At 35.5% G+C, this 60,948-nt stretch overlaps 1 protein-coding gene across 1 annotated transcript; it reads left to right on the forward strand.

The window, feature by feature from the left end:
* Nucleotides 1-8,714: 8,714 nt before the first annotated feature.
* Nucleotides 8,715-60,676, forward strand: BEST3 (bestrophin 3). Its single transcript, XM_052001475.1, has 9 exons — nucleotides 8,715-8,878; nucleotides 12,638-12,732; nucleotides 13,176-13,409; nucleotides 22,776-22,930; nucleotides 24,722-24,799; nucleotides 24,884-25,036; nucleotides 29,782-29,862; nucleotides 30,943-31,094; nucleotides 54,702-60,676. Exons 1-9 carry the CDS (start codon nucleotides 8,727-8,729, stop codon nucleotides 55,633-55,635), a joined length of 2,034 nt encoding a protein of 677 aa, XP_051857435.1. The 5' UTR covers nucleotides 8,715-8,726; the 3' UTR covers nucleotides 55,636-60,676.
* Nucleotides 60,677-60,948: the final 272 nt, after the last annotated feature.

The raw sequence follows: 60,948 nt of genomic DNA on the forward strand, positions 1-60,948 counted from the left end.
ATGCTAATATGTGATGAATTTATTATTGTTATATTTAGTAAATAAATAAATAATTAGAAATTTTATCAAGTTTAATTACTAGTTTAATTAGATATCAGAAAATGTAATCCATATAAGCAAAAGCTCTTTGGAGTTTTCAGTAATTTTTAAGAGTGCAAAATGGTCCTGAGATCAACTCTCTTGAATCCTCTCTAGGGGCCCTGAGAGATTAAATAATTGGCTTGTAGACCTATAGGTAACATATATATCAGAGGGAAGGTTTAAATCTGTGTTTCTTATTCACTATGTCTTTCTGTCTCACACATTTTATAGTGTTACATAAAAATATGTTCAATTTACAAGTGGAGGAAGTCATTGTCAGCCACCTGGATCTTCTCTTCCTAATAGTTTGCCACTTTTAAGACCCAGATACAGGGTAGACATGGCCACTCATACCACTTAAGGTAATCTTAACCTTTTTTTCTCCCTTAAATGATATGGATGGATCCTTTTGTTGATCTGTTAAGCCTATGAACCACTTTTTAGAATAATGTTTCTGAATGCATAAAATACAATATCAAAAGATAGTGAAAATAAAAATGCAATTGTTTTCCATTCAAGTCCATAGATTCTTTGAAGTATACCCACACACCAAGATTAAAAACCCTGAATCTAGATACAGCTTGGAAAAAAGCCTTCTCTTTTTCTTTCCCAGAATGCTGGGATTATTCTAAAAGCCATCCTATTCTAAGAGTATTGTCCCGAGATAATATTTGCAAAGTGCTTATCCCAGTATCTAGCACATAGTAAGTGCTTAATAAATGTTTGTTTGTTTCTTATTTGTTTTCATACTTGATATATTGAAGCTATTGAATAAATGCTCAAACTTTTGAAAGACATAATTCCCATGTTTCCTTCAAAAAAGTGAAAATGATTTTTTTGGGGGAAAAAAGATGTGACATTTATTAGGTGTTTTAAAAGAAATTATGGTATATGATGGTTATTTGCGAGTCTGTTTCAAAGGGATATTTTTGAGCAGCCATTAAAGAATATCCTCTTGCCTCGGGGTTTGTTCAAGATAATAGGAGTTTGTTCAAGCAATCTCTTTATTACTAAGCATTCTACATTTTTAATGCCCTCTGTCATCATTAATTAGTCATTTATCAGAAAAGCCCTGTGGGATAGATGAACATAATAACCTCATTTACAAAAGAACCAGGTGTACACAGCCCCACTGACCCACAAGCACCATCCACCATCACAATCCAAGTATGGCAGTCAAGACTTGACTTAGGGCTACCACTCATGCATGTCTAATACATCTTTGTAAGTCTTGGTACACCAAAATCCACTTGGGATTATGAGTGGAGAAATAGAGCATCTCAGAAATTTCTATCTTATAAATAGTTTGCAATTTACTAAAATGAGTTGCTATAATGCAGCTTAACTCTTCATTAAAATTACATTTATTCTCCTCCCACGAAAAATTAATTAAGTTTTACCATCAACAGAGAGATATTTTGGTCCTCTGTAACATTTCCTTTGGCTAAAAACTGTGCTGCTACACATAAAAAATATATTTGGCTCACTTTGGCTCTTACTACAAAGCTTGGTATATGGTAGAATCAAGGAGTTATAATTGGAAAGAACCTTAGAAACCCAATAATTCAATTTTATTATTTTATAGATAAAGAATACATACAGGTAGTAACAGAGCTGGGATTTAAACCCAGGTCATCTAGTGCCAAACCAGTATTCTTTCCACTTTAGCTATCATAACTTTCTCAAATATTCAAATAGCAGCATGATATTTAATCTGGAATAATTATTAGTCAACAACAATAACAACAATAAAACAACAAAATAAGACTCCATCAATTGGAGAATGGCTAAACAAATTATGGTATATGAATATGACAGAATTTTATTAAAGGACTCTTAAGAAATGATGAAAGGAATAAAGGGAAACCCAGGAATACTTATATAAACTGATACAGACTGTTTCAAGGAAAACAATTTACAACATTGTTAAGGAAAACAACTGTGAAAAACTTTAGAACAATATTCAATTCAATAATCAGCTCCTATTCTAGATTTTTGTTGTTAAACCATGTCTTCCCACCCTTTGCAGACAGGTGGTAAAGTAGAGGTACAAAATGAGATATACACTTTCAGAGACAAAAATAATAGGTGGATTTGTTTTGTGTGTCAAGGGACAGTTTTTGTTTTACTTATTAGAAAGAACAGAATTGGGAGAGTGTGAAAGAAAAGGCAGAAAAGAATATCCATGAATTATTAAAAAGTAAACAGAAGAGAGCAGAAGGAGGTTTAAAAGGAAATACAGATCAGCAGGGCAGTGTTAGACCTATTGTGTTAAATTTGAATTATACTAAAGGAAAGCTGGCAGGCAAGAAGGAAGGGAAGGAGGAAGAGGGAAGAAAGGAAAGAAGGTAAGAAGGAGGGAAGGGGGAAAGGAAGGAAAGAATAAAGAAAGAAGGAAGGAATGAAGGAAGGGAGGAAAACACCTAAGTTGTATGGGTGAAAAATAAACAGTACCCAACAGAAGTTTGCAGTTTCAAAACATTTTTTGTTTGTTTTGTTTTTATTTTCATATGAAATGATCATGTTTATTGAAATTTATTTAGTTTATAATAGAAAATTTTTTTAATGTTCAAGCTCTAGGTAATATTTAGTATGTAGTTGTATATAGGACAACTGGATTTTTTTCCATTCTGTAATAATCTGCCCTGTATTTAATTCATATCCCTATGCCAGAGCATCTCTTCTTTTTAAGAGGGGGGGTGCTATTACATAGTGTAAGGGTTCAAATCAACTAAAAGAAAATTTTCTGAAAGAGCAAGAAATTATTATGGTTTCAAGAGTAAAATTTAGCAAAAAAAATTCTCATCTAAGCTAACAAATGTCCTGACCCAGGCAATGATATTCTTTCTCCTATCATGTACCCAACCATCACATGCTGTAATTCTGATCTACTCCACCCACCACATATATAGACACACATGTAGGTAACTGTTGTCCATAAGAACAAACCATCCTCAATACCTTCATGCCTGAGAAAAGGAGTGAGGGAACTCTCAGAGGAAAGCTCCATCCTGCTTATAAGAGACTGATCTGCCCCCCAGCTTACAAGCTTCACAGGCCATCTTTCTCCATACAAATCACCCAAGGTGTATCTTGATTTTCTCCTTAGTTGTTGGAAGCTGGCTGTCCTCAAGTCCTTAGGAAAAAGGGGTTCTCCTTTTATGACAACTGAGGAGGGCTGCTGGACTGAGGGCTCCTGACTTTCTCCCTGCCACTGCAGACTCATTCTGAGGGATGCCTTGGGTGGCAGGTGGAGTTATAATTATAGATTAGAAAAGAGCCAAATCAGCAGCTGCTGCTTGCTTTCTGGTGCCAATGAGAACTGACATCAGTGGGCCTTTGGCATAAACAGGTCTCTGAAAGTGGAAAAAAACATTTTAACCCCTGTGCTTGTCAGTCCACTCAGTGGGCACCCAGCAGAACACAAAATCTGGACTGGGGGTAGACTGAGGGTCACACAAAAACCCACAACCCTGAACTAAGGAAGCCTTTCCCAGAGGAAGCTCGGAGTGAGAGAAATTTCTTTCCTGTTTGGAGTGCCAAACCAAAGAAACAGGTTAGTGTGTCTGATGTGTGCCCGATGCACTTATCTGATCTCTACTCTGTGTAATCTTAATCTTTCAGACAGAGAAGTAGACAAGAAAATAACAGAAGGGCAGACATGATGACTGGTTGAGGGAGTGTTGTTTACACCATTCTAGCAAATGATGAAAAAAACTTTATATTGTTATGTTCTTATAATGATAACAAACAGCGGCCCTTTAAAGCATATTCACTAACAAGGATGCAAATGCAAATGCAAAAGGTGGCATGAGATTTATGGCATAACATCCATCATTATATAACATGTTTATGTACATCAAAGATCCCCATTTCCTTTTAATACAGTGGAAAGAATGATATTTGTTCAGTTTTAGCTTTTGCTACTTACCATCTGTGTGATCTTGAACAAGTCACATAGCTTTTCTGTATCTCATTTCCTTTATCAGTAGAGGAATGGGTTTGACTATATAGCCTCTGAGATCCATTGATGATCTCCAAGGTCCTTTTCGGCTCTAAGTCTATGATATCTATCTATCTATCCATCCATCTATCTATCGGTCTATCGATCTATCTATCGATCTATCTGTCTGTCTGTCTGTCTGTCTTTATCTATATATACATACATATATACATAAATTGACAGACTTGTGATTACATCTCTGTGGCAAACTCCCTATGCAGAAATTCCCTCCAGTATGCACATCAGCAATTCTCTACACTTTGTAGTTTTAATTTAATAGCAAATGTAAATGTAAGCGTAGCACCGCTAATTGCCACTTGAATTAAATAACAAACTGGTACATAAAGGTAAACTGGTACATAAAGGCTTCTTGCCATGACCCTAAAATTAGACCTCAGTCTGAAGATTTCTTGGGTAACATTTGTGAAATGGACTTTAATTTTGGGTGGCAGATCCAAATTTTTTTTTTAATCTCTATGACTTTAATCGCAGGTGATTTTTCAAGAGAAGGTTTTGACTTACTAAGAGCTATCATCCTCATTATCCTTCCAACAACCAAAATTTAAAAGTCATTTACGTGTCATTCTGTTCTGAATATGCTGCATCCCAGAAGTTGAGCAGGCTTTTCTCATTTGCATTAGTTTTGATCTAGTACTTATATAAAGATACATATTGATATTTGAATATTTCTTTGAAGTATAAAATTCTCGATGATCCTTTGAAAGCTAAGCTTGATTTAGCCTGTAGTCAAGATTCTTTGGATTTGTTGTGGGGTTACCTACATTATTGGATGTGGCTGCTCAAACCGCTGTTTGTCCTTCATTCTTGTAGAGGACCAGGATCATGATACAGGAAGGTGCTCAAGTGGATTGGATTTAAGTGAGTAAGGGGCAGTGCAAAGATCCAAGTCTCACTTTTTCCTCCAGAACCCTCTGGGTCCAGTGGCAAGATATAGGCTCAGGACAATGGAGATGGCCCAAGATGCAGTAGGAGATCTTAGCCTTTTTAAGCTAAATTCTTTAACAGATCTATTTGAATGAGCCCCATCAGTGATTTAGTATAGGTAAGAAATGAGGCAGAGAATGGTTTTTCAAATCATGTCTGTGTATATGCCCCAAACAGAAACAATTGCTATTTACCTTCATTCTGAGCCAACTAGGGCCCAAACAATGACCAAATGAGACTTGATCTTGGACCTATTGTTGGTCAATCAATGAGAGCCAGAGTGATTTGGGTTTAAGGCATGATGCTTAAGAAAGAAATCTAGTCCTTAGATTTCAAGATTGTTAGATTTCAGTGACCATAGTTTACATTCCTTTGGGCAGAGCACCCACAGGTTATTCAACAAGATAGTTATCAAAATAAGACTGTTTATTCATCCCAACTCTTAATACATTACACAATTCTCCTACCCTCTTCTTTCCCTATCCCCAAAAAACTATTTCCATGCATCTGATGGGGGATTTTTGATGGTGAGAAAATCTAACATCACTGCATTCCAGGAATGGTACAATGGGGAAAAAAAGAGTTGGTTTTGTAGTCAGAGAATATGGCCTTAAATCTTGGCTTTGCTATTTAAAGTTTGTGATCTTGGTCAGTATTTTCAACCTTTGTGGGTCTCTTACCAACTCTGTAAAACAAAATGGTGACCCACTTCTAAATGATAACCTAGCTCTAAATCTAATCCCATGATCCAAATTGCATTTTTAAGTGTTTAAGAGGGCAGGTCAGTTACATCTTCTTATATAAGCTCTTGCCAGTGAGATCTTGCCAGACAGGTAAGTCCCAAATACTCATAGCCAAAGTAAACAATTAAGAAAGAAATCTGCATGTGGAATTCTCACAAATCACTTGAATTTTTCCTTCTGAGTTCAAGGCAGAAATGCATAATTTTCTTACAAATGACTTAATTTTCCCTGTGTATTTCACATGCACAACTCAAATCATAGATAGATAAATTGAATTGGAATAATATTTTGACCATAAATATTGAGTATTCATTCTTGAACTTTCAAATGAACATAATTTGTCCGGTCTGCTCGATTTTCCCATGGCATAAAGAAAACATGATAGAAGGCAGTATCTCCACATAGAAACCCACTTGAGACTGCTTATAATGTCACCTGTTTCCTTCAACAAAATATGCTAACATAATTAATAAATAATTCTGTGCATATTAGACACAAAGCTTTGAAAGGTTTTGAGAAAACTGATATCTTTAATACAACTGATTCCAAGGAATCTTTTCACTCTATTCATTTTAAAAATTTGTAGAAAAACTGTTGTTAAAAAAAAAAAAAAAAAGAGTGCCTAAGGTTCTATTGGGAGAATGAAGCAGTTCCAAAATATTGATAAACATAATGACTACAAAAAATAAAAACAGCATCGAAACTTGGAAAAATACATGAGAAGAAAAAAGCCCAGAAAAGGACATAGAAACTGATAAGATCCCAAGTCACTAGCTGAGTTGGCAGGGAGAGCCTGAAGTTCTGATAAGATTACTCCCGGCGGCAAGCAGGGAAGGGCACACTGATGGGGATCAGTTTAACCTTGCAAGTCCATCTCCTGTGGAGGTCTTGTGTAACCCCACCTTACTGTATCCAATCAGAAAGCCAAGTTATATCAAATCCCCAAGGTTAAGTTTCCCCTATAAATCTTTCCATGGCCCACGCCATTTTTGCTGAATCTCTTTTGGGTTAAGCAGCCACAGCCTTGTCTCATGGTGTCTTTTCTCTCATCCTCTCACCATGTTTTATGGTGTATTTCTCCTTATTACAGTTAGCTAATTATAGTTAATCCTCTTTGGATTGAGCCTGCCAGTAAATGGCATATTCCCACCTCATGGAGTACTTTCTTTTTTCTGGGTAATTGTGAATTCCACTAGGGAACTTGTCTTTTCCATTGTTAATTATTAAAACCCCTTTCCTTGCTTTCCTGATACCACTTCATATTTACCATTCCTGGTTTCTAATATATCTCCTCATTTTGTCTGTAACCTCTTCTCATAAATAAATGTACCTTTTGCCAAAGAGAATGGACAGTGTGAATTTGTCAAGTGACTGAACCCGACATTTGGGACATACACAAATCTTGTCATTTAGTGTCTCCCTCAATTCCCATCGTTTGGAATCAATTGCTCTCACACCAATCCTGTCAGAAACAGCCAGGATAGTTTAGCTATTGTTGTTCAATCATTAAAAGTTGTATCTGTCTCTTTGTGATCCCATTTGGGTTTTGTTTTTTGACAAAAATACTGGTGTTCTGTAAGAAACGACCAGCAGAATGATTTCAGAAAGACGTGGAGAGATTTACATGAACTGATGCTGAGTGAAATGAGCAGAACCAGGAGATCATTGTATATGGCAACAACAAGATTATACGATGATCAATTCTGATGGACGTGGCTCTTTCCAACCAGGAGGTGAATCAGGCGAGTTCCAATGGCCTTGTGATGGAGAGAGCCATCTGCATCCAGAGAGAGACTGTGGGGACTGAAGGTGGACCACAACATAGTATTTTCACTTGAAAGGAAACAAATCATTTGATCTGATTTTTCTTGTGCAACGTGATAATTGCGAAGATATGTACAGAAGAATTATACATGTATTGTATTACTTGGGGGGAAGGAAGGGGCAAATTTAGAACACAAAGTTTGCAAAAGTAAATGTTGAAATCTCTATGCATGTGTTTTGAAATTAAAAAGCTTTATAAAAAATAAATAAATAAAATGTTTAAAAATATACATACATACACAAAAAATGCTGAAAAATGCAGTTCAGTTTACATATGAGGAAATTAAGGCAAACAAGTTTAAGTAACTTGCCCAGGGTTACATAGCTAGTAAGTATCCAAGGTCAGACTTGGACTCATGAAAAGGAGCTTCCTGACTCCAGATCTGGCACGCTATCCACTGTGCCATCTAGCTACCTCTAGGCTAATTACTTTCTTGTTAAAGAGAATATTCAGGGGCAGCTAGGTGGTGCAATGGATAGAGCATCAGCTCTGAAGTCAGAAGGACCGGAGTTCAAATTTGCCCTCAGACACTTAACACTCCCTAGCTGTGTGACCCTTGGCAAGTCACTTAACCCAATTGATTCAGGGCGAAAAAAGTAAAGATAATATTCAGTTTTTAAAATTCATAAGTAGTGGGAGTTTTTGTCATTTCATGTTATAAAGTCACAGAATTATAGATTTAGGACTTAAAAGGACATTAGAAGCCATCAAATCCAACCTTTTCATTTTAAATATCAGAAAATTGAGGCATATTCAGGCTCAGTGATTTGACCAGGAGGATCACATTAGCTAATAAATGCTGGAAGCAAGATTCAATTCCAAGCCTTCCTGATTCCAGGCCCAATGCTCCATTGACTTCATCTTGCTACTTCTCTGTTTTCTTGTTTGGATTCTAAATATTTGCATATTGATGCTCACTAAATTTATCATTTTTAAAAACATTTAAGAATTCTGTTGAAATGATAACCTTTATCCAAGGATTCCTTAATCTCCGTATCTCATGGATCAAGGATGTTTGCCTAGTGGGTTAGGTTTCCCTCAAGATAAAACAAATGCCTTAGCTGCCACATTTTTTGTAACTGGTGTTTTTTTTTTCTTTTTGCTTTTCCAGAAACTCATTAACCAGAAGATGACTGTCACTTATTCCAGTAAGGTAGCAAATGCTACTTTTTTTGGATTTCATAGATTACTCCTCAAGTGGAGAGGCAGCATCTACAAACTGCTTTACAGGGAATTTATTGCCTTTGCTATTCTTTACACAGCAATAAGTATGATGTACAGGTACTTTAAAGATATTTTTGCATGCTTCCTTATACAGTAATTCAATATGATACAAAGGTATAGAGTCTCAATAATTGGAGCCCTTTGGCTGCTGATTGATTTTGCTTTATATATATATATGTATATATATGACTTGCCTTTTTGCATGTGTTCTTTTTATATCCTCTCTTCCTCCAGTCAAGTTATTTGAACTGATCCCTAACACTGTTTAGACCGTTAAGTATATGCTAACCATCATGTACAGATAGTTCTATTATCAGCTGGATAATTAGCTGATAATTTAAAGTCTTTACCATATTCAAAAATGTAACTGAATAATAGTATTCTTTGTTCAGTAGCAAGAGGCTTAAGACTGAAATCCTTATCCAAGCAAGTAATCTTACTTGTAATTTTAATAATCTTAAGTTCACAACAGATGCAGCTTTCCAAAAACATTAAATAGTCAGTGCCCTACCTATTGCTGAAAAATAGATTCTGGCTGAAATGTAACCTTTTTCTAAAGGAGCTTTGCTTGTTTTCATTCAAACTACTGTGGAGATATGTATTCAAGAGGTTAGTATTGGTTTGTCATACATTTCTTAATGGAGAAGTAAAATAAATAAAGTTCATGGCTATGTCTTGAAAATGCAAAGTGGTGAAAGGTCTTCAGTTCATGTCCTATCAAGACTCTTGAAAGACAAGGATATGTTTGTTTGGAGAAGACCCAGGGGGATATAATAACTATTTTCAAATATTTGAAAGGCCAATGTAAAGGATTAGCCTGGTTTTCCTTGTCTCTAAAGGAAAGAAATTGGACCAATAGGTAAAAATTGCAAAGAGACAAATTTAAGGAACAACTTCTAAGCAATTAGAGCTGTCCAAGAGTGCAATGGGCTACCTTGGAAAGTAATGGATTTGTTCATTAGAGTTTTCAAGCTAAGGCTAGACAGCCACTTACCAGCTATATGGACAATCCACAATAAGGGATAATCCCTTATATCACCAGCTATATGATATAAGGGATTATTTTTCAGATATGAATTGTCCTAGGTGGCCAATAAGATTTCTTTCAAAAATGACATTCTATGATTCCATGTTTTCATTGCTTTACAGTCTGTTCTTCATTCTTTCTCTCTATGCAGATAGACAAATTCTTATTTAATTTTTTTCCACAAGGAATTCTCTTTAGTATCACTAAGGGCTCTCAGAAAGACATGTAGATTTAACTTTTAGCTAATATTTTCGGTCAAAGATAGGAGGAAACATTTCACCAAATGTCATAAACTGAACTTTCAGAATACTGAAGAAACAAGAAATCAGTCCAGAAGAATTGTCATACTGATTTGTTTTCATTAACAAGAATTTGCTGCTGGTGTTAATGTTAATGACATTCCTTTAAAAGCTTAAAACAGCTTTTGCTCCAAAAGGGGGCTTAACTCCAATACTTAATACATCCCACAGAATTATATTAAACAATTATAGCTAATATTTATACAATGTTTACTATGTACCAGGCACTGTGCTAAGTGCTTTACCGATATTCTTTTCTTTGATCCTCACAACAATCCTTGGAGGTAAGTACTATTATTATTCCCATTTTAGAGATGAAAGAACTGAGGCAAATGGAGATTAAATGTGACTTGCCCAGAATCACACTGCTAGTTAACTAGTTGAGGTCAAATTTGGATTCAGGTCTTCCTGATTTCCTTACTTGATGCTCTGTCCACTGAGGTTATCCAGCCTCCCCAATATTTGTATATAAATATGTTCTTTCTAAAGATAGTTAATGTCCACAACAACAAAGAAAAATTAGAAAATTCATGATTTAGTATTCTGTTTAAATTTTTGGAGTCATCAAATCATGGAATTTTAGAGTTGGAAAGGAATTTAGAGCTCTTCCAATCCAACCTCATTCATTTTATAAGTGAGAAAATAGGTAAAATGTATGAAATAACTTACTTAAAATTACATAGTAAGTGAGAAAGCTTGAATATGCTGTCTGAATGTGTTCTCTGATTTGAGAATTCAAAAGCTATACAAAGCATTAAACAGGTTCTTATTTACTCATTACCAAGACCCTAGTTTTAAAAAAATTATTAAAAGATTACCTAAAATGAGCAAATAACTACACTTGGCAAAAGAAAGATTTGTAAACAAAATCATACTTTATAGATTTGATCATTTTTCTCTTAATTTAGACAGAACTAGATAAACTCTGAAGACCTTTTCAGTTATATTTTTTGAATCTTTGTCATTCAGTCCTATGCTAAACTACACATAAATTAATGGATGGATTGATAGATAGATGATTGATGGAATGATAAATAGATAGATAGATAGATAGATTTACAAACCATTTGTAAACCATCTTTGGCTCTTTCCATACATAAATAAGCCAAAGTAGCTCAGAATTAATCTGATTGTAATCTTTGGCTTAAGTGATCAGTCTTTCTGAATGACTCTGTAATAACAGTCTATATATCTCAAAGTTCTTCTGATCTGAGGCCAAACTTCCCGTTCTCTCTTCTTTTTATGATCTCATTTCTCAGTTCACTTATTGGCTACTAATTATTGCCTCTTTTCCTCTGATCCTCCAAAGTGGTTCCTGTATCCTTTGCCCAGTTTACAGATTTCCACTGTCTTAACCTGAACCTTTACAGCTTCTTAATTATGTCCTCTTCTGAATTTTTCTTCATTAATGTAGCTTGACTTCTGTAGATTACCCTTGTATATATTGGTGTTTATTTTATAATCTATGCTAAACTGATTAAAGTTATTTCAAATTTTACTATATATCTATTATGGGCAAAACAGTAAATAGGTTACTAAGAAAAGCACAAAAATGAGTGGGACCCAGCTCCCACTTCAAGGAGCTTTTACTTTATTTATGCTGAGGCAATTGGGGTTAAGTGACTTGCCATGGGTCACACAGCCAGGAAGTGTTGTGTCTGAGGTCAAATTTGAACTCAGATCCTCCCAACTTCAGGGCTGGTACTCTATCCATTACACTAACTAGCTACCCCCAAGGAGCTTATACTTTAAAAGGGAAAGGCTAAAGTATGTTCACAAATAAATCTTTCTAAATTCAATTTTCTTTCAGAATGAAACCTACATTCTGTCCCCATATGGGAATAGCACTAATGAGCATTTAAATAAATGTTGGCTTAACAATTAAGCTAAATTAAGAGAATTAAAAGAGAATATGCTCAGAAAAATAACACTCTAAATTGGATCAAAGCTATAGTATATAATTTCCAACTGATCTTCATGCATCTAAAAATACCAGTTTTTTCCTAATTTTCTATCTGCTTTTTGGAGATATACAAAATAAGATTTAACTTTAGAATAAATAATTCTGAATTCACTTTAATAGTTATTCTAATAAGTATAAACCATTTCATTCATGTAGAAGTATCCCTAGTGAACTGAGAAAGAATTGCCTGATTTTAAAATTAATACATCAATCTTTATTAGTTGGAGCCATTAAAAAAGTAATAAAAACAGAAGGTTTTGGTTTTTTTTTAATCAAGGGTTTATTCAAACCCTATATTTAACAATCACTAATCTTTTATAAATGTGACAATTTTACTGCTTGAAATATTAAGCAATTACCATGTTTAAATACCCACTTGTCAGTTCAGGTACATTTCCTTTCTTTGCTCCTGGTTGCTGCCAAAAAATTATTTTTCTTTTGCTTAGTTGTTTGCACTTAATATCACATGCAGAGCAGGTGCAAAAGTACAATATCATAAAGGGATGTGCATTTTATTTTTGCTCCAGATTGTTACTTACAGGAGCCCAAAAACGTTACTTTGAAAAATTATCAATTTACTGTGACAGATATGCTGAACAAATTCCAGTAACCTTTGTGCTTGGTAAGTATAGGTTACATGCAGAATGAAGCCACCCAGCTGTCTCCATTAGGATGACACAGATGACTGTGCATGGAAGTGTTACCAAGCTGAGGGGCATGTCCAAAAAGCAACTGCTTGCAATAAGAAGTTACCATCATGCATAAGAATTTCGCCTTCAAAGATGCTTTTGCTAAATTAACATTGGACAAGTTTGAGATATTAATCTCAAGGCCTTCTGTTCACTAACTGTCTGTTTTGCAGTCATTATCTCAAGTCTAATATCCACTTACCAGGTTCCACATGATACCAGCCATAATATATATTTCACATTTCCTATAGGGCAATATTGTAAAGGTGTGGGGTAACATCTCTCTACCCCAAAACGGTCAAATTCCACTAAAATGCATCCATGTAAATTATATTTTTGAGGAAATAAAAATCATTTTAACTCTCTTATTCTTTAGGGTTTTATGTAACTCTGGTGGTGAACCGGTGGTGGAACCAGTTTGTCAATCTGCCATGGCCAGACAGACTGATGTTCCTGATTTCCAGCAGCGTTCATGGAAGAGATGAATATGGGCGTTTACTCAGAAGAACACTCATGCGCTATGTCAATTTAACTTCCTTGCTCATCTTCCGCTCAGTGAGCACGGCTGTGTTTAAAAGATTTCCAACAATAGATCATGTGGTAGAAGCAGGTATTGTGAGTTTATTTCCCTTCCTTTTGAGATCCTTCCCAAAGAATCTTCTTTTTAAACCCTTTTCTATGTTTGCTCTTTTTAATATATGGTATTTAGGTGTCTCTATAGCTGCCCTTAACCTGGGGTAAGATGAATAGACACCATGGATAGATATCAAGAACTCCATGAAGTTGGATAAGGGGGAAAAATGCATCTTTATTTCGATATATTTGGTTATTTTTGTAATACCATGTATTTTAGTTTATTCATTTAAAAACATTATTCTCTTGGAAATATACACTTTGAGTCATGATCAATAGAAGAATTTATTTTGCTAGATTATGAATATTGTGAGGATTTTGTATACAATAGATGGCCATTGTTTCCAAACCAGCATTTCAATGTTTTTGCTGAAACTCTATGGGGACTCATAACAATCTGGGTCTTCTTTGAGAGAGATAGTCTATATTTAGGTGAATTTGAAATTGGTTGAATTATCAGAACCAAAAAAGCATTTGGTAATGGGTCAACTTGGTTGTCCAGTGATTTATCTTGACTACATTGCTTAATAGTGCTGTTAATGACTTCATGGTTTAGTGACAGGAAATTGGGCCTCAAAGTCAAGAAAACTGAGTTCATGTTCTAGCTCCAACACATATTAACTTTGTGATTCGGGGCAAGTTTCTTAAGCTCTCAGTGTTCTAGGCTAGAGCAACAACATTTGAGTACAACCTGAATCAGATTAAAATATCTTGGGGGAAAAATGTAAAATTATGTTGTGTGGACAATTAAATGGAATGTGACTGGCTGGATTTGAATCGTGGAAATGGAATCTCCCAAATCTTGCACTTTCTTGGAAAAGTTCATAGGTATATTATATAATGGACAGAAAATAAAACCTGGAATCAGTCATGATTATTTATTAGATTAATAACTATTTTTTCAAAACAAGACCTGTGATTTCTTTGGCATAGGCAAATCCTATGAGACAGCTTAAGGACTTGGAATCTGGATAGATAGAACCAAGTTCAAATCTGGTCACAGATTAGATGTGTGACCTTGATCAAATCACTTAAAAAAAAAAAAAACTCTTTCTGCCTCATTTTCCTCATATGTAAATTGGGACAATAATAACACCTCCCAAGATTGTTGTAAGAATAAAATAAGATATTTGTAAAATGCTCTGTAAAATTTCAAGTATTACATAAATAATTATAATAATAATTACTATTATTATACTAGTGAGAAAATTCCCTCTACCAAAGCAGATGAACAACCACTCAGCAACTTAGAATTTTTAAAGTTACCTGAGCTACCTAAATCGCTCAAGGTCATTTTGAAGGAAAACCCAGGTGGAGTGTCGATAAATATCTTTTTTTTTTGCATCTGAAACCCATGAAAATAGCCAAAGGTACAGAACTAAACTTAGGAACACACATACAAAAGCTTGCTTTAGTGAGCCAGACTTTTGTCAGACTTACACTAAATTTGTGCCATCTTGAATCAAAGGAAATAGGGCAAGCAGAGGAAAGAGGAAGTTAGTAGACTCCGCTACATTCATTTTTATTATTACATGGAAAGATGAGATCATGGCTGATAATTAAATGCTTTATTGTGTTCTTGCAATAGTTCTAGGCATAAATATAAACCATAGACAGAATTATCAAATAAATGAAGTTTTATTTACACAACCCCTCTTTCTCTTTTCCACCAACTCCTCCACTTATAAGGTTCTTAATGTTTTTCTCTTTGTTTCTTCCTTAATTGATAATCAATGTTATTTGCCCTGTTAATGCATTTAAATTAAAATCTTGCCCACTCAAGTGATATCCAATGACACATATTCTAAGACAGTGGTTCTCAAACTTTTGTTTTAAGTATCTTTATCCTATTAAAATTATCGAGGATCTCCCCAAAGCGTTTTTGTTTATTTGGATTATATTTATAGACATTTACCATATTGGAAATAAAAACTATTTTTGAATTTGTAGACCCTCTAAAAGGATTTCAGAGATCCCCAGGATTCTCTAGACTATACTTTGAGAACCACTGACTTAGACAATTCTTATTAAGGAATGAAAAATTTTATATGATGTGGAGGAAATTTTGAGCATCATGAGGGGAAAGAATGGGAGAAGAAATGACTTCCCAGGATAATGTCTTGTTATTTTTGTTGTTTTTAGGGTGGAATGGGAAGGGCTTTCTACCTCCCTGAATTTACTACTCATAGTGGGACCACTTACCTTACCTAGCTGTAAGGATAGCTGACTCATCTAGGAGCTGAGATCTGAGGCTGCTCAAAGAGACTCGTGTCCCATATGTTGGCTTTCCCACTTGGCCCATGCCTCCTTGACTCTCCAGACTGTCCTAGTTCTATGCCAAGGGCTCTGGATGGAACAGGAAGTTCAGGGATGGGGCAAAATATCATGGCTGGTTCTCAGATATGGGACACAGCTGCTGACACCATAGTGGGCAGAGAGAACTGATAAGTAATATGAGAAAAGGGATGCAAGATTTCAATAAGGCTTTGGGATGGGGACAGGAGACCCTCAAGGACAACTTGTATCTCTTCTGCAAAATTTTACCATTGAGAAATATATGGTAGATTCTAAAGAATCCCAAAGAATCTGCCCACCCTCCTTCAATAGTACCATCTCTTGTCTCAAAGTATATTGTTACCTAGAGAAGTCATGTATGATGAAAAAGTTTGGCATGAAGGATAAAGAGAAGAAGAATAATCTTGTACTATGAAGGAATTGGCCAAAGTCAGAATGCTAAGTGAGAGAGGTCATTGGTTTGTAATAATGTGAGATAATTTAAATTATCAAATAAATCACATCAGTCTGGGATAAAAGGACATAAATGTGCATGATATTTGTGATAAACATGAAGACCTAGCTATGTTGTGGATTCATGTAGTAAGTAAAACTTTTTAGTTTAATCTCTAGTGTGTATTTATGTGCATGTGTATACATATGTGTATATATATATGTGTGTGTGTGTGTATGTGTATATATGTATATATACATATACATGTATATGTACATATACATATATATATGTATATATATATATATATATATGCAATTTTATTTTCAATTATTTTAAAGGCTGGGCACTTATACAGTGGTTAAAGCTGCTCAGATACCTAGTATTTCTTGCCTTCTCTACTGTAAAGTAAGTTCATTGAAAGTAGGGATTATTTAATTCTTTATACTTGTATTCCCAGAGCCTAAAGCCATGTCTGGCACTTTACTTGATGTTTACTCAATTACTGATTATTTAAAAATCACAAAATCATAGAATTTTAGCATTAAAAGGAGACTCAGTGACCATTTTCTCAACCCATCCCTACATCTCTACAAAGAATCTTCATTACAACACAGGGTAGGCAATCATTCAGCCTCTGCTTGAAGACTTTCCATGAGGAGGAACCCATTACCTACTGAGATAACACAATGCATTTTTGGATAGATCTAATCTTTGAGAAGTTTTCTTTTTCCTAACATCAAGCCTAAATCTGTTTCTTTGCATCTTCTACCCATTGCTCTTGGTTCTGCTCTCAAGACTAAGTAAAACAAAGTCACTCCCTCTTCCACATGTTGTTTTGTTGTTCAATTCTTCCAGACATGTTTGACTCCTTGTGACCACCTTTGGGTCTGCCATTTCCTTCTCTAGTTTATTTTACAGATGAGTAAACTGAGGCAAACAGGACTAAGTGAGGTGCTTAGGATCACACAGCTAGGAAATGTCTGAGTCCAGATTTGAACTCATAAAGAGGAGTCTTTGACTCCACTCCCCACTCTCTGTCTACTACTAGCTTCCCTGACAAGCCTTCAAATAATTAAAGACAGTCATCATGTCTCACCTGAGTCTTCTCTGTGTTAAACATCCCTAGCTTGAATAGTTTCTCATATGGCACGAGCTCAAAGGCCCTTCATCATCCTTGCATCCTTCTTGGGGATGCTTTCCTGCTTATCAATGTCCTTCCTGAAATGTGGTACCCACTGCTGAATAGTACAGTGGGACTTGTCGACTTGTTTTTCATTCTTGTCCTACTCTTTGTGACCCCATTTGGGATTTTCTTGGTAAAGATAGTAGAATAGTTTACCATTTCCTTCTCCATCTCATTTTTTCAAATGGGAAAACTGAAGCAAATTGTTACATGACCTGCCAAGGGTTACACAGTTAGTAAGTGTATGAAGCCATATTTGAACTCATGAAGATGAGTTTTCCCAATTCTAGGTCCAGTACTCAATCCACCGAATCATCTAGCTTCCCAATATCACCTCATGGTGATAAAAACTATGAGTCTTTTGGAAGGTTGTATAATGGAAAGAGTGATGGATTTGGAGTCAGAGAATCTGGACTTAAATCTTGGTGATACCCTTCCGACCTGTTGTGACCTTCGGCAGGTAATTTTTTTTTTCTCTAGATTTTAATTTTTTCAACTATATAGTCAGAAGGTTGAAATAGATGAAGTCTGTGATCCCATTACTCTAAATCCATAATCTTAATGCAATCCAAGATGATATTTCCTTTTTATTTTTTGTCTGGCATATACACTTGTATTCAGCTCATATTAATATTATAGGCTTATGTCAATATTATCACTAAAACTCCCCAATTCTTTCCAGTAAAACTGCCTCTCCTATCTTGGATTGCATAAGTGATTTTTTGAATCCAAGTATGATTTTACATTTATCACTAGTCAGTTGTACAACCACAACACTCATTCTAGTTATGCCCAACATCATAGCTATTTAGCTATCAAGATCTGTTTTGAAGAACTATGAAAATTGAACGTAAATCAACACATTCTATGGTCACTTTTTTTTCTGTCTTTTTTTCTTCTGTCATAGTTTTTCCCTTTTGTTCTGATTTTTCTCTCCCAAGATGATTCATAAAGAAATGTATATTGAAAAAGTTAACATACATGTAAAAAATAAAATAAAATACATATGAGGGAAAGATCTGTTTTGATGATGACTCTATCATCTAACTTGTCAGCTATGCTCGGATCTATGTTATTCATAATTATGTTGAGGACTTTGGGCTCCAAAAATGTTAAGTGATTTGTCCAAAGTGATCCAGGTCATCAAGAATAGAGCTGACTCTTCTGAGTGCTGGTCTGCTGTTCTTCCCATGGCATCAGGCTCCCTCTGGTTAGGATTACTTAGCACAAGGTTGTTTGCTTGCAAACACTACAGTATAAATTCTCTGGCCAAGTGCTTTAGACTTGCACCAAAGCATTCCAGCCATTCTGACCCTCCAGCCAAGTTCTCACTCCTCAGTTCCAGATACTTCTTAAAGTAACAGCTCTTATCTAAGTTTTCCATGGTTATTACTGGTTGTACCATGAATTTTTATTTAGAATCATGTATTTTTCAGATGGAAAAACTGCTTCTCCAAGTTTCTTAGTAAGACAAAAACATAGATATTACTCTAAAAACTCACAAACTTGCAAAATTTGGCCAGATCAATGAAACTTCTGAAACTCGAGTTTGACTATACTATCTTTTGACATTTTTGGCAAAATTGAGTAATTGGTTTTATTCTCTTTGTTATTGTTAACTAGTTATGAAAGTAAATATCTTAAATTTTAGGAAAATAAGGGGAAACTTAATTTATAATTTCCTGGAGTATTAAGGTTATTTAATTTGTAGTCTTTCCTCTTGAGAATGCTTCTAAATGCTTGGGGCTGTAAAGAGGGATAAAATAGGGTCAAATTTTGGATGAGGAAACTTTGGATCTGCCTTAGGGCAATGACAAGGGGTGGATGCAGATATTAGAGGAAGATTTGCTTCTTTTCTTTGGTAAATCTGACCCCAATCTTTTGCAAGCATTCAATGGATGGTGCAATAGCCAAATCTTTGCCTGGCCCCGGGCTTGTAACCTCTGACAAGCGTGGAGGATACCTTATACACATTTATGGCCTTGTCACTGTGGTATGTCTTCTGAGGTCTGTTCTTCCCCTTCCCCCCTAACAGGCCAGCTCTTCAGGGGTCTATACCTCCACCACTCCTCCTATTTCCAATTCCCCACTCCCCACAAAAACAACTGGCTTTTGTGCTTGGTAAAATAATCCTTAGTTAGAACTCTAGATACAAGTATGGTACAATTATCCTATCTCTTCCACATCACAACTTTCCCCATCAAGGCATATATATAGGGTTGGCATTAAAATTAAATGGGAATTTTGGGGGAGTTTTTGGAATTGTAGATGACATACAGATATATAGATAATACAGGGACTATGACTAAATAGTTTAACCCAAATTTTACAATGAGGTATTATAAACATCCCATAAAAGAAAAAGAAAAAAAAAAAACAGACTTCTCTGGTATGAAGGGAGGGCCAAAAAAATTTTACTCAAATTTTCCAAATTGTAGTGCTGTTATACCACTCATCTTAATGATGTGCAAGGGATAACTGTAGAAATGTTTTAAAAAGCAATATATTTAGAAAAGAAAAAAAATCAATCATTGGTTAGTCATTCCAAAAACATTTATTATGAATTTACTAAGCTGTGGAGATAGGAAGGAAGGCAAAAAAAATAATTCTTGCCCTCAAGGAGCTCCCATTTTAATGGGAGAGACAACATGTGAATAACTAAGTGCAGGCAGGGCATCCAAATCCTGTTTGGGCACCTTAAATTTAATCCCATGCTACTTGCCCTTTGGTAATAGTCATGTAGGGCCTAGATACTGAAGTCCCTGGGAAGTGAATAATGTTTCTGTTGATATCAGTGGCCAGATAATAGCCAGCCAAAATTACAACCCTGAGAAGACAGAGTTGTTAAGTGGTTATGAAGGTAAATATCCTAAATTTAAAAAATATGACAAGAAGGCTAATTTAATATAGGATGGGGGCCCTTCCTGGAATAGTAGGTTATTTAAATCTGCAGTCTTTTCCTACCAAAAAATTAGAAATTTTATTTCCCAGCTAAGGCTTTGTGCCATTCTCACTCTTGCAAGAAGTCTCCAGTGGAATCACAGGGTACTCTCTGTACCCCTGAGCTCGATGCTCAAGGGTACAGTGGTACATGGAGAGCTCTACCAGCTGTTCCTATCTTGGCGTGTCTTTCCAGAGCTGAGTCAGTTACCCTGAAAGCCTCATATAATGACTCTAGGAACAGATAAAAAGCTTCAGAGTGGAATGGAATAATTACCTGGCTGATGGCAAGATTGCCTCATGTCTGGAGGGAAGGACAACAGAAATGAATTCACTTTAAATTAATAGCACTCAGTGAGATACTTCAAAGGGCTGATGCTTGATTAGCTTCACATGGTTGGTTCTATTTTAGGTCATATGGAATCATCAGGAATAGGGCACAAACTAGGACTATATCAATTAACCAATTAATCAAACGTTGTTCATCAACAAACAGACCCACCATCTGCCAAGCACTATCCTAGGCAGTTGGAGCTACAAAGAAAAAAACGATATGTTCCCTGCCCTCAAAAAGCTTATATTCCACTAGGAGAAACAGCAGTTTTCTTCAAATCTTAGCTCAAATTTTGCCTTCTGTAAGACACTTTTCTGAGTCTTTCTCAACACTCGTGACTTGTGTCTAAGATTGCTTCCAATCTTGCAAATATATATCATTATTTCCATGCTGACTTCCCTATTAGTATGTAAGCTTTGTGAGGGCAGGGATGGTTTTTTTTTTTTTTTTTTTTTTTTTTTTTGCCATTTTTTAAAACTAGTATTCTACTGGTTAGCACAATACTTGGCATCTAATAATAGATGTTTAATAGATATTTGCTCACTGACTAATTACTTGAGACTTTAGCAAATAACATGCCAGATCTACATATGAAAAAGAAATGGTATGAGAGAAAGTTATTCTAAGCTAACTAAAAAGTCTGGCAAAAATTATACAGGGTGACCCCAAAGCCTTATTTACTGTTTTAAGTTTTAAGACTATCCTGTAGCTAAAGAAATGGCCATTTTTGGAAGCTTCATTGCATGTCCCTCTCCACTAATGTCCTACTCTGATGTCTTATATCAATATCTCATACCAATATGGAAGCAACCTTTGTTTCTCAATGCCCAGATTAGCAAAGTACTACTCTGGTAGTGCTATCAAGGGGCATCTAGGTGATGCAGTAGATAGAGTGCCAGACCTGGAGTCAGGCAGACCTGAGTTCAAATCTGGTGTGGTCCTGAGTAAGTCATTTAACCCTGCCTCAGTTTCCTCATCTGTAAAATGAACTGGAGAAGGAAATGGTAAACTACTCCAATATTTCTGCCAAGAAAAGTCAAAGTTAAACACAAAGAGTTGAACACAATTGAAAATGGGTGGTGAATAACAACAATAATATTACCAAACTAAATGGGTTTTGGGTATGGGCCCAGTGAAGGAGAATACATCTGTTGTGTGTCACCCTAGCTAAATTCAGAGTGGTTCATCATATGAGGAATTTTTCACGAATCATGGAGACAGTTGGCTAAGTCATTGAGGAGATGCAATCTGTGTTAAAAAAGGGCATATTTACACCAATAAAATAAGAGGTCCTTAAAGTAATGAAGAAATCATATCTCAGGGATAAAATAGGAATGGATTGTGGACCCATGAATTCATTGGTATAGGAAATTTCCAGATGAGGAAATCCCCTCTGACAATGCACTATTTATACCTTAGAGAGTTTCCCAGAACACTGAGAAACTAAGAGACTTGCCCAGGCTCAGAGGTCATATTTAAATGCAGGTTTTCCTATCCAGGTCTCTATTTACCACATCATATTGCCTCTAACTCAAGGGCAAAATTATGTCGACTACATGATCTTAAAAATTTGTGAGTAGATTTAGTGGTACAAAATGACTTCAGCAAGAGGTCCAATTAGTCAACAGCTTCTACTATAAACCAGAAATACCAGGTTCTGAGCTATTGATTATGAGCACCAAATCATAGAATTTCAGCTAGACGTGGCCATCTCAGTGGCCATCAAGGCTAGCTCATACTGTTATAAGAATCCAATCTCTCCAAGGAGAATGTAAACATCTCAAAGGCTTATCCTACACTTTTTTTAGAGTTCTAAATATGACAACATAGAAGTTTGAAAAAAAAAAGCTCATTGAAATGAATAGAAAGTAACTAACTTCATTATCTTTCCTTTTTAAAAAATAATAGCTTTTTATTTTCAAAGTAGATGCAAAGATAGTTTTCAATACTCATCTCTGCAAAAAAACTTGTGTCCAAATTTTTTCTCCCTTCCTTCCCCCACCTCCCTCCCTTAGACAGCAAATGATCCAATACATGTTAAACATGTGCAATTCTTCTATATATAATTCTACAATTATGCTGCACAAGAAAAATCAGATCAAAAAGGAAAATGGTAAGAAAGAAAACAAAAAGTATGTCTTTCTTTTCTATCCAGGTTTTATGACAGCAGATGAAAGAAAATTATTTGATCACCTTAAATCTCCCCATCTAAAATACTGGGTTCCATTCATATGGTTTGGAAATCTGGCATCTAAAGCCCGAAAAGAGGGAAGAATCAGAGACAGTGTTGATCTGCAATCATTAATGACTGTAAGTATTTCATGAGCTAAAAACAAAAGCTAGCAGTTATGGAACAAGAAGAAAGAACCATCATCTCCATTACATTGGTTGGTAATTTTGCTCTATAACAAGGAAATATAATGCCCCTTAAAGAGTCTGGACCTAGATGAGGCTAAAAGTGTCTAACTCCAAGCAACTTTTGGATTAGTTCCAGAACAAATTTAAAACTTAGAGTTTGCTTCAGGATACTTAAAAACAACATTTTATTGGGGAATCCTCAAAATAGACAAGGTCAAAGCAATTCATTAGGGATTGCAGTGGGCCAGATCATGAGCCCTCAACCTATGCTGAAATCAAATTATGATTTTCAAGTATGAAAAAAGAGGATATTACTTGTCTGTAATACATTCTTTCTATTGGGAGAAAAGTAGTTAGTTCTTCCAAAAAATTAACAACAAATTACAATCTTCTAAAATTCCCTATTGAAATGTTTAGAATGACTTTATTTAAATTTTTAATCCTTATCTTTCCATCCAGAGAAGAACAGAATGGTAAAGCAGTTAAGAGCTGGCCCTGGAGTAAGGAAGACCTGAGTTTATGTTCCACATCTGACACATACTGGCTGCGTGACTTTGGGCAAGTCATTAGCGTGCCCATAGCAACTCTCTAAGACTGTAAGTTGCAGAGCCAGTGTCAGTTTGCTTTGGTAGAGGGAGTTTCCCATTGGAAATAACAAGTCCAGTAAAAAAAAAAAATCTATTGTGACCTCTGATCAACATTTAAAATCATAGTTTGAATCATATATATGAAGTTGATTATAACCTAAGAGATAATATAACCCAATCCTCATTTTCTAGGCAAGGAATTTGAAGCCCATGGAGGGCTTGCCCATGATCATCTTATCAATAAGGAAGCAATAGAGTTAAAATTTAAAGCTCCTTTACTCCTCTGACCCCTCCCTTTTTAAAAAATTTTAATTTTCTCCCCATTTACTTGTTAATTTTATTATAACATCCCTGTGAAGTAGTTAATTTAACTATCATTCTCTCCATTTTACAGATGAAGAAGCAGTCTCAAGTTCAAGAGACTTGCTCATAGACATACAACTAGAATCAGAGCCAGAGTTTGAATTCAAGTCGCTGACTCCAAATTTATTGCTTTGTTCTACTGAGCCATATTGCCACACTGATGAAGGATAAAAGATGATATAAGAAAGGCAGCATGTTATGGTAGAAAGAATATTAATCTTGGAAGCAGATGAGATCTATGTTCAGATCCTAACTCCAACACTCTTTTTGATGACCATGGGTTGAGCTCTCTTACCTCAGTTTCCTCATCTGCAAAATACCCATGAGTAATGCTTGCTTTAGGTTCCAATGAGATAACACTTGTAACATGCTTTACAAACATTAAAGCATTCATCAATTATGATAATGATGATGATAATAAGATATAACTACAAAATCATGAACCTCTGTTTTTTCTCGAAACTTATCTAATGAATTATATATATTATATATAATATACGAATATATTATATATCTTATATGTGATACATAATATATATAATTTATTGGCTATATATTTTTAGATATATTATATATTTATATATTAATATATAATATATGTATACATATTATATATATCTATAGATAGATAGATAGATAGATAGATAGATAGCTATAGATCTAGCTTGTAAGTGTCATGTCTTCATTCTTAATCCTGGTTTATGTTCATCTCTCATCCATTTTTACCACCCCTACTGCCACCCCTCCCACTGTCATCTCAACAAGTCACAAAAGCTGTATGTTTCTGAATTAGGAGATGAATCGGTATCGATCCTGGTGCAGTCTCTTGTTTGGCTATGACTGGGTTGGGATTCCACTCGTCTACACCCAGGTAGAGAATTACTTACAAACCTTATTTGGGCTTCCATATCCCCCTCCTGGCTCTATCCCTCACTGAGATTTCTCTTTATTGCAGGTTGTCACTCTTGCTGTCTATACCTTCTTCTTCGCATGCTTGATTGGACGTCAATTTTTGGATCCCACCAAAGGCTATGCGGGACATGACTTAGATCTCTACATTCCAATCTTTACCCTCTTACAATTCTTCTTCTATGCAGGATGGCTGAAGGTAATCAATTTAAGCCCAGGCCACTGAGTTTGGTTTGTAATTTCTGAGGAACTAAGATTATAGCTGTGCCATGTACCAAACTGCCTTTACTGACTCCATAAAAGCTCATTTTCTTTAATTTTTCAAATTTTGTTATATTTTAAATTCTGAACTGTCTCCTCTCCATCCTCACTCTGGACCATTTGACAAAGATATACATATGTATGTGTGTATATACGTAAAACCATTCTATGCATTCTTCTAATTATCAATTCTTTCTCTGGAAGTGGATAGCTTCTTCCTTCCTAGAGCCTTTGCAGTTATTTTGAGCATTTATAATACTCAAAATAACTTAATTGTTCAGTTATTTTTCAAACAGTATTGTCTTTACTACATACAACATTCTCATGGTACTGCTTATTTCAAATCTTTATTATTTTATGCAAATCTTTCCATGTTTTTCTAATATCGACTGGTTCATCATTTCTTACAGTAATAGAATACAGAATACAGAAGCATTCTATCACAACCATTTTTCACAATTTGTTTAGCCATTTCCCAACTGATGGACATCCTTTCAATTTCCAGTTCCTTAATACTACAAAAAAAGCTGCTTAAATATTTTAGAACATATAGGTATATTCACAGTTCTATGACTCTTTGGAGTTTGGACATTGCTCTCCAAAATGATTGGATTAGTTCATAGTTCCACCAACAGTGTATTAGCATACCTATTTTCCTATAATCCCTGCAACATTTGTCATTTTCCTGTTTATTACATTAGCCAATCTGAAAGGTATGAGATGGTATCTCAAAGTTGTCTTGATTTGCATTTCTCTAATCAATAATTATTTAAAATGTTGTTTTGATTTCTTCATTGAAAAACAGCCTTTCATATCCTCTTGTCATTTATCAATTAATGAATGTGAAGTTCATTTTTTTTTTTTTTTGCTGAGGCAATTGGGGTTAAGTGATTTGCCCAGGGTCACACAGCTAGGAAGTGTTAAGTGTCTGAGACTAGGTTTGCACTCAGGTCCTCCTGATTTGAGGGCTGGTGCTCTATCCTAGCTGCCCCGCAAAGTTCATTCTTTAGGAAAATAATCAATAAGCATTTATTAAGTGACTATTATGTGCCAGGAACTGGAAATATAAAGACAACATGAAACGGTTCCTATCTCCAGCAGGGTGGAATACTACAAAAGACACTGAGTTTGAGTTAGAGGAAGCAGATTTAATTCCTTTCTGCATCTGAATAATATTGAGCAAATCATTTAATCTCTCTAGGCTTCAGTTGTCTCATCTCTAAAATGAGGATCTCTTAGAGTCCCTTCCAACTCTAAATCCTATGAACAAATAATTCAGGGACATTAGGATTTTGCAACTGGGGAGCAAACTGGCAGCTCATGCTGAAAACAATATGACAATAGCCCAAGGTAGCTTATGAACAGTAAGCACTTAAATGAAAATGGATGCTTCTTTGATGTCTATTTTAAAAGATTTACTAGGGTGAATTCTCCCATTGGGTTTATAATAATATTATTAAAGCACATACTTTCATTGAGTCTCTGTGCCCTAATAGCCAAAGACCTCAATGTAAAAGGTTAGCTTTGAACTGGGAACAGCTCCACTATTCCATAAGCAGCAAGAAATTAAGCTCTAATTCAGATGTCAAACATTTATAGATGATCATCTTATTTCTTTCTATTCTACCCAGTGAAAAGTAATTACCATACAACACAGCAAACGTTTTTAAGCATTCACTATGGGTAGAGGCTGATCTACAACATTACATTTGATATGCTTTCAAACAACAAAATGCTATGACATAAAACAATGAAGGTAAGAAATGTCAGAGTCAATATTGATTCTTTATTTGAGGAAATTAAAAATATGTCTGGACAATTGCCACAGTGGCAGAGCTCAACCCAATTATTGACGTAGAGGATGTTTGTTTTGACTTCATAATATCAGTGGTCTGATTCTCCTGGTGGATTATTTCTCCTATGTGAACATCTAAAAGGGTGTCCTGTGATGGGGAAACCTGAGATGATGTCAAAATTAAGTTATCTGAAATTCATTGTAGTGATAAGCCCTGAGAGACTTGTGGGGGAATATGGGACAAAATGTTGAACAAGAAATCAGAGTTCAAATCCCACCTTTGATGCTTCCTGGTTGTGTGACTTTAGGAAATATTTAACCTCTCTCTGGCTGAAGCAATTATTTAAGACTCATTCATTATATCCCAGAGGGGATGTGATTTTCCTATGTAGAGGGACTTTCTAAACTGGCAGCTGCACATACTGAAAAAATAGAGCTCCTTCTGTACTGGCTTGTATATTTCCTTTTTAAAACTGAATTTTGAAAGCTCAGCCATCCAAAAGACTAAATGCCATCATAATGTTATTGTTCAGTTATTTGTGTCTGACTCTTCCTGATCCTAATTGGGATTTTCTGGGGAAAGACACTGCCATTTCCTTCTGCAGATCATTTTACAGATGAGGAAACGGAGGCAAACAGGGTTAAGCGACTTGCCTGTGGTTACAGTTATTAAGTGTCTGAAGCCAGATTTGAATTCGGGAAGATTCCTGACTTCCTGACTTCAGACCTGACACTCCATCCATTGTGCCATTTAACTGCATCTCCATTACAATAGATCACCAAAGTTAAAGCTATGTCAGTGTTTCTTTTACTTTCAGTGATTAAAACTCTGAACCCAGTTGAAAAAATCATACTTGTATATATCCGTGTGCATTTAATGAATGCATTTCACAAAATTGTCAACTTCAGAGTTGGGAGGACTCAGGTCCATATTCTTTATTTTAAAGAGGAGGAAATTAAAATACAGAAAAATTAAATGATTTTTACAAGATCTCACAGCTAGTAAGGTTCTGAGATAGGATTTGGACTTTCTCTCTCTCTTTCCATACACACACACACACACACACACACACACGTATATGCACATGCATGTATGTATCAGTATATATTTATATATCAATCCTCAAAATAGCAGTGATTATCTATCATTCATTTTTTGTAATTAAGAATGAAAAATTATAACTTTCAAAGGTTGTTTTATTACAGATGTCCTGAACTATAATTTAAACATTTAGTTATTATTTAGTTTTTTACACTTTGATTTATATTTTTTAAAAAGTTGGACTGGCTGATCTCTAAGGTGTTTTTAGTGCTAAATTCTATGATCCTTCTTATTAAATGTCATGATTCATCGAATCCATCAACCAAGAAGCATTAATTAGACACTTACTATGATCTTGTCACTGTGCTAATCATGGGAGAAATAAAAAAAATTTTTTTAAATGCCCTGACATATTAGCTTTAAGGACTTTTACTACTTATATGATCTAGGTACAAGCCCGATTGCTTCCAAAAATATATAAGGAGCTTTATTCTAACGAAAGAGACAAGAGGTACAAGAGACAACACAGAGAGAGACAACACCTACAGAAATAGGTATATATAAGATACATTAAAAAATAGATGGGTGATAAACTCAAAAGATAAGGTACAGTACAAGTACCTGGGGAGAAAGAAAAAAACCTCCTAAAATAAGTACCATGTAAGTTGGATCTTGAAGGAAGAGAGAGATTTAAAGAAGTGGAGATGTGGAGAAAAAGCATTTCAGTCACAGGGAACAACCCAGTTGCAAAGGTATGGATGTGGAAGTGGAGCATTGTATGTAGAGATAGCAAATGTAGTTGCACCATGTAGCATAAAGGAAACTAATATGTAAGATTAGGGCTTATTCTTAGATGAGCATAAGTTTTCCCCAGTAAAATGATAATTGAAAGTTCAAAATACCAATCTGTTTATGTTCCATGCGAACATAAGGCATGAAAAAAGAAATAAAAGGAAGATCAGAAAAAAGGCCAGCAAACTAGCACTGAAATCTATAGGTTGATATCATCAAATGCTTAAAAAGGAAAACAATTCATACATAATAGATCTCTGTAGTTTCATGCATTTTTTCTGTTTTACTCTGTGTGTATGTGTGAATTTATATGAAAGACAGACAGACAGACACAGACACTGAGAGAGACAGAGAGAAAGAGAGGAAGAAAAAGGGAGAGGAGACAGAGACAGAGACAGAGAGAAACAGAGAGAGAGAAAGAGACAGAGACAGAGACAGAGAGAGAGAGAGAGAGAGAGAGAGAGAGAGGAAGAAAAAGGGAGACAGAGACAGAGACAGAGAGAAAGAGAAAAAGAGACAGAGAGAAAGCGAGAGAGAGAGAGAGAGAGAGAGAGAGAGAGAGAGAGAGAGAGAGAGAGAGAGAGAGAGAGAGAGAGAAGGAATAAAAAGGAGAAACTAGAAAAGACAGTGGAAAGAGTTCAGAATGACCTGAGTTCAAATGCAGGCTCGGATACTTACTAGCTTTGTTTTCTTGGGTCTGCCTCTATAAAATGAGGAGAAAAACAGCACCCACTTCCCAGGGTTATTGTAATATTTAAATAACATAATATTTCTAAAGATTTTACAAACCTTAAAATGCTTTATAAATGTTAGCTGTGTAAATGCAAATGCCTATTATAGTTGGCATTTGTTAAATTCAAAATTAAAAAAATTAATCTTCAAAAATGTGATGATTTGATCATTGCTGCTGGGAGCAGCAGAAAATAGTACTTTCCTGGACTTTGCTTTAGGCCATGATAGATCTCAAAAGGATGAAGACTAAAAGAAGTGTCATACTTTTCTTAGTTTTTAGGGGTTACCTCAGGCCTGATTCGGGCTTTGTTCTTAATTACAGGTTGCGGAGCAACTTATCAATCCATTTGGTGAAGATGATGATGATTTTGAAACTAACTGGTGTATAGACAGAAATTTACAGGTCAGTAGCTTTTCTCTCCCACCTGATTCATAAACATTTAGAGGGATAAATTGCTGACAATATATCATTATTAATTAATTAATATTAATATTTTTAATGAAGTATTACTAAAGGCTCTGAGCTGTGCCTGTGAATGTGGTGAGCAGGAGGAAGCTGGCTCCCTGTGTCTTGTATGACCTGACAAGGCTCATTACCCCTCTCTGGGTACCTGCCTTTCTCCCTCAGGGCTGATTCTGGGTTGCAGGGATACTTAGCTCCAACAAGTGTTCTTTGTAAATTTGACCAGCCCTTCAGAGCCCCCTACTCTCCCCTCAATGGAGAAATGGGGGCCTAGTTCCTGGTTTATTCTTCAGTCTTTCTCCAGGGCTGCCCCATAGGCCAACAATCCCATAAATGGCTGTCCATCTCATGGTGGCCTAGGACCTCGAGTTCACAGAGTGACCAGATCTTAAAGATGTCTGATCACTGGGACAGTGGGTCAGTCCCTTCCCTTCTCGCCTGGGAGGAAGGGCTGCAGCCTTCGCAGACTGGGCCTAGGGAAGTCTTCCTCCTAGAAAGACTCTATACCAGCTTCCTCTTCCCCCACAGGTACTGGGCCAGTTGGGGAAAGCCCATTCAGAGCTCCCATTTGTATGAGCCTTCCCTTAAAGGATCCTAGAGAGAACCACATTATCTCACTCACGTCCTTCAGCCCAGGTCCAAGACTAGTCTACTTTAGCACAAAACGCAGCTCTAAGAAGGTAAGCAGCTTCTCCAAGGTCACCTGGAACCCTCATCCCAGGCCCAGGTGGAGACTGGAACTGTCCCAGCTCCAGTGGAGCAGGGCCGGTGGAGCACCACTGGGTTACTGCTGTTCTGTTCCTAAATCCCAGACCAGTCTGTGGGAGTTTCATCCTACATGGAAAGAGTGCGGGGTTGGGGTCAGGAAGAACTGGATTCAAATCCTGGCAGCCTGAGTGACCTTGGACAAGTAACTTGACCTCTCTCCATCTGCTTCTTCCTCTGTGAAATGACCACCCCAAAGTCCCTTCCAACTCAAAGTCTATGATCCTAGGATCTGACCTGTGACTCTGATCTTAGGTCTCTCTTTTGGCTGTGGACGAAATGCATATGAGTCTACCCAAGATGAAGAAGGATATTTACTGGGATGATTCAGCTGCACAACCCCCCTACACACTGGCAGCAGCTGACTACTGCATTCCCTCTTTCCTGGGATCTACGATTCAAATGGGGTAAATAACATTTCTTCTTCTTTTTTTTTTTTTTTTTTCATGTTTTTAAAAAATTTTAATAGCTTTTTATTTACAAATTATATGCATGGGTAATTTTACAGCATTGACAATTGCCAACCTTTTGTTCCAATTTTTCCCCTCCTTCCTCCCCACCCCCTCCCCTAGATGGCAGGATGACCAATACATGTTAAATATGTTAAAGTATAAATTAAATACAAAATAAGTATACATGTCCAAACCGAATAACATTTCTTTTGTGAGCTATTGGGGGGGGGGGGAGAAGGGGGTAAGAATTCAACAGATTGTAATGCCGTTCGTTTTCTAGAAGCAGTTTTGTTGTACAATACACTGGGCCCGGAGTGAAGAAGACCTGGTTTCAAATGAATAAAACTTTTTTTTTTTTAAATAGACTTTTTTTTTTTTCTGAGGCAATTGGAGTTAAGTGACTTTCCCAGGGTCACCCAGCTAGGAAGTGTTAAGTGTCTGAGACCAGATTTGAACTCAGGTCCTCCTGACTTCAGGGTTGGTACTCTATCCACTGGGCCACCTAGCTGATCCAGAAACTTATTAGCTTACATTTTTTTGTAAATGGAATTTACAAAATGTAAAAGATTACATTTTTCTTTTTTGGTCATCATGGAGGATTCAGTCACAAAAATAACAGAAAATCATCCAGAAATGAAGGTGGAATAAAACCAAAAATCAATAAATTTATTTAGATTTTTTTTTTTTTAAAGAAACTCTCTAGCTGTGTGATTCTAGGCAAGTCAATAAACTGCTGTCTGCCTCAGTTTTCTCAACTCTACAATGGGGACAATAATAATCTCAGAATAGTTATGAAGATCAGATGAAATGTTGTTTGTAAAGTGCTTAGTACAGAGCCTTGCACATAAGATTTTATCAAAATGCTAGCTATTACTATTGTTGCTATTTCTCACCCCTCGCCTTGAAACTGTTTCTATGATTATCCAGAAAAACTGTATTCTCAAAACTATGAGTTTATTCAGTTTTGTTTGCAACTGATGGCTTCAAAGTTGGAGGTAAGGGTAGAAAGGAAAGCAATAATGTTGGTTGCTTTTTTGATCCTGAAGCTAACTTGCATTTTATTTTAGTTTTAATATCAAGCAAGGAGTCTACTGGCTGTGGGCTTCTTAAGCATAGCTGTATATTTCCATTTTTCAAAATGTGATGAATTTGTGTCCACATGAGCTTCTAGACACTTAAGATATTCAAAAGAAGCTCTTTGAGGGCATTGCTGATTTATAGGGAGCTCACATAATCCTAGGGGACAGAAAGTTTTGCTAGAGTAATTTTCTCTAAAGTCCTTCGTCTTTTTAAAACATGAGAACTTTGAATCTATTGCAGTCGTATCAATATAGTTTATGTTGAATAAACCTGAGACCCAAAGAAAAAAGTGACAATGAAAGTAAAATAAAGCAAGCATAGTTAGTGCTAAAAGTATAAAAAAAAATACCATAATATTAGTCTTTTTGAAAATTGTGAGGGAGGAGGGATGTTCCAAGGAGATTTTTTTTCTCGAATGTAGGAAAGATTTATTTTGCATTCTGGCAAGAATGGGTAACTAGGTGAGTAGAAACATCTTTGAAATTTTTCAGTTTCAAAGCATTTGAATTTTATTTTCCTATTCTGAAACACAAGTCCCTCCCTTCATTCCTCAGTAGTTAGATGTTACACCAAGTTATATGAAATCTCCCCCCTCAGAGACATAGCCAGTCTCTGCCCCAAAGGAGCTTCCATTCTAGAAGAGGAAAGATAACAGAGGAGGGCTCAGGGCAAAGAACAAAAGATTCTTTTCAAATCTCAGGCATCACCTCTGATTACAAAAGTCAGTCTCTGACCTTCTTTGATGTCCCAAGAGATATTTTTTTAAAACTCACAATTAAGTTTGAGTTTATTATTAGTATATATTTGTTATTCTGGGTCAACCTTCATAGGTGAATTTAACTTTGTTGGTTCCCCACAAGAAACCTAACATATTTTCCTCTTTTCCTTCAGGGCTTTGCCCTCAGTTAACTATTAACTAAAAATGAGAATATTTGAATTCTAATAAGGGATTCTTACAGACCAGAAGTCCTTCAAGATCCAGAGGACATGAACCCCAATAATAGAATTTCAGACACTGTAACAGCTAATGGGGGAGATATTTTGGTCAAGGAAACCTGCTCAGGGGCCCTCAAATCACCTTGCTACTACTTGAAAGCATATTTCATTTCCATTTAGCAAACATTTATAAATATCTGTTGTTTGAAGGGCATTGTACTAAGTCCTGGTAGGTATATGAAATTTGGGCAAGACTTAATTGAAATTATATATTCCCTTTCAATAGCTAACTCTTTTTGCCCAATTCAGGGCGGCCAGAGCTAGTTTCATTGTTATTTCCTATCATTCTAGAATATCCTTAAAGAGTAATTTATTCATTCCTATATTTTGCCATTTTAAATCTTGAGTAATACATTCTGTGACGACAGATTTCTGGGTCCATCTGGAAACTTTATTTTGTAGCTGAAAATGCTTTTTTTTTTTTTTTTTTTTTAAATTTTATTGACTCATTTTGTCTTCCAAGATATAGATATAGAGAGACTTATAAGCATTTCATTTTTTTTCTAGTTTATTCTAAATGTCTGAGGATATAGCTAAAGGGAGAGAGTTATTAGTATTCCTGATGCATGCAAATCATTGTTATTACTATAATTAGATCATTACATGTAATTATTTCAGAGTACTACTAAATTTCCAGTGTTTGATCAATTGTTGATTCATAGTGGTTCAAAGTGTTTTCTTTCTCTTATTCTCTCTTCTCATTATTCTACTTAATGCTTTCACCATGTTCCTCTACTTACATTATTAATTCAGATTTCTACTTCAATCTCCATGATTTTTAGAGACTCATTTGAATCACATTCCCTAAGCAAGAGATATTTATCTAGATACTGAATCACAAAATGGTAGAACTCTGAAAGACCTTGGAGACCATCTATTTCAAACCCTTCATTATGTAGATGAAGAGAGTGCAGAAGGGGATATAAATAAAAAATATTTTTGTTATGGAATTAACAGGAAAGTTTTGGGAGCTATAGGATAGGAAACAAAACTCCTAAAATGAGGACCAGAAGGCATGTTACATAAAGGCAAAATTAAAATTATCAATCCAGAGAAAGAGAATTTCCATCAATGATGATGATAGATTTAAGAGGTAGTGGCTGACACCAGAAAAAGCTGGAAGTGGGAGATTTATGAAACTGAATTTGACTGTAATGATTTAAATATTAACAAGTATATTACATTGATGGTACCTGATTTTTGATAGGATACAAACTATCTATCAAGATATTATTACCTGTCAACATCTATCAATATATTAGAAAAATGATAATGATAATATCAATATAAAGAAAAATGGTAATTGCTTAGCTTCCATACTTTATTTACTGAAAACAAAAAGACTATTCTTTTTTGGCTCATTGTTGAATGAGGAAAAGCTCTTCTTATAGGTAGTCTGTGGCTCTGACTCATTTAATTCAGAAATCAAACTTCCTTCATCTTTTCTATTCAGGAATCAGATTTGACTCTTAGCTATAACTCTTAAAGCCCAGGAATTATAAAAGCAAGATAATGCTTGTTTGTCCATAAGAACCAAAAGGAGCCAGTCCACAGCCACCTGAGAAATCCTTCTTATTCTTTTCCACCACAATCAACATACCACAGGATCATGGATCTTAGATACAGAGTTATATGAGAATTAAGAGGTGCTTTAGTCCAACTCTCATTTTATACAAGGAGAAATTGAGGCCCAAAGAAGTTAACTGACTCGTCTGTTGTCACTCACATAATAAATGACTGTTAGAATTTGAACCCATGTCATTTCCAAAGCTTGGAGGCAGCATTCCCTTCTGTATTATGGAACATAGCCATTACAGTGACATGTATCCAGAGGACTAAATTATTGTTATTCTATTTGATTCTTTGTGACTCCTTTTGAGGTTTTCTTGATGGGGATACTGGTGTGGCTTGCCATTTCCTTTCCAACTTATTTTACATATGGGGAAACTGAGTGAAATAGGGTTAAGTGACATGATCAAGGTCACACAGCTAGTAAGTGTCTGAGGCTAGATTTGAACTCAGGAAGATGAGACTTTGCTCTAACCACTATGCAACCTAGCGGCACCTAGAACTAAATTTCATTGCTAAAATACAGTCAAGTATTTGACTTTTGACTGTTGAGTTTAAGTGAAAAAATTTTAAAAACTATATTTTGGCCTTTCTAAATTAGAAATAGATTCTCTTATCAATATTCATCCCCTACTCCCCCAACAACAACAACAACAAGAAAAGAGTCGTTAATTACAGGCAGTGGATAAGAGATTTAGAATGGAAAAATGATAGTTATAAATAAAAAATGGAATTAAGGAACTAGGGTATAAGTTAGGTCTCTTACTCATTCTAGTTATGAATAAGTGAAGAATTAAAATAAGTCTAGCACTTGGATTGCTTTAGCAGCAGAATTTAACAACTAAAGCAGACTAGGGGGACTTAAATACAGTGGGGAAAGATCTAGATTTGGTATCAGAAAATTCAGCAAATCACTTAAGATTTTGGAAGGTTCCTTATCTGGAAAGGGAAAGGGTTAGACTAAATGGCTCTGACGTCACTTCCAGCTATAAATATATGACTTTTTAATCTTCCCTTCTCTCAGTTTAGCTTATTTTCCTGGTACTGAAGGGGATGCTACTTTTGAACTTTAGTTTTTTTAATTAAAGCTTTAAAATTTTCAAAACATATGCATGGATAATTTTTCAACATTAACCCTTGCAAAACTTTATGTTTCAATTTTTCCCTGCCTTCCCCCAACCCCCTCTCCTAGATGGCAAGTAATCCAATATTTGTTAAACATGATAAAAATATGTTAAATCCAATATATGTATATGTATTTATACAATTATCTTGATGTACAAGAAAAATCAAATCAAAAAGGAAAGAAAATGAGAAAGAAAATAAAATGCAAGCAAACAACAAAAAGAGGGAAAATGCTATGTTGTGATCAAGGCTCAGTTCCCACAATCCTTTCTCTGGAGGCAGATGGCTCTCTCCATCATAAGATCATTGGAACTGGCCTCAGTCATCTCATTGTTGAAGAGAGCCAAATCCATCAGAACTGATCATTGTATAGTCTTGTTGTTGCTGGTCCTTGTTATTCCTGATCCTGCTCATTTCACTCAGCATTGGTTCATGTAAGTCTCTCCAGGCCTTTCTGAAATTATTCTGCTGATCATTTCTTATAGAACAATAATATTCCATAACAGTCATATTCCATAACTTATTTAACCATTCCCCAACCAAAGGGCATCCACTCAGTTCCTAGTTCCTTGCCACTACAAAAAGGGCTGCCACAAACATTTTTGCACATGTGGGTCCCTTTTCCTCCTTTAAGATCTCTTTGGGATACAGGCTCAGTAGAAACACTGCTGGATCAAAGGGTATGCACTATTTGATGGCCCTTTGGACACAGTTCCAAATTTGAGCTTTAGTTTTCAAAGTTTCTTGCCATTGGATCTTGATGTTATGGAGTATAAAAGATGAAATGACTGAGATAAAGTTGTGAGCTTCTGAGATATTGATTTATTAACCAATGTGGGCCAAGTAAATGACAAATTGGGACTAGACCTCAGCCTAGAGATGGACCCCCATAAAGGGGGGTTTTATACATTTTTATTAGATTTTTATACAATAAAAGTGATTAATCAAATAAGACCAATTAATTAAAAGAAAATAATTAACCAGGATACAAAATTAGGTAACCTGATTTCTAATTGGAGAAAAAATTATTGAATTTCTGAATTGGGTGGGGTAAAGTAAGCAGAAATAAGAAAAAGAGATATCCCAGTGTTGATAGCCAAATTTCTTTGGCAATCATCTCTTTTCGTCAAAAGCTACATAGTTCAGTGAAACTGTTGTCATAGTAATCATTTTAACATACATATTAGAGTTCTGGATCAGGAAAAAATTTAATTGTTCATTTCTGTTCGGCATCTTTTATGTGCTTGGTAAATCTCTTTAAATGCCATAAACTCCACCTCCTAAGACATTAATCAAGCCAACTAGGATTTTTCAAATCCTTCCTATTTTACCTGGATCAAATAATAAATTTGTATTTATTTCCTTACATCCTAAAATCATGGATTTCAAATAGAATAAGACATTAAATGTCTTAAATACAAACTTCTCATTTTACAGATGAAGAAACTGAGACTGAATAGCTTCTTCAGAAACTGAGGGTCTTTCCAGTTGTTCATTCTACTCATTTCATAGACCTCCTCTTCCCCTTCACTACAGCTGTTCATAGAATCCATCATATCTTTGATCTTGCCATAGAAACAATAATCTTTTTTTTTTCATTCTCTCTCCCCCTATGTTTATCTTTAAAACTATTGTTCATCTTTAACATGACCAGTGCTTTCACCCCTCTCAGTACTTTCTCTACTCTGGTTACATTGATCTGGTTCCTTGATTGCTTTCCAAGCTATTGTCTTTGTTCTTCTTACACTCTCCTCCTTTGACTTCTTGGTGGACCAGTTCATTTCCACGCCATTTCACTCTTAAAGCTCCTGTCTTATTGTCAAACTTCAAGCCTGAATTACTCCTACCATCTTTCTCCTTTGGTCCTATCCATGTTCTATTGAACCAAGCTGGAGGACGTCATTAAAGTGTGTAAGGATGGACTACAAATTTATGTTATCTAATCTTCATTGGGACCTCAGTGAAGCAAGGCAATCCTTCTATTCTTCCCCCATTGATTCTCTATACCACTCACTGTATCAACTATTTTAAACCTTTTCTTGTTTCCTTAAAATTTCCACACCACCTTCTCTTCAGTGCTCTCAGCTGAGGACTTTGCCTTAGACTTCATGAAAATATTGAAACCATTTGCCACAATCTCTCTATTTTCCCATTTCTGATCTAACATTGTTCTGGCTGCATCCCTGTCTAGCTCCTTCATTCCAGCCTCTGATTAAAAAATGGCCCTATTTTTGCCCTTGATCACATCCCTTAGCATCTTCTCTCTCATTTTGCCTCCATTACCATCCCTACTTTCTAATTGTCTATCTCCCTATAGCTATATATCCCCTTTTTATTGCCTATAATCATACCTGTTTCCCCCATTCTTGAAAAACTCTTTCCAAATCCTACCATTTCTGCCATTAATTGCCTCATATCTCTTGTTTTCTTCTCAGCTAAGCTCCTTGAAATAGCCATCTACATTCAGTGTTTCTGCTTCCTTGTCTCTCAATTCTTTCGAATTTCCTGTAGTCTGGATTCAGATCTCAACATTCTATTAAAATTGCTCTCTCCAATGTTACCAATGATCTCTTGCCAAAGCTAACAACCTTAACTCAGTCTTCAGTCTTGATCTCTCTACAGCATCTGATACTGTCAATCAGTATCCTATTCCTAAATACTTCTTCTATTCCTAAATATTCTTTCCTCTTGGGGTTTTTGTGACACTGCTATATGGTTCTTTCCCTGGCTTCCCCTCCTGCCTGTCTGAGATCTCCTTCTCAGTCACCTTTGTAGAATTTTCATATGTCATGTCCACTAATCACAAATATTTCCAAAACTCAGTCCTGGATCCTCTTCTTTTTCCCCTATAAGCTTTTTTCACTTGATGATCTCAATAGTTTCTATGACTTAATTTATAATCTTAAAGCAAAAAACATTCAAAGCTATATTTATAGCCTCAGATTATTGAGCTCTAGTCCTATATCACAACCTGCTTATTGGACATTTCAAACAGAAGGTCCCATTCATATTTTAAATTCAATATGTCAAAAACAGAAATCATTAACTTTCATCCCAAGCTCTACCTCTTCAAAATTTTCCTATTACTAGGGAGATCATAAGAATCCTTTTCCATTACTTGTGTTCACAACCTCAGTATCATCCTGGACTTCCCACTCTCACTCACCCCACATATGTACTCAGTTTCCAAATATTGCTATTTTTTTTAGATCATGATGCAATAAGAATCACATACAATAAAAGGTCAGGGGAAAATAGACCAAAAATTAATTGGAAACTAAATAATCTAATCCTAAAGAATGAATGGGTGAAACAACAAATCAAAGACACAATCAATAACTTCATCCAAGAGAATGACAATAATGAGACAACATACCAGAATTTGTGGGATGCAGCCAAAGTGGTTATAAGGAGAGATTTTATATCGCTAGATGTTTCTTGCATAAAGTAGAGAAAGAGCAGATCAATGAATTGAGCTTACAACTAAAAAAGCTAGAAAAAGAACAAATTTAAAACCCTCAATTAAATACCAAATTTGAAATTTTGAAAATTTTGAAATTAATAAAATTGAAAGTAAGAAAACTATTGAATTAATAAATAAAACTAAGAGTTGGTTTATGAAAAAACCCCCAACAAAATAGATAAACCTTTAGTTAATTTGATTAGAAAAAGGAAAGAAAAAAATCAAATTGTTAGTCCCAAATATTGCTATTTTTTTCTTCACAACTTTTTTTTTAATCTAAGCTCTCTTTTCTCTATTCATATCACCAGCACCTAATTCAGGACATCACCAATTCTCATCTGGATTATTATGCTAGCCTTCTAATTGTTTTCCCTAACTCATCTCTCCCTACTCCAGTCTGTAATTTTTTCCTAATGGAGAATCTGACCATATCACCCATCCTTCTCAATAAACTTCAATGCCTTCCTGTTGCTTCCAGGATCAAATATAAACTCCTCTGTTTAATATCTAAAGCTCTTTACAACCTGGTCCCTTGCCTTACACATTATTCTTCTCCATTCATTCTACCGTTCAACCATATTGGCAAATTTACTATTCTTCACAGGAAATGTTCCATCTCCCATCTCCATGCCTTTGTATTAGGTTTTACTCATGTTTGGAAAGTTCTCCCTCCTTAATTCTACCTCTTAGAACTCCTGGCTTCCTTCCAGAGTCATAAAAATGACTCTTTTATAGGATTTTCTCGGCTGGTACTTCTGGCTACCTTAAGGATCTTTCCATCTACTCTGCATGTATCTTGTATCTCTGTATGTATACAATTAAGTGCTTGTTGATTGATTAAGAGAGATTAAAGGTCACATAGGTAGCATATAAAATGGGATTTAAAAGTCAGGTCTTCCCTAATTACAAGTCCAGCCTCCTATGGACTATTACAGACCACATTGCCCCTTTATTATCTCAGGAATCCTTTTCTTCAAATACATTTAGTTTGGCTCTTCAGCATTTTAGCATTATTCTCTGATTAGGCTATGCATGATCTGCTGTGTTAATTGGGGGTATCTCTTCATTAGCTTAATGTTGGAAACATTTTGTGCCATGATGAGGAAAAAATCTGTAAGCAGCAAAAACATATGTCACTGCTAAGATGCTTAGCAAGAAAAGTTCTAAAAATAATAGTGTTTTTCTTAGTATAAATTATAAATATCCATATTTGGCACACTAACCTTTACCATGAAAAGCCCAGAAAACAAAATCAATTAAAATTTGCTGGGGGAAAAAAAAGAAGGAAAAGTTCTAGCTATTGGAATGAATCAGAGGATATCTGCCACTGGTTTAATCACAGATTTGAAGGAACATGCTTTTCTTCAAGGTCTACTAACCTGAAGAACTCCCGAGTGCTTATTTGGGAAGCAATGGGAGTTAGTCATTCACCCACATTTTCCAGACTTTGAAAAATAAAACAAATGAGCCAGAAAATCTAATGTCCCTCAAAGCAACAGTTAATACTATACTATAGAGCAAATCAAAGACAAAGAAGTCATAGTCTTCTAAGGATTCTGAAAGTACTATGAATAAACCACCCATCCACCTATCTATCCATCCATCCATCTACCCATCTATCCATTCATGTATATATCCATCCATTTATATATACACACTTACATCCATCCACCCATCTCATTGCCTTGTTTCCCATCAAAAAGATTTAAAATCCTAGGAAAGAAAGATGTTATAACTACTCCTGAAATGAGTTCTCCAACATGTATGTGTGTGTGTTGGATATTCTAATCTCTAACCGAATACACAGATCTTTTTTGTACTACCTAATCTAAAAGTGTGTCACCTATGTTACTGATATCTGAGGAGGCTGCTAAAACATCCATGACATGAGTCACCAAACTTTTTTTTACAAGTCCTAATGATCTTGCCCTTCCAAAAGGCATTTTCCCCTTTCTTTTATGTTATTATTAGTCTAAATTTCTTATGGGGGCTGATAAAGGAAGACGCTCTATTATCTATGATTATTTTTGCAAGGAAGGGAAATAATGAAATTGAATAATGGGAACTTTTATAATAAGATGAAAAATTGTGGTGGCTCATTTCTTTTGTTTTTTAAAATTATAACTGCTCATTGTAAAATATTAATTTTACTTAAGCTTTATTCCAAACATCTTTTTTTCTTTCCTTCTCCTCCTCCACTTTTAAGCTGGCTTTATCTATTTCAACTAGGCTGTAAATTCAAGGCTACTTTGGGTTCTAAATACCCTGATCAGGTAATTTAGTGGCACCTCAGTAACCAGAGACTTACCATATTCATGTTGAATTTAGTGAAGACACCCAATTAGCTTCATTTACTATAGTTCATGGTTCCCAAGGGTAAGTTTTGCCAGTAAACACCCTCCCCCCAGTAGTTGTTATAGACATGCAACACCATGCCTAGCCAGAATTCCTAAAAATAATCATTGGGAGCAAAATAATCTTGTTCCACTGAAATATACCATGTATATTTAAAGCACAACATGAAATAAATGCACTTTTTTTGATGATTAGATAATGAAGCAAAGATATTCTTAGTGGCAATATTCCCAGTGTAACAAGAATACATATATATATGTATATATATATATATATATATATATATATATATATATATATATATATATAGCTTTAATCAATAGAAATTTTATTAAACTGTGATGTAATAGAATTATAAAGTAGTCTTTTACTGAAATAAAAATTTCTTTTAAGATAATTATATAAGAATGTTTTAGTTAGAGAAGAAATGCTTATAATTTATTTTTACAATAAAAAATAACCACAAAATTTCATTTTCTTCCCTTAATAGGGAGGAATAATTAATCAATAATCAATTATTATTTCTGATCATATTATAAATCAATAAATCTTTATTAAGCTCCTACTCTATGCTAGGCACTGAGCTAAGAGCTGGGGATACAAAAAAGCAAAAAACAGTTCCTGCCCTGGGACTGACAATGGGAGAGACAACATGAAAACAATTAAATACAAAGCAGCTATCTACAGGAACATACTAAAGAACTGAATATAAATAAGTATTTTTAGCCTTTTTTACAATCCAATCTCAGGGTCTCTATTGATCCTCAGTCTTTATCCTCTTTTTTAATATTACAAATACTACATATGTCTATCCATATTCTTTTTATGGTTGAATAGGATATGATTTCTGAAAGAGAGACAAGAGGATCATCTTTGGAAAGAATCATTCATAATTCTAGTCTCAACTTCTCTATAGTCAGATGCAATGAGATGAAATTTCCTCCTTGTTTTGATTTTTTCAGGTTTTTTTAGTATAGTAAATAAGTCTCATGAGGCATATAAACAACATACCTCATTGAAGTCTTGGAGAGCTGTCTGAGGTTGTGATGTGGTCATGGTGATATAGTTCATATATTGCAGGATTTGAATCCAGATCTTTCTGATTTCACATCTATTACTTCTTGTAGCATAAGGTAATATAATTCCTAAGATGAAAGCTCAAAATGTGAAGGGGCTCTCAATGAACAACTAATCATTGAGTTCTAAGGTCATAGAGCTAGAGTTGGAAAGGGATTTTAAAGGCATCTAATCTAGACCCTTCATTTGACAGATTAGGAAATTGAAACCCAAAGATGTAAAAACAACTTGCTCCTTGTCACTTAAGTAAAAAAATTGTCCAATTTTGTGCAATGTAGAAAACAAGAACTAAAGAGCAAAATGACCATGATTTACTCCTCCATCAATGTTAAGGTGGTAGCATCATAACTAATATACATTAAGGAGAAACATAGGTCAATTCTCAACTCAGGATTTTCTCTCTTTATAAATGGTTTTTTAAAAATCATTAAAACCTTACTTAAGATGTAAATATACTTAAAAATTTACATTTATATCTCCATTAAAATTATCTTCTAAATATTCTGAATTTTCATGAAATCACAAACTCTTAGTACTAAAAGGGACCTTAATAGTCATCTGAGGAAATCCCCTCTACTAATTCCTAGGAGTTTATCATTCAGTCTTTCTTGAATACATCCTGTGATGAGAAGTTCATATTTTATGTATTTACATGGCAATTTGTAGAGCTGTTACTATAGCTCAAGGAATCATGGAATAAAGTATTTCTTAGGAAGTTGATTGAATATTAGCATTTATTGTGATTGTGATAGAATAGTTAGGAGTTAACAACCTAATGGAAGAACAAGTAAAGTAATAGAAAACTTTGTTACTGATATTCACTTATTTTAGTTGTATCCAACTCTTCAAAATCCTATATGGGGTTTTCTTGGTCAAGATACTGGAATGATTTACCACTTCCTTCTCCAATGGATTAAGTTACACAGAGATTAAGTGATTTACATCACTTATGATGTACATGATTTACATAAAGTCATATAGTTTAGGACTGAGTCCAGATTTGAACTCAAATCTCCTTAAGTCCAACTTCAGCACTCTATCTGTTGAGCTACCTAGCTGCCTTCATTTTGGTAAAGTTAATCATATGAATAAAGTTTTCTAACTTGACTAAGGTCATTGTTGATCTTGAATAAATGAATAAGTGCATTTTCGCAAATACATTTGAATATAACTTTTTGTACATTTAACAGTAATCTTCCAAGAGAATTCATATTTCAATGTCATTAATCTATTAATAAATAGATATTACATGCAAGATACTGTGCTAAGCATTGAAGATAAATTATAAAAGTAGGTAGGTCTCTATACCCAAAGAATTTTATATCTAGAATAGCACAGAAATATAAAAGGTAAATGAATAATGCAAGGCAACAGGTGCCAACAATGCTAGAGAGACAACATGATCAGAGTGACCTGGGGTCAGGAAGACCTACCTAAACTGAGAATCTTGCTCTATTATTCATTAGTCATGTGACCATGGATCAATTCTTTAATGTCTCTGAACTTCTACTTCCTCATTTGTAAAATGGGGATAACAATGTCTACCGTAACTACCTTATAGGGTTGTTGGGTGGTTTAATGAGATAAAAGCCTTTGTAAACTCCATAGTGGTATATTTTATTGTTGTTCAGTCATATTTAATTCTTTGTGACCCTTGATTTTTTTTTTTTTTAGTATAGTAAATAATAGATGTACCATAGAACACCAGAATTGTCCATGGCATTATTTTTTGTTTCTGAGGGTTTTTTTGTTTGTTTGTTTTTTGGCAAAGATATGGAATTTTTTGCCATTTCCTTTTCCCATAGATTAAAGTGAGCAGGGCTAAGTGATTTGCCCAGGATCACACAGCAAGTAAGTGTCTGAGGTTGGATTTGAACTCTGGTCTTCCTGACTTTGGACCTGGCACTCCCTCCACTGTGCCATCTAGCTTCCTCCAAGTGGTATATGGCTGTCAGGTACTGTGCTCCCAGTACATTATATACATTAAGTTCTTAATAAATCCTTGTTGGATTGAATTGCATTGAATAAATGCTAAATAGGAGTATCAAAGATGGCAGCCTAACTAAGGGCTGGGCTGGTTAAGGAGGACTGGGACTGGTCTTTGAAGAAAAATCTGATATAGCTACCGGGCACTTAGCACAATGATCAGCACAGAGTAAGTGTTTATTGACTGACTAGAAAGGAGGGAAACCATTCCAAGTGGGAGGATGGCAGAAGCAAAGGGTCAGGTTAACAAAACTGTAAAATTGAGACATAGGCATATGTGTGTATGTGTGTGTGTGTGTACATATATATTGTGTATTTTTGGTTTGATACTTTGAAAAAAATGAAAATTCAAAATGCAATATATTCCAGACTACTAAAATTTTAAGAAGACATATTTAATCTTGAAGAAGTAGGATGAGAGAGCAAAAAGAGGGAAAAATTGATTGAGCATTGACATGAACAATTTATAATCCCCCATATATCATCTAGTCTGGCCCCTCATTTTACATATGGGGAAACTGAGGTCCAGAGAGAGTTTGTGATTCACTGTCAATAGAAAAATTGAGATCCAAACTCAAGATTTTTCACTCTTCATAGAGGACTCTTTTTGTTACACTATTTATTTCTTATCCTACCATATTCTGCTTAAACTTCACATCATAAATAATGTTAAGTATAAACATGACCAGTCAAATCCTACTATATTAAAGCCACTTAGGAGAAAATTGTTGCTTTGTCAACATAGAAACATTATACTCTGGCTCTTTCTGCCTTAATAAATTCTCAGACAAATTTTTTCTTCAACTAAGAGGTCATAGGCTATTAGAGTTATAGCTAGCAGAAATAGCCCCCAGAAAGGCTACCAAGCCCAACACCAGCACCACCCAATTTTGTAGATTAGAAACTATTAAACTAATAAGTATGTAAAATAACATTTGAATCCAAGATTTCCTAACTTCAAGGCTCTATTCAGTACCCTAAGCTATGATGCTTTGTCTCATATTATATTAATTTATTAGCAATCTAAAAAAATTCTATCATAACTATATGGAAACCACTGTATTCCTTATTGTTGGCCAAAACTCGTTGTCTCTACTAAGATGACCCTAGATTATTTGATTTATCACTTTTAAACATCATTTTAAATTGGAAAAAATAAAACAATTAAAAGAATTGTTAATTTTTGTACTTTGACATTTTACACATAATTACCATTGCAAGAAAGTCACTTCTCATCACTAGTCCTCAGTTTCCTCATCAGTAAAATGAGGTCAGACATCTGACAGCTAGGATTTTAAAATCCTATAATCCTGTATTAATCAGTATTAAGACTGATCATGATGATAAAAATAGATTAAAATGACGTCTGCTTTAGGAAATACAGGAACTCTTATGGGCTTGCAAGGTCTAGTGAAGCAGTTTCCACATGCATGTGACTCAAAGAAGTAATAAAGATCTGCTAACAAAGTCTCTCTCAGTCTCCCTATCAAGTAAGAGTAAGGTCAGTTCAGCCAAACCTCAGACTAATCTCAGTGTCTTTTAGTGATGAGTTAGTAGTGCTATTGCTGCTCCTAGCCCCAGGAAATGTATTTGTGCACACACATACACACACACACACACACAAAAAAAAAAAAAAAAAAAAAAAAACCTAGATGTTCATAAAATACTTGTCTGAAAATTTTAATTAAATTTAAATTAGGAACATATATCATATATGTATATATCATACAGCAATAATTCTATATAGCATTTGAACACAAAGTAATTTACAAATTTCATCTCATTGAATCCTCACAACAACTCTGGGTGATATTTTATCTTCATTTTCCATTTAAGAAAACTGAGGAAGACATTGGTCCCATAGAGCCAGGGTCACAGAGTAGCAAATGTCAAAGTGGGATTTAAATTCAGGTCTTTCTAACTCTAGGTCCCATGTTCTATCTACTATATCATCAATCTGATCTGCAGTAATGCATGTTGCATTTCTTAATACATGAAAGTTAATCTGAAAGTTAATTACATTACTTTTCCTCTATTTCTACCCTATTCCTCTATTGTTATTTTTCAGTACTTTTAGTCATGTCCAACTCTTAGTAACCCCCACTTGGGGTTTTCTCAGCAAAGATACTGGAGTGGTCCAGCATTTCCTTCTCTGGCTCATTTTACAGATGAGGAAACTGATGGAAACATAGTTAAATGACTTGCCAATGGTCATACAGCCAGTCCTTCCTCACTTAAATCCACTTCATTTGCATGTCATGGCATCAAGTCTCTGATGTCACGGTTCTCTTCCAAACCAAAAGATAAACAACAGTAACAATAAGGATTCTTTAAGCAATACCATAGATATAAATAAATCACCTACTCTCTCTGAAACTAAGGTTCAGATGATTTGGGTCACAAAAGCTAGATTGACACCAGGACAGCTAGATTTTGGAAGAAGATATATTAAGAATTGGTGTTTTAAAATGAAATTTGTTTAAAGTATATTATTTTAGTCAGTTCTTAATTCTGAGGAAGTGAGTTTTTATTTTAATTAATTTTACAGGATTTTTTTTGTTCTACTATTAAGTTGTCAATTCCATTCATAAATAGGGAGAGTCATTTTTAATGAATTTTCCCCATTTGACATCAATTTTTAGCTTGTCAAATTCTAAGTTGGTTGAAATCGCTATTATCTTGCAATATATGATATGTTGTTCAGTTGTATCTGACTCTTTGTTATCCCATTTGGAATTTTCTTGGCAAAGATACAGATGGTTTGCCATTTCCTTCTCTGGCTCATTTTACATATGAGGTAATTGAGGCAAATGAGGTTAAGTAACTTGACCAAGATCATACAGTTAGTTAAGTATCTGAGGTCAAATTTGAACTTATGAAGATGACTCTTCCTGACTCCAGCTGCCCTAACAACAAAGTGGGTTGAAATCTCCATTATCTTGAAATATCTATTACAATTCATTAAAAAACTAGCATTGATCACTATAAAAGACCTCAGAATTTCTGTTTTCTTGCCAACAAATTGTTGACAGTTTTCTATTAGAATGAGTCCCATGTTGGAAAGGAGATAATGATTCTTAAAATGTATTCTTAGATGACTCTACAAATCTATTTCCCTCAAATCCACAAATACATTGAGGGAAAACACCCCATAAACTCATAAATTTATTGGTTTACTTTCAAATTCCCATTGCCCACTGATTCTGGTTTCTTGGCTTAGTTTTTATGAATCACTCTAGAGTTCTATTGATTTTCTAAAAAGCTATAACCTAATATGATTTTTTAAAAATTGCTTTCAAATCTAAATTTCTTTTAATAACAGCCTGACTTCATCATTCTTCAGGGCACCTTCTCAAGACCTCTAAAAATCCAGACAATTAAAAGAAAAAGATCTAAAATTTTCATCTAACCAGATCTAATCAGATCAGTGACTTTCTCAATCAGAAAGGAATCTATACATCTGTCTCACAGATTAGGAAATGAGAAGTTAACAAACACTGATGAAGAATGGAATCAATGATTAGACAGAGTTAAAGAAGAGAGATTTGGGTGAAAATCCTACCTTTTCTAGTCCCTCAAGTTCTCCCCATTTGAATTTTCTGTGATTTTCAAGTTAACACCTTGGATTTAATCCCAGAATTGTAGACAGCCAAATCCTCTAGGTAAGCAATATACTAGGGAAAGTGAGAGTAAACCAATTCCAACTGGCTTCACTATCTGGAAAAAGTTGCCACAATTTGTTCTGAAAGCAGATGAAATAAAATGGAATCCAACTGAGAGCATCCTTCCTTCCTCTTCTCTGTGGATGTCCAACTGTGAATATATGGCTCACGAGGGAGCCCCTTCCCAGCACCCGATATTAGTGGATGTGAAACACTCCCTGGGAAATTGGAAAGAGGGAAGAGTGTCAAGTTAACAGCAGAAACCTTCTTTTTCTTCCTTTTGTTCTGTGTCTAATTAAAATAATTCCTCTTTTTTTTTTTCATTCAGTCTCTATATCTGCACTATATTTACCATTCAACAAAATTTTTAAAAATTAATTTATTAATTTTTGACATCATTCATCAGTATTTTACAAATATTTATTGAATCTCTAGTCAGAAGTCTCAACAGCAAAGTTTTTTGTTTTGGTTTTTTAAACAAGGAATCATTAAAAAAAAAAAAGGTGGAGGCAAATCTAAGTGGTACAGTAGATAGGATTTAAAACCCAAGTTCAAATCAGATAGTAGGTATGGGAATCTATGCAAGTCACTTAATTTCTGCCTGCCTCAGTTTCTTCTTCTGTAAAATGGGGAAAATAATTCCACATGCCCCCCAGGAGCATATCAATATTCTCTCAGGGAATATAAAATGGGATAATGTATTTTTACAAATCTTAAAGTACTATGTGAGTGCTAGCTAGTATTATTATGTTTAAATTGGGATAATAGTAAAGAAAGACATTTTTTCATGTTGTTCAGGGGCAATGTGTATCCCAGTACTTAGAGCTTTTCTCCAAAAATCCAATTTATGATGATAAATTTCAATCAGTAAACAAAATATTGACGTGGTGACTCTGTAGCCCCAACAAAAGGCCACTGTGGAAGTGTTATAGAAACACACATCAAAACTGCACTGAAGGCCAAAGATGATGATAAGATACCTTATTTAGTCTAGCAGGTGAGGTTGGCCGCTGTCATCATACATAACATAATTAGGATGGGGCTGCCTGGACTTTGCTGTGATGTCAAGGGGGAACCAATATCCAGGGGTGTACTTTTTTCAATGGTCCTCCAACTCATCATCTCCATCAATCATGGTCTTCTGATGACATATAGGGCACCACCACCATCCTGTCTCTTGGCTGCTCTGCGTTGTAGGCTGACACTGTGATACCCCTATCCTGGTCCTCTCTATCCCTTCTGAGATTTGGGAGAAGGCAAGGAATATTCAGAACAGACTCTCTGGGGGTTGTTTTATCAGGCTCTGTTTTTTAATGATTTGCACAATTTACTAAAAACTAAACTATTCCTAGGCCAAAAATGGCCTAGGACCACCTGGAGCCCCAGTTATAGATTAAAGAGACAGAAACTTCTGTTCTCAGGGGACATGTGTTTATCTCTTCTGCCTGGCATAATGACCACGGTTTATAACAGAGTAAAGCCAACATTTGTTTTTTCTGGCTGCCTCCTGAGAAAGATGAGAAAGGGCAGTGTGTAGAGGAAAGTACACTGGAATTGAAGTCAGAGATCCTGAGTTGTGGGCCAGCCCTGACTCAGCCCAGTTCAGTGGTCCAGGTTTGGGACTGGAATGAAATGAGACATACTTAGACCATCTGAAATATACTTACTTAGCCATAGCAGGGAAAGGAAATTCAGTAAGGATACAGTTTTGGTTCAGGAAAGGCAAATAACTATAGGATGGAGGGAAGAAAGAAATGGCATTGGAATCAGGAAGACTTCTAATTTTTACTTTGCATCCTGACTCTGAGTAAGTCACTTAAGTTCTTAAAATCCTTATTCAAACAAATCTCTAAAACTTAGTCATAGGTTGTTTGCTTTAGTAGAGAGAGTTTTTTCATAAGAAAACTACCTTTCTCTCTGTGTGTATCTACATAAATACATGTGTATATACACATTTATGTGTGTACACATGTACATATATATGCATTCATTTTATATGTTTATAGATTAATGTAATATAACCATATAAAACTTTATGTATGTATAAATACACATACATGTATATGTATAAATACATAGACACATGCAAAATATACTGTGTGTATATATATATGTAAACATGTGTGTGATTTTTTTTATTGTATGGTGGAAATATCTGGCATGTGAACATTTTCTTTACACATACAAAGGCGGCAACAAATATGATCTTTAGAGAGTAGTTCTGTACATTGAGAGGTTTAATGCTTGCTCACTCAACCAGTATGTGTCAGTCAGGATTCTTTCCACTACCACATATTATGTGTCTTTTTGAATAAAGAAAATTATCTATAAAGGCATTCTTTACTTTTTTGTAAATCCTGCATAATATAACCAGGTCTCAATTAGTGCAAATTATGAAGTGGTTACCTTATTCAAATTCATACTGCATATTTCCACTGGGCTAGAACAAATGGGCAGGTAAGTGGTAAGTGGATAGAGCCTAAAGTTAGGAAGACTCATTTTCCTAATTCAAATCAAGTCCCAGACACTTATTAACTGTTTGAATATGGGCAAGTCACTTAACCCTCTCAGTTTCCTTATCTATAAAATGAATAAGAGGAAGAAATGGCAAACTAATATCTTTGCTAAGAAAACTTCAAATGGGGTCTTGGAGAGTGAATCACAACTGAAATAACAGAATAACAGAATAACTAGTTACTGTATTTTACATAACTATAAGACTGCTAGGTGGTAGTGGGTACAGCTCTGGGCCTGAAGTCTGAGTAATGACATTTACTAACTGTTTGAACCTGGTCAAGTCACCCTGTCTGCCTCAGTTCCTCATTTGTAAAATGAAAAAGAGAAGGAAATGACAGCACATTTCAGTATCTTTGCCAAGAAAATCCAAAATGGGGTCATGAAGAGTTAGGCCCAACTGAAAAACTGGACAAAAGAACCAATTTTTGTCATATTTTACATAACAATAACTTCAAATGGTGTGAATTCAAATAGAAAGGATCCAGCTGTATCATAGATCTTAACTGATCTGAGAAGTTACCTATTCCAACCCTCTCTTTTTACATGGAGGTTAACTGATTTTGCCTAGGTCATGAGACAAATGAATATCTTAAGTCACATTTGAATTCAGGACTCCAATATTCTTCCCCCTATATCATGAGATATATTCAGATATAATTCATATGAACATATAATGTAAATTACATTTTTATATAGACTTGGAGATTGTGTTTTGGGGAAACTTTGTAGATTCTAGTTCTATAGCGTCCACCAGATTCTATCACTTCCAGGATAAATAGGAAATGATGGAGATCTCCAACTTGACCTGAGTCTCAGGGCAAATAGTAGAGAATCTTACTGGTCTATTGACCTTATCTCATCTCGTTTCTTCCGTTGGTAAATGAATCGCTGTCAAGCATGACCCAGAAGCTGACCTCACACAACCTAGGCCAGTGTGACAGGCACTCAATCATGAGTCATGTTTCTATAGCCTGATGTAACGGGATCCTGCCAGTGTGCAGCTCTCCCTGGCCCAATGGGACTCAGGGCTGGATTTCTAGGACAGTAGCCAACTCTCCACCTTAACCCCAAGCACCTCTATAAAAGGACATCACTCGATATTTAGCTAACTGATCATTCCAGTTGCTAGTCTTTCAGGCATAACTACAGAAAAATGGCATTTCCCCCCATTCTACCATTTTTCTTTTTTTCTCCCATGCATGACATATATAATTTTTTTCTATGTGTCCTTCTAAATACTGATCATAGTTGATGATAGTTCAGCTGTTAGAATGTAACTACTTAAAAATCTTCATTTCCAGTTCTTCCTAGAAGAGTCAACATGGTTTCAACATGAGCCTTGAGTAAAGCACAAGAAATTATGAATTCCTTATCAAGATTATAAGAAAAAGGCAATAGAGAAATAATTTGGCTAAATTTCACTTTCACTGTGAAAGTAAAACTAGATATTGTTATGTTTAAAAACAAAAACAAAACACAAACTAATGAAACATTTTTTTTAACCTGACGAAGGGATGGAATAAATAAAAGCTGGAAGTGACCTCAGATGCCATTAAGCCCAATCTCACTTTACAGATGAAGAAACTGGGGCACAGAGGTATTAAGATATTATAGAAACGATGATATAGCTTAGCCCACCAGCATCCCTTTTAACTCAAACATTTTATAATTCTGATCTGGTTTTATTTCAGCTTTCATGTGTGGTTACAAATAGCTCATTGTTCTCATTCTCTTCCTAAACACTTCCTAATAATGACCTCATGAGACAGGCATTTATAGTAATACTTGTATATTATTCTATCTCTTTATAGATAAAGAAACTAAGACCCAGAAAGACCATGTCAGAGCTGAAATTTGAACCAAATTCTCTCAATTCTCTTTCTATAACACTAGGTTCTCTCTTAGTGAGCAGACAGGGATTTGAAATATTTAACAGATTGTGGGGATTTTGAGGAATAAAATCCCACTACATCATTCACTAAGAAAAACTCCCTGTACATATATACATAAACACACACACAGGGAATTCCTTGTTTTGATGAATATCTTGTTCGATTCAATTTTAGTGCATAAATCCAAGGCTATCTTTAAGGAGATTTATTTTTTTGAATCTCTTTCTTTCCTTTTGGTTGATTGAGAAGTGTTGGAAACATGTTATCAGTTGGTAGATAATAGAGGAAGTGGAATAAATGCTATTTTTTCCTAAACACTGAAAGCCAACATTTCCTAAGTTAATATTATCATTTTAGGAAAAACATCCCAACTCATTAATTTATTTCTAACGTGTAACTAAATCTGTAAAATAAGGCTAATAGTAATAGCATCTATCTCCCAAACATTAATGATAATATTTGTAAAGCACTTTGTAAGTCTTAAAGTTCTATGTAAGTGCTACTTTTATGCCCAGATCCTAGCATATAATAGGTATTCCATAAATACCTCCATGCCTAGAATATTTTCCCTCTCCCACCCCATTCTCCCTCTTAGAATCTTTCCTGCTTTTAGCTTTTCCTGTTCCCCTCAAATGTTAGTATTTTATCCCTAAAATTACTTTTATTTTACATATACAGTTATCCCTTCCACATTGTGACTTTCTTCCTCTTGGTTTTATTATATTGTGTGTTGGCATAAGAAATTAAATAGGAATTTTTTGGGAGTTTTGTGAAAGTCACAGACAACATGCAAAGTTCAGTAGATGACACAGAAAAAGTTCAGAAACTCAGAAATGCAAAAGATATATGTATGGTATTGCACAATAGCAACATATTTTATCTTTTAATACCACAATAATTCGTACTTTTTCTCTGGTACAAAGGGAAGGCCAAAAAAGTTTATGCAGATTTTTCAGTTTGCAGGGTGCACATATGGAAAGGTAACTGTACTTTGCACATACACATGTAAGTAAACATGTCGTTTGTTCTCTTTGGCAGGATGCTAAATTTTTGAAAGTAGAGACCATTATATGGGATGATAGATTTAGAGCTGGAAAAGATCTTTGAAGTCATTGAGTTCCAAAAGACTTATGCGGGAAAGAGCCATCCACATCCAAAGAGAGAACTATAGAGATTGAATGAGGATAAAAGCATAGTATTTTCATTTTTTCTTGTTTACTTGTTTTTTTGTTTGTTTTGTTTATTTCTCCTGGTTTTTTCCCCCTTTTTTGATCTGATTTTTCTTGCACAGCATGATGAACATGGAAATATTGGAACTGCGGAATTATGGAAATAAGAATTGCACATGTTTAATCTATAATGGATTGTTTGCTGTTTGACGAATATGGAAATATGTTTAGAAGAATTGCACATGTTTAACCTACAGTGGATTGTTTGCTGGGGGGAGTGGGGAGGGCGGAGAAAAGGAGAAAAATTTGGAACACAGAGGTTTTGCAAAAATGAATATTGAAAACTATCTTTTGAATGTATTTGGAAAAACAAAAAGCTACTGTAAAACTCAAAAAAAAAAGTCGAGTTATTTTACAGATGGGGAAACTGAGAACCTGAGGGATTAAATAATTGACTTGCCTACAATAACAAAGCTAATGATTTCTAAAGTGGCTTTTGAAGCTTTTCTGATTCAGTGCCTAAAACACAATCTTTCTACTAGATCCCAGCACAGTGTCTGGTACATAGAAGGCAACTTGAAACTGTGATTGGTTGACTGATTCTTGTCTTCAGAGCTATCCTCTTGAAAAATCTTACTAATGCCCTAATGCTCTATCATTATATGTTTCAGGCTGTCTGGGTCCTACTTGCCTGGTGGGGAAGAATGGGTATGGGATGAGGAGAAACACGGGCCGAGGCGCTCAGTGATAAGGAGAGTCAAACGTTTCCTGAGTGTCCACGAAAACCCCACGAGCCCAGTGAGACGGAGTTATGGGAGGCAGGCCAGCGACAGCTCCATGTTCTTCCCGACAAGCGACCTCAGCCACGTCAGCGGCCTGCTGGACATCCCTCCCAGAAACCGCCCCCGCGCCACTCGGACCAAGAAGAACCTGAACCGTGGTGACAGCAGCCCGCAGCACTCCAGCATGGGGGACCTGTCCGTGATTAGGGAAACCAGTCGGACGAGCACATTAAGAAGCCTGACCCCACAATCCAGCGTCAGTACCTCTCCCACCAAAACGACCCTTCAGATCCCAGAAGTCTTAATCACTTCTCCCGACGTTCCGACGCCCACGTCGGGGGACAGCGGCCAGCCTAGCCCGCAGCTATCCATCTCCGACTCGATGCTTTCAGAAGATCGGCCGATGAGAACTGAACAGCCGGCTGATGCCCGCGATTCCAGCCCACCTCCTTCCCAACCAACACAGGTCATCTCGCCTGAAACTGAAGCCCAGATTCTTGAATTTGCTTTTGAGAGCAGTGCGGATGACAAGTATCCAAAGAGATGGAGCCTCCCGGGATTTCTGGAGTCTAGTCAGGTCTCCCTCTCAGGACTAAGTCCGGAGCCTCAATCCGAAGCCCCTGAAACTATTCTTTTAATAGACACAGAAACGTCTTCGCAGTCCAGTGGAATTAACTTTGTGGCCGCCCCTCAGACTCAACCAGATGTTCATTATTTATTAGAACATCTGGACACCAAAGAAACAGATATCACAGACTTCAATAATGAACAACCTGAAGCGTCACCAAAAGGAATGCCCAAAAGTTCTGGGATCTGGTTCTAGCTTAAGATCCTTAAATAGTTGTCCCTAAACTTAGGAGGTCAACCTACAGATCGTTAAAAAAAATAATAATCGTTAAAATCAGGATGTCTTAAGATCTAGTAAAACTTTGGGAAGGGAGGGGGAAATCAGATTTTCTGAAGAAGAAGAAAATAAGAGAAATCAATCAAGAGCCATTTATTAAATTCCTATTGTGTACTAGGCACTGCACCTGCTGTTGGGGATACTAGCATTTTTAGCAAAAACAAATATTGTTCATCATAGAATTGTTTCCATAAAAGTTACCCAGAGTTCAGTATCAAAGCTTTCTAACCAAAGAATCTGTCCAAACAAAATAACACAAAACACTTGCCTCCTTTCTTTTCTTTGTCATATCCTTACATTGGCTTTCTACTGCTCCTCAAAAAGACAGGAAAGTAGAGTAACCTGTCAAGATCCTTCCCTACCATGGCTCTGAGTATAGGAGGTGCTATCAACCTAACCAGACCATCTTGTAGTTTATTAAGTTTTACTGTTATCTCACTCACATTGTCTCCTAAAAGTCCCAAAATAATAAATTACACCTAAATGGAATCATCAGACTCTGTAAAGAAGCAACCTGTGTGACCTAGAGCAAAACACTTAATATCTTATGGCCTCTGTTTCCTTATCTGTATAATTTGTGTGCCAAACTAGATGATCCCTAAGGTTCTTTCCATTTCTAAATCTATTATCCTCTTATCTATAATCTTCTTACTGTTTAGTATCTGATTCACTGTTCATCTGTTTTCTTCTGCATCTGCACTCAAAGAAAAATGCATTTCTAGCTATTTTTTTCCCTTCAATTTCTTTCTCTGTTTTGAGATCTTTTTGTTTTTCAACTTTTACTCTCCTGTCTTTTTATTCCACTCTGCCTTATTGCTCTGTTATAGCCTTGATCTTCTCTCTGGATCTAAGGAACTTTAAATCTGTCCTCTGCTTGATTCATTTTCTTTCACATTTTGGTATTTATTTCTCTCTGTTACTTATTATGTTCTTAGGAATTAGGAGAAAAAGGCTTGTGCCTGTGATTTCCAGATGAGAAAATTTTCTCTATTGGTGCAACTTAGCACCTACTTTTCAATTTATATTCTTAAAGATCCCTGAGACCTTAAGTCACTTGCCCAGAGTCACACAGATGGGACTGGAATTCAGATCTTCCTGGCTTCATAGCTGACCAAAACTGTCCCTCTTCTATTGTGTTGTTAAGGGTAATAATTATAATAAATGTAATAGAGACTGGACCTGTGATTTCAGTAGTGAACTTCTTACAATGTAACCAGTGTGAAAAGGAACTCTGATGTGAGAAAACTTTTCTAATACAGCCAGTGGTATAAGATTTCCCAAATGAAGAAACTCCTACAAATGCAGCAAATCAGAGGAGGAAACTCCTTCTTTATCAGTGCATGTGAGCAACTTATAGCCTTGAACATCAAAAAGTTAGATTATATTAAATTAATTAAACATTACATTATGCTGCCTTATAATAGTATTAATAAGTAATAACACAGCCATGCTGTATAATCTAATTTTGCAAGTCTAATTTCCCCCACCTCCCAATTCCAAGACAGAAATGTAGAAGTCAGTGGCCAGCTACTATCTACTTATATACTACACAATTTCTTATTGGTCCTACTCTTTGGTCTTAAATGCTAAAAGGAAGCTAGCATCAATTAAAACCTTCTTTCTCAGGAACCATGAGGGAAAACCCCTACATTTTGGGGACATATTTTTCTCCAGAATTTAGAATAGGATTCCCAGTCATCTGGTTACATGGGACCACTTACTGCTTTTACTGAGCCTGATTCTATGGTCCACTATCAGCACTTTTTGGTGATTATATTAGCACAGAGAGGTAGAGCCTCCCTGTAAGACCACACAAGAGAGTAGCAGAGCTAAAATTCTCTAGGATTCAAAGCCAAGTGTTCTGACTCCAAATCCAATAGTCGGTTTTAAAACTTAGTTATTTAGGCCAAAAATGATATTTACTCAGCCATTTCAGTTATATCTTCCTCTTTGTACCCCTGTTTGGGGTTTTCTTGGCAAAGAAACTAGAATAAAAAGTGTCTTTTCCTTCTCTAGCTCATTTTACAGATGAATAAACTAAGGTGGAGAGGACTAAGTGACTTGCTCAGGGTCACATAGCTAGCAAGTGTCTGAGGCTGGATTTGAACTCAGGTTTTCCTGACTTCAGGCCCAATACTCTATCCATCACACCACCTACGTGCCCCAAGATGATACCTAAATGGAACCATCACAGTTTGTCAAGAAGCTACCTGTGTGACCTGGAGCAAAACACTTAACATCTTGTGATCTCTGTTTTTTTATCTGTACAATTTGTGTATCAAACTAGATGACCTCTAAGGTTCTTTACATTTCTAGACCTATTATCCTCTTATCTTATAACCTTCTTACTGCTTAATATCGGCTTCACTATTCATCTCTGTTTTCTTCTTTTTCTTCTGCATCTGCACTCACAGAAAAATGCATTTCAAATTTTTTTGTATCAAAGTTGATAGAAAATGTGTCAACCTTTCTTCAGAAATGGTCTCCCACATCAACTTCCCAATTTTTCCTTTTTCTGAAGACAGGATGAGGCAGATTCTGAGCCCATTTAACTGTAGGAAACTTCATCTCAGAATTTAGTTTTTCATTTGTCAAAGACTAGAGAAACCTGAGAACAATGGCTGTCTCAATTGATATGGGGTGGTTCTCCATTTCAAACATTTAGCTGGTTTTTCATTATCTTCCTTTTAGCCCCAGGATCTTATTATGTATTTCCAGAGCTCTGGAAACTTCAACCCTTTGAGTACTGACTCACATGTGCTTGGAATGTGACTAGCTCCAAAAACTCAGCTGTGCTCCCCATGTTGACTTTGTGCCCAAACAAAAGAATTTGGTGAGGTTTATTTGGCACATCTTATTACACTTCCAAGTCCAGTGACTGGTGCTACTTAGCCTTGCATTGGAAGTGTGAAGCCAGAATTCCACGAGGTGTGATACCATTTATTCTATTCCTGAATCCTGAATTTAATTTTTCATTAAAAATAGAATAATAGAAACACAACCTGAGCCATTAGAAAAATACCTTTGCATTTTAATTTTGGAATAAGATACTTTCTTTTCAGTATTTTTATTTTCTCTTTTTTCTTCATCCTCCAGACAGATTGTCCCCTCCTTCACATTTTTCCCCTAAAACTTGGTCACCATCAAAATACATTCATTCAGTGGTCACCATATAATTTTGTTTTTAATATCCTCTGGAAAAAGTTGCAACTCCAAATATGGTATCTCCTTTGTCCTTTAAACCTTCTCATTTTTCAGTCTTAAACACTTTATTCAGAAGTCTTTTCCAGTTTTCTTAACAAGTATTTGTAAACTTCTTACCGAGTTCTGAAGTTCATTTTTTCTTTTGGCATTTCATTTTTCTTTTTAAGCTCCTTGCATTTGGCTTATTATTACTGTTTTTCACCACTTCTATCATTCATCACAGAAATCCAGATCCTTAATAACATGGGACTATTCATACAAAAGATTTTTGTACCTAAAGGAGGGAGATTGAGAATTCACCTTAAGTGAGATAAGGAATAATACCATATAGAGAAAGGCAATGCAGCTAACATGCTCATGGCAACTGCTGGAGAGTACGATACAGGGCCAAGAGGGTATGACTGCTTCAGGAAAGAAGTACATCTTGGCACCCTCTAAATTTTAGCATTTTGAAGTCCAGTCCAAGTTGCTCCACCCTAGTTATAGCTCTGCTTCTACTCATCCAACTCAGCCTCCTTCTATGTCCCCTTACTTGAATCAGTCCCTCAAAGTGGGGGGGTAACCATGGTAAAATTTTAATGTTGTTAAAACCATCTATTTGTCTAGAGATAGAGCCAGTTGGTTTATATTGGTTTATTTGAACACCTAATCTCACAACACCTTACTCCTCAGATAATTAGAAATAATAAAATATACCTTTAAGAAAGCTAAGTAATGATCAAATTCCAACTATTCCTCCCTTTGTCAGAATCACTATCATCGATAGTTAAATCTTTATTGAACATTATTAGTAAATCTTTGTTGATCTCTTGTACAGGGCATAAGGTTAGATACCAATGGATTACACTTAAGACTGGCAAGGATTTAAAATAATTTTATCCATTTAAAAATCTTCCAACTATTTCCTTCCCATCTTTGTTAGCTCCCTGAGCCCTAAGTGAAACTTATTGGAAAGCATCTATTAGTCCACTGGTATGGCCATTGAAGACATGACAGATCAAATCATAAATATCAGGATTGCTCGCTCATTTCAAGATCCTCTAGATTCTAGGGAAAGGGTGTACAGATCAGTAAGAAGGGAAAGCTGAAATCTGTTGACCAGAAAAACAGGTCATGGGCTTTGAGCATGAATGGAACTGGTTGGTTGATAGCAACTTCTGTGGGAATTTTCCCATATATCCTATGTTTTTTGTGGCCAATGGTCCCCTGGCAAGTTGAAGGAAAATAATTAAGGATATGATAGCAACTTCTGTGGGAATTTTCCCATATATCCTATGTTTTTTGTGGCCAATGGTCCCCTGGCAAGTTGAAGGAAAATAATTAAGGATATGAGTTAAGGATAGCAATATGGGAAGACTGGAAAAAATAAAATGGACAAATAACTAAATTCTATTTGCAGTCATGGTACATATGCAGGCTGTGGTATAGAATTTCTTCCTCTTTATCATATTATAGTTGCTGTCATGACACATTTTAAGACTCAAAATCATGAGCCAGAGAACCTGGATCCTTGAAGATTCCCAATTACAGGACTCCTAGAAACCATCATCTAGATGATGTTTGAAATGTCATTAAGATCATAGCTACAGTTATCTGAAATTATAGTAAATGTCAATGATGGGAAGGAATAGAATAATGCCTTTTAAGCACATATAACTTAACTTGTGTCAAGAAATGACAGCATTCAAACTGCTGCTGAACAACTGATAAATGTATGCCTTGTTTTGGACCAAATAAACAAAACTGGTATTACTTACTTTTATAGAAATAATTCATTTTAGAATAAAGTGGTTGGTATGGGCGCATAAATCAATCTCAAGGGGGACTTCAGGTTCGGATTCCATAATGAATAAGTCTTCAGCTATGATAGTGCTCAAGTGCTTTACTAAGATACAAGAATAGAATCCAATTCTCCCTATGCAACAAGAGAACTGTTCGGTTCTGCAAACATATATTGTATCTAGGATATACTGCAACATATCCAACATATAAAGGACTGCTTGCCATCTAGGGGAGGGGGTGGAGGGA

The sequence above is a fragment of the Antechinus flavipes genome, chromosome 5 (assembly GCF_016432865.1).
Source record: "Antechinus flavipes isolate AdamAnt ecotype Samford, QLD, Australia chromosome 5, AdamAnt_v2, whole genome shotgun sequence".
Classification (NCBI taxonomy): Eukaryota; Metazoa; Chordata; class Mammalia; order Dasyuromorphia; family Dasyuridae; genus Antechinus; species Antechinus flavipes.

Bases quoted from the DNA above. Each gene is read 5' to 3' on its own strand.
- BEST3 (XM_052001475.1), top strand. From the start codon at position 8,727: ATGACTGTCACTTATTCCAGTAAGGTAGCAAATGCTACTTTTTTTGGA. The intron at 8,879-12,637 runs GTACTTTAAAGA...TTTTTGCTCCAG, and splicing joins GCAATAAGTATGATGTACAG to ATTGTTACTTACAGGAGCCC. The intron at 29,863-30,942 runs GTCAGTAGCTTT...CTCTGATCTTAG, and splicing joins GTATAGACAGAAATTTACAG to GTCTCTCTTTTGGCTGTGGA.